This window comes from Mesoplodon bidens (genome assembly GCF_964165515.1).
Source record: "Mesoplodon bidens genome assembly, chromosome: 4".
Taxonomy (NCBI): Eukaryota; Metazoa; Chordata; class Mammalia; order Artiodactyla; family Ziphiidae; genus Mesoplodon; species Mesoplodon bidens.
Genome location: NC_138160.1, coordinates 152,138,439 through 152,209,880, shown reverse-complemented (window position 1 = coordinate 152,209,880; position 71,442 = coordinate 152,138,439). Strand labels below are relative to the sequence as shown.

At 51.7% G+C, this 71,442-nt stretch overlaps 2 protein-coding genes across 7 annotated transcripts; both read right to left on the bottom strand.

Annotated features, from left to right (window-relative positions):
• Positions 1–26,783: 26,783 nt before the first annotated feature.
• On the bottom strand, positions 26,784–34,614 carry PLPP2 (phospholipid phosphatase 2). The gene is given in 7 exon segments (XM_081231198.1): positions 26,784–27,137; positions 27,140–27,218; positions 27,469–27,645; positions 27,879–27,936; positions 30,937–31,211; positions 31,390–31,541; positions 34,481–34,614. Coding segments are annotated over 7 exon segments (897 nt in total). The 5' UTR covers positions 34,533–34,614; the 3' UTR covers positions 26,784–27,033.
• Positions 34,615–41,902: 7,288 nt separating this feature from the next.
• MIER2 (MIER family member 2) lies at positions 41,903–64,120 on the bottom strand. 6 transcript variants are annotated; one of them, XM_081231190.1, is made up of 14 exons: positions 64,053–64,087; positions 56,248–56,338; positions 55,420–55,562; positions 51,985–52,110; positions 51,429–51,552; positions 50,817–50,908; positions 50,478–50,547; positions 46,942–47,093; positions 46,746–46,827; positions 46,558–46,652; positions 44,807–44,931; positions 44,590–44,723; positions 43,348–43,786; positions 41,903–42,861 (listed from the first exon to the last, which is right to left on the bottom strand). In XM_081231190.1, exons 1-14 carry the CDS (start codon positions 64,059–64,061, stop codon positions 42,840–42,842), a joined length of 1,704 nt encoding a protein of 567 aa, XP_081087316.1. In that variant the 5' UTR covers positions 64,062–64,087; the 3' UTR covers positions 41,903–42,839. The 6 variants fall into 6 exon arrangements, with proteins under 6 accessions (XP_081087316.1, XP_081087317.1, XP_081087318.1 ...); XM_081231191.1 differs by having other exon boundaries at positions 50,487–50,547; XM_081231192.1 differs by having other exon boundaries at positions 50,817–50,887.
• Between the last annotated feature and the right edge of the window lie 7,322 nt (positions 64,121–71,442).

Sequence of the window (71,442 nt, the reverse complement as noted above, 5' to 3'; positions counted from 1 at the left end):
GGGCACTTCCACTCATGGGTGTATATCTTGGGAACACCAAAAATCGACAGGACACAGGCACCCCATAATTTCGGGCTGATCTGTTTACAAAAACCTCGACTTCGGTGCACCTTAAATATCCCAGGAAAGAGAAAAATGGATGAAGAAGTTGTGGTACTTATGTACAATGGAATATCACTCAGCCATGAAATCAATGTCATAAGGCCAGTAGCAGCATAATGAGTGGATTTAGGTACGATGATTTTAAGTGAAATAAGTCACACAGAAAAAGAAACTTATCATAAGATATCACTTATAGGGGGTTTTGAAAAATCACTACACATGAACTGAATTACAAAATAGAACGGAGTCACACATTTAGAAGACACACTTATGGCTGCTTAAGGGGAAAGGTGAGGTGGACTGATGCATAAAACAAGAGTTTCAAATTAGCACAGATACCGCTCCATCAAACAAATATGTAATACATGCAAATCCAAATTGCAAATCTCTATCAGCTCACACCAGACAGAATGGCCATCGTCAAAAATTGTGCAAACAATGAATGCTGAAAGGGTTGTGGAGAAATGCGTACCCTTGGTGCTAAGTGGGATGTGGTAAGAGCCACTAATGAAAACACAATGGAGGTGCCTTAAAAAGGTAAACATTGAGCTACCATATGATCCAGCAGGTCCGTTCCTGGACCTATAAGCTACAAAGACAGAAACAAAGACACAGGCAGGCAAATCTGCATTGCAGCAGTATTACAATAGCCAAGATATGGAAGCAACCAAGAAGTCCATCAACAGATGGGTGGACAAACAAGATCACGTACATGTACAGATGGAATATTTGCTAGGGAAAGAAAATGAAACAATGCCATTTGAAGCACCATAGATGAGTCTAGAAGTAATCACGCAACTTGTAGTAAGTCAGAAAGTGAAAGACACATTTCCTATGATATCACTTATAAGTATTACCTAAATATTGATACAAGTGAAGATATTTCCACAGAGAAAGGCAATCACAGGTTCATTAAACAAACTTATGGTTCACCAAATGGAAAGGTGTGAGGATTGGATACATTACGACATTGGGCTTAACAGAGATATACAAACACATGTGAAATACGAAATCACCATAAATCTATGGCATACCAAGAGAAGACTACTCAACATTGTGTCATCACCTACATGGGAAAAGGATCCGAAGAAGAATACATCTATGTATATGTGTAAAAGAAACACATCTTGCACTCCTAGAACAAACAGAACAGTGTAATCAAATTTGCTCTGTTAAAAAATAAAAATTAAATTAAAAAAACGAACAAGAAGTAATGAGACATAAACTTAAGGGGCTTTTTCCTGGAACATTCCGTTCTAATTTACAACCTAGGAACAAGACTTCCAGAAACGCTCTGCTGCCCTAGCAACCAGATTTGGGAATGGAGAAATGCTGCCCACTTGTGGCCGTTTCCCGCAAGAGCGGCTTTAAACCCACAGCTAATGGTCACTTAACATTCACAAGCATTCATGGCTGTAAAGGACACCTGCCCTCAAAAAATATCCTGAGCTAGGGAATGGCAAAAAAAAAAATTCATAACAGGCACATTTTTTCAAGAAGATAGTATGAAGAGTTAAGTTTTACTCACTCTTTTTTTAAAAAAAGGAAAATGGATAAAAGCTCAACATCAGGAATTATGAGACTCATGCAAATCTAATCTACACAATGGTTTCAACTCACACCAGTCGACTGACCATCGGCAAAAAGTCTACAAACAATAAATGCTGAAGGGGTTTTTGAGAACTGTGTACCCTCTAGCTGCTGGTGAGATGTAAAGTGGTAACAGCCAATAACAAGAACAGAAAGGAGCTGCGCTGAAAAGTAAAAATTGAGCCACCATTCCATTCAGCAGGCCCACCGCTGAGCCTCTCACCTGAGAAGACCAGAGTCGAGAAGACACAGGCTGTAACACTTGCACTGCAGCCGTATTCACAATAGAGAAGACATGGAAGCAACCAAACTGTCCATCAACAGGCGAATGGATAAAGAAGTGGTCCATGTACACAATGGAATATTAGCCATGGAAAACAATGAATCACTGCTCTTTCAGGCACCATAGATGAGCCTAGAGATAATCACGGAACATGAGGTAAGTCGGAAAGCAAAAGACATATATCCTAGGATATCACTTATAGGTGTTATCTAACAACTGACACAAATGAACATATTTCCACACAGAAAGACACTCACTTAGAAAACAAACTATGCTTATCCAAAAGGAAAGGTGATGGGAATGGAAAAATTAAGATTAGGGTTACCATACGTATACAAATACATATTAAATACATATAACAAAAAAACTGACCATATAGCAAGGGAGGTGTCCAGAACACTCTGTAATAATTTACATGGGAAGAGGAACTGTACATAAATAGATATATATAAAATGTGCAAATGAACCACAGTGTGTACACCTTGGACAAACAACATTCTAATCATTACCCCGATTTAAAAAATTAAAACAACGAACAAGAAGTAATGAGGGCTTCCCTGGTGGGGCAGTGGTTGAGAGTCCATCTGTCGATGCTGGGGACGTGGGTTCGTGCCCCAGTCCGGGAAGATCCCACATGCCGTGGAGCGGCTGTGCCCGTGAGCCATGGCCGCTGAGCCAGAGCATCCGGAGCCTGTGCTCCGCAACGGGAGAGGCCACAACAGTGAGAGGCCTGCGTACCGCCAAAACAAAAGAAAAAGAAGTAATGATACATAAAATTATGGGGAGGTTTTCCGGCACATTCCATTCAAATTTACAACCTAGGAAAACGACTTCCAGAATGGCTCTGCTGCCCTAGTAACCAGATTTGGGAACGGAGAAATGCTGCCGCCTTGTGGCCATTTCCAACGACAACAGCTTAAACACAGTGCTAATGGTCATTAAATATTCACAATCATGGCAGGCCTGTAAATGACACCTGCCCTCAAAAAAAATCCTGGGGAAGAAAATCCACCAGAAATTTCTAAAAGAGGGCAACCTTTCAACAAGAGACTTTCAAAAGGTATACTGTACTCACACTTTTTTTTAACAAAAAAGAAAAAGGCATGGAAAAATGACAAATTTTAGGGATTTTTTAAGACAGGCAAACCCAAATTACAAAAACCTGTCAGCTCACAGCAGTCAGAATGGCCATCAGCAAAAAAGCTGCAAACAATAAAGGCAGAAGGGATTGTGGAGAAATGCATACCCTCAGTTCTAAGGGGGACATGGTAAGAGCCACAAATGAAAACACAATGGAGGTGTTTTGAAAAGGTAAACATTGAACTACCAGTGAATCAATCATATCCACTGCTGGGCCTATCACCTGTGAAAATGAGAATCAAAAAGTCACAGGCTCGGGCTTCCCTGGTGGCACAGTGGTTGAGAGTCCGCCTGCCGATGCAGGGGACACGGGTTCGTGCCCCGGCTCGGGAGGATCCCACATGCCGCGGAGCAGCTGGGCCCGTGAGCCATGGCCGCTGAGCCTGCACATCCAGAGCCTGTGCTCCGCAGCGGGAGAGGCCACAGCAGTGAGAGGCCCGCGTACCACCAAAAAAAAAAAGGTCACAGGCTGGCAATCCTGCACTCCAGCAATATTTACCATAGCAAACACTTGGAAGCAACGAAAATGTCCATTCAACAGAGGATTGCACAAAGAAGAAGTGGTGCATGTACACAAAGGAATATGACTCCAATAAAAAATATAAATTAAATTTAAAACACAAACATAAGTAAGGAGACATCAGCTTTTGGGGGTTTATCAGGGCACATTCCACTCTATTTTATAACTGAGGAACACCACTGGCAGGAAGGTCTGTTTCCCTAGGTACCAGAGTGGGGAACGTAGAAATGCTCTCTGGCCGTTACCTGCAATAGCAGCTTTAAAATCTGTGCTAATGGTCACTTCATATGAACAAGTACTGAAGGGCTGTAAATGAAACCTGTCCTCAAAATGTCTTGAGGGAGGTAATGGCCAAAATATTTCAAAATGTGGCACATACTTTAAGAAAACAATTTGAAGAAGTAAGCTGTAATCACAGTTTGAAAAAAACAAAGGACATGCCTTAAAGCTCAATTTCAACAGGTTATTAGATGCATGCAAAGCCAACCACAAAGAGGTATCAGCTCACACCAGTCAGAATAACCATCAGCAAGAAAACTACAAACACTAAATGCTGAAGGTGTTGTGGAGAAATGCATACCCTCAACTTTAAGTGGGATGTAACCTGAAAGGAGCCCCTAATGAGAACAGAATGGAGGTGCCTTTAAAAGGTAAACATTGAGCTACCATATGATCCAGCAGGCCCACGCCTGGACCTATAACCTAAGAAGACAGAATTGGAAAGACACAGGCAGGCAAATCTGCATTGCAGCAGTATTACAATAGCCAAGATATGGAAGCAACCAAAAAGTCCATCAACAGATGGGTGGACAAACAAGAACACGTACATGTACAGATGGAATATTTGCTAGGGAATAAAAATGAAACAATGCCATTTGCAGCACCATAGATGAGTCTAGACGTAATCATGCAACTTGTAGTAAGTCAGAAAGTGAAAGACACCTTTCCTATGATATCACTTATAGGTGTTACCTAAAAATTGATACCAATGAAGATATTTCCACAGAGAAAGGCAATCACAGATTCATTAAACAAACTTATGGTTCACCAAATGGAAAGGTGTGAGGACTGGATACATTACGACATTGGGCTTAACAGAGATATACAAACACATGTGAAATACGTAATCACCAAAAACCTATGGCATGACAAGAGAAGACTACTCAACATTGTATCATAACCTACTTGGGAAAAGGATCCGAGGAAGAATACATATATGTATATGTGTAAAAGAACCACATCTTACACTCCTAGAACAAACAGAACAGTGTAATCACATTTGCTCTGTTAAAAAATAAAAATTAAATTAAAAAAACGAACAAGAAGTAATGAGACATAAACTTAAGGGGCTTTTTCCTGGAACATTCCGTTCTAATTTACAACCTAGGAACACGACTTCCAGAAACGCTCTGCTGCCCTAGCAACCAGATTTGGGAATGGAGAAATGCTGCCGCCTTGTGGCTGTTTCCCACAACAGCAGCTTTAAACCCAGTGCAAATGGTCACGTAATATTCAAAATAATTGCAGGCCTGTAAATGACACCTGTCGTCAAAAAAATCCTGGTGTCATAAATCGACCAGAAAATTCAAAAGACGTCAACATTTCAAGAAGACAATTTCAACAGGCATATTTCACGCACACTTTGTCTTTCTTTTTTGTTTTGTTTTGTTTTTTAAAAAAAAGAGGCATGGGAAACTGCTCAACATCAGGAATTAATAAAGCCATGCAAATGCTATCTACAGAAACGTTCACCTCACAGCCGTCAGAATGATCATCAGCAAAAAGTCTTCAAAGAATAAATGCTGAAGGGGATTCAGAGAACTGTGTACCCTGTAGCTGCTGGGGGGATGTAAACTGGTAACAGCCAGTAGTGAGAACAGAATGGATGTGCGTTTAAACATAAAAATTGAGGTACTTTGTGATCTTGTAGGCCCTTTAATGGGCCCATCACCCGAGCAGAGAAGAATCAAAAAGACACAGGCTGGCAATCCTGCACTGCAGGGACATTAACCATAGGCAAGACTTGGAAGAAACCAAAATGTCCATCAACAGAACAACGCACAAAGAAGAAGAGGTCCAACTACACAATGGAATATTGGCCATGGAAGACAATGAAACAGTGCTGTTTGCACCACCATAGAAGGACCTAAAGATCCTCACCCAACTTGATGTAAGAAACCAAAAGACAGATATCCTATGACATCACTTCTAGGTGTTACCTAAAAATTGATACCCAAGAACTTATTTCCAAGAGAAGGACACGAATGGATTAACAAAACAAAATTATGTTTAACCAAATGGAAAGGTGTAAGGAATGGATGAATTAGGATATGGGGGTTAACAGACATGTACTAATACATATGAAATATGTAATCACAAAATACCTATGGAATACCAAGAGAGGTCTACTCAACACTCTGTAATAATCTACATGAGAAAGGATCCAAAGATGAATAGATAGATACATAGACATAATAAACTGGATTCTGTACACCTAGAACAAGCACATTTTTATCTAATTTGCTGATAATAAATAAAAATTAAATTTAAAAAACAAACAAGAAGGGCTTCCCTGGTGGCACAGTGGTGGCGAGTCCACCTGCCGATGCAGGGGATACGGGTTCGTGCCCTGGTCTGGGAAGATCGCACATGCCGCGGAGCGGCTGGGCCCGTGAGCCATGGCCGCTGAGCCTGCACATCCGGAGCCTGTGCTCCGCAACGGGAGAGGCCACAACAGTGAGAGGCCCGTGTACCACACACAAAAAAAAAAGCAAGAAGTAAGGAGATATAAACTCTTGGGGATTTGCCCTGGCACATTCTACTCTAATTTGCAGCCTACTAATACGATTTCCAAGAAGCCTCTGTTGCCCAAAAACCCAGAGTTCGAAATGTAGAAATGCTGCCCACTTGTGGCCATTTCCCGCAAGAACGGCTTTAAGCCCACAGCTAATGGTCACTTAACACTCACAGGACTCAGGGCTGTAAAGGACACCTGCCCTCAAAAAATATCCTGAGCTAGGGAATAGCCAAAAAAATTCAAAACAGGCAACTTTTTCTAGAAGATAGAATGAAGGGTTAAGTTTTACTCACTCTTTTTTTTAAAAAAGGAAAATGGATAAAAGCTCAACAACAGGAATTATTAGACTCATGCAAATCTAATCTACAAAATGGTTTCAACTCACACCAGTCGACTGACCATCGGCAAAAAGTCTACAAACAATAACTGCTGAAGGAGTTTTTGAGAACTGTGTACCCTCTAGCTGCTGGTGAGATGTAAAGTGGTAACAGCCAGTAATGAGAACAGAAAGAAGCTGCATGTAAAAGTAAAAATTGAGTTACCTGTCGATCCAGCAGGCCCACCACTAGGCCTCTCACCTGAGAAGACCAGAATCGAGAAGACAGAGGCTGAAACAGCTGCACTGCAGCCATATTCACAATAGAGAAGACATGGAAGCAACCAAACTGTCCATCAACAGGTGAATGGATAAAGAAGAAGTGGTCCATGTACACAATGGAATATTAGCCATGGAAAACAATGAATCACTGCTCTTTCAGGCACCATAGATGAGCCTAGGGATAATCACGGAACATGAGGTAAGTCGGAAAGCAAAAGACATATATCCTAGGATATCACTTATAGGTGTTATCTAACAACTGACACAAATGAACATATTTCCACACAGAAAGACACTCACAGACTTAGAAAACAAACTATGCTTATCTAAAAGGAAAGGTGATGGGAATGGAAAAATTAAGATTAGGGTTATCATACGTATACAAATACATATTAAATACATATAAAAAAGACTGACCATATAGCAAGGGAGGTGTCCAGAACACTCTGTAATATTTTACATGGGAAGTGGATCTGTACATGAATAGACATAAAATGTACAAAGGCACCAGATTGTGTATACCTAGGACAAACAATAGTCTAATCATTACCCCGATTACAAAAATTAAAACCACGAAGAAGTAATGAGACATAAACTTATGGGGGTTTCTCCTGGCACATTCCATTCTAATTTACCACCTAGGAACATGACTTCCAGAAAGGCTCTGCTGCCCTAGTACCCAGATGGGGGGAATAGAGAAATGCTGCCTCCTTGTGGCCGTTTCGCACAACAGCAGCTTTAAACCCAGTGCTAATGGTCACTAAATATTCACCAAGCTTGCAGTTCTGTAATGACACCTCCCCGCCAAAGAAATCCTGGGGTCGAAAATTGAACAAAAAATTCAAAAGAGGGCAACCTTCCAAGAAGACAATTTCAAGAGGTATATTGTACTCACACTTTTTTCTTTTTTTTAACAGAAAAGAAAAAGGTATGGAAAAATGATGAATTTTAGGAATTTTTAAAGACATGCAAACCCAAATTACAAAAACCTGTCAGCTCACAGCAGCCAGAATGGCCATCAGCAAAAATGCTGCAAACAATAAATGCTGAAGGGATTGTGGAGAAATGCGTACCCTCTGTTCTAAGGGGGACGTGGTAAGAGTCACTAATGAAAACACAATGGAGGTGCTTTCAAAAGGGAAACATTGAGCTACTAGTCAATCAATCATACCCACTGCTGGGCCTATCACCTGAGAAAATGAGAATCAAAAACTCATAGGCTGGCAATCCTGAACTCCAGCAATATTTACCACAGCAAACACTTGGAAGCAACGAAAATGTCCATCAACAGAGGAATGCACCAAGAAGTGGTCCATGTACACAATGGAATATTACTCCAATAAAAAATATAAATTAAAATTTAAAAACAAACAAAAGTAAGGAGACATCAGCATTTGTGGGTTTATCCGGGCACATTCCACTCTAATTTATAACCGAGGAACACCACTGGCTGGAAGGTCTGTTTCCCTAGTACTAGCGTGGGGAACGTAGAAAGGCTGCCGCCCTCTGGCTGTTACCTGCAAAAGCAGCTTTTTTTTTTTATTCCACTTATTCAGCTTTTTTTTTTTTTGAGTTTTTTTTTACATCTTTATTGAAGTATAATTGCTTTACAACGGTGTGTTAGTTTCTGCTTTATAACAAAGTGAATCAGTTATACATATACATATGTTCCCATATCTCTTCCCTCTTGTGTCTCCCTCCTTCCCACCCTCCCTATCCCACCCCTCTAGGTAGTCACAAAGCACAGAGCTGATCTCCCTGTGCTATGTGGTTGCTTCCCACTAGCTATCTATTTTACATTTGGTAGTGTATATATGTCCATGCCACTCTCTCACTTTGTCACAGCTACCCTTCCCCCTCCCCATATCCTCAAGTCCATTCTCTAGTAGGTCTGTGTCTTTATTCCTGTCCTACCCCTAGGTTCTTCATAACCATTTTTTTTTTTAGATTTCATGTATATGCGTTAGTATACGGTATTTGTTTTTCTCTTACTTCACTCTGTATGACAGACTCTAGGTCCATCCATCTCATTACATAACTCAATTTTGTTTCTTTTTATGGTTGAGTAATATTCCGTTGTATATATGTGCCACATCTTCTTTATCCATTCATCTGTTGCTTCCATGTCCTGGCTATTGTAAATAGAGCTGCAATGAACATTGTGGTACATGACTCTTTTTGAATTATGGTTTTCTCAGGGTATATGCCCAGCAGTGGGATTGGTGGGTCGCATGGTAGTGCTATTTTTGAGCCAACTATTTTAAATAAACAGATAATTTTTTATTACTCAGTTTTACTGACTCACGGCTAAAATTTTGGAAAGAAAGATATATCTATTCATATTTGACTGCATAATTGTGTATGTCTTTTATTACTGGGGGGGGTCTCAATCAAGAACCTAGGAGGGTAAAGGGAAAATTATTTTTCTACCATACATACGCAATAAAATAATATTCAGAGATAAAAAGGAAGAAACCATCAACCCATGCAAAAAAACATGGATGAATCTTACATGTATATTGCTAAGTGATAGAATTCAGTCTGAGAAAGCTACACAGTGAATGACTCCATTTATATGACATTCTGGAACAGGTAAATCGGAGATGGTAAACATGTTAGAGGGTGGGGGGTGTCAAAATATTGCATATGACACTTTAGTGATGGATACCTGCCACTATGCATTAGTCTAAACCCATGGATTCTTACAACCCAACAAACAAATCGTAATATATTCAAATATGACATGGGAGTGTCATAGGGTGGAATAGAGAATGTGACAAAGAATCTGATTTATAAATGTATGGAAAAAATTCACTGTTGGTGGTGGGGCAAAAGGTACTTGACCTAGTTAACTATAGAAAAGAACGGAATCTGTATTACAAAGGCAAATTGTGCCATACGTAAATACTAGACTCTATAAGTTCTTTCCCATGGTGGTAGGAGCTAACAATACTGAGGGTACTATGTCTGTAATCTGGAATGGAGCAGGCAATGAATTCAATGAGTGACAAATGGTGGAACCCTTGGAGTGGGAAGTTACAGATGAACAAAGGTGGAAGGTTACATTCCCCATGTAATAACTGATAGATTCTATTTCCTCAGTTTTAAAAACTTCTGTGCAGCAAACGGTACTATCCAGAAAGTGAAAACACAGACCACAGAATAGTCTGTGTTTGCACATGAGACATATCTGAGAAGAGTCTGTTCTTCAGAATGTATCAAGAACTTTTACAAATCATCAACAAAAAAAACAAATAAGCCAATTTTTTAAATGGACAAAGGATTTGCATGGACCGTTCTGCAGAAAAGACATACAAATGTCCAACAAGCAGATGGAAAGATTTCAAACATCAGTAGTCATAATGGAAATGCAAATTAATGCCATAATTCAATACCGCTTCACATATACTAGAATGGTTATAAACAAGAAAACTAAAAATAATATGTTGGCAACGATGTAGAGAAATTGGAACCCTTAAATATAGCTTGTGGAAATGAAAAATGCTGCAGCTTTATGTGTACAATACTTTGGCATTTCCTTGAAAAGATAAAAATACAATTACCATATAGTTCAAAACTCCACTTCTAGATATAGACCCCAAAGAATTGAAAACAAAAACTTGTACACGATTATTCATAGCAGCATTGTTCACAACAACCAAACGTTAGAGAGAATGAAAATGTCCACCAGAGCGTGAATGGATAAATAAAATGGAGTAGATCCATAAACTACCATATAAAGGAATAAAGTAAAAGGGTGCAACCACTGTGGAAAACAGTATGGCAGGGCTTCCCTGATGGCTCAGTGGTTGAGAGTCTGCCTGCCAATGCAGGGGACACGGGTTCGAGCCCTGGTCTGGGAAGATTCCACATGCCGCGGAGCAACTGGGCCCGTGAGCCATAACTACTGAGCCTGCGCGTCTGGAGCCTGTGCTCTGCAACAAGAGGGGCCGCGATAGTGAGAGGCCCGCGCACCGCGATGAAGAGTGGTCCCCGCTTGCTGCAACCAGAGAAAGCCCTCGCACAGAAACAAAGACCCAACACAGCCGAAAATAAAAATAAACAAATAAATAAAGAAAAAGAAAAAGAAATATAGTAAACCCATTACATGTTAACATAGATAGCATATAAAAAAAAATATGGCAGTTCCTCAAAAACTTAAACATAGAGTAACGTATGACCCACCAATTCCACTTCAGAGCATATACTCAAAATATTTGAAAGCAGGAACAGATATCTGTACACCCATATTCATAACAACGTTATTCACAATAGCCAAAAGGTGGAAGCAACCCAAGTGTCCATCAATGGATGAATGGATAAACAAAATGTGGTATATGTGCAAGGAAATATTATTCAGCCTTAAAAAGTAAGGAAATTCTGACACATGCTACAATGTGGATGAAACCTAAAGTCACTATGCTAAGTGAAATAAGCCAGTCATGATGGACAAGTATATGATTCCACTTCTGTAAGATACCTTGATGTAAGATACCTTCTGTAAGATACCTGTAAGAGTCAGAAAGGGAGTGAACGTGGTTGCCAGGGGCTGCAGGAAGTCAGTGTTTCATGGATACACAGTTTCACTTGGGGAAAATGAAACACTCTTGGAGGTGGATGGTGAGGATATTTGTACAACAATGTGTATGGAGTTAATGTCACAGAATTGTACACTTAAAATGGTTTAAATGGTTAGGGTTAGGGTTGGGGTTAGTTATAACTTTGTAATAACAACTAAAAACCAAATGAAGTATTCACACATGTTACAACATGGAAGAACACTGAAAACACCCTAAGTGAAAGAAGCCATACTGGAAAGGCCACCCAGACTGGACTCATCGTGTGCACTTTAAATCCATCAAGGTTTTGAAAATGAGGGAAAGTCTTAGGAACAGTTCAAAAAAAGCAAACTGGATCAGAATGGAAAAAGACATTTTCATACAGTTGGGGCAGCTGGTGAAAGTTGAAGCGGGCCTGTGGAATGGATTATAGTGTGGAAACCATGTGATTTCCTCATCTGGGGGTTATGTGCTGGTACACGGGGCGAGTGTTCCTGATTTGGGTCAAACACACTGCAGTATTTTGTGTAAAGTGGTAAGTGTGAGTGTTTTTACTGTTATTGAAAGTTTTCTATACGTTTGAGATTACTGAAAAGTAAATTACTTTTCAAAGCAATCATGTTAATACGATGCCAGAAAAGCTGAGAAACATCAAATTTTTTTATAGAGGCCAAGACTTACCCAGACCAAGTTCACCCAAGATGATGATGCCAATCGCCCTTGTAGGAGTCCATATGTTATTAAGAGGCACTATGGGAAGATTATATTAGTGGCCACATGTCTTGGGTGTTGTGGGTGACCTGGGATTTTAGAATTACAATTTTCCACATCACTCCACCAAAAAATTGTCAGAATATAGCTGCAGAATACAAAATCAATGTACAAAACTCAGCTGCATTTCTGTACACTAATAACACAGTGTCAGAAAGAGACATTAAGAAAACAATCCCATTTATAATTGCATCAAAAAGAACAAATTACCCAGGAATAAATTTAACCAAGGACATGAAAGACCTGTACTAGGAAAACTATAAGACATTGATTAAGAAATTGAAGAAGACACAAATAAATAGAAAAATATTCTGTGCTCATGGAATGGGAGAATTAATATCGTCAAAATGTCCATCATACTCATAGCAATCTACAGATACAATGCAATCCCTATCAAAATATGAAAGGTATTTTTCACAGAAATAGAACAAACAATCCTAACATTTGTGTGGAACCATAAAGGACCCCGATCAGCCAAAGCAACCCTGAGAAAGGAGAGCAGGCTGGAAGAATCACGCTCCCTGACTTCAAACTATATCAGGGAGCTACAGCAACTAAAACAGCATGGAATTGGCAGAAGAGCAGACACGTGGACTAGAGGCATAGAGCCCAGATATAAACCCACACACATGTGGTCGGTTAATTCATGACGAAGGAGTCAAGACACACAGCAGGGAAAGGACGGGCCCCTCAATAGAAGGCGCTGGGAAAACTGGATGCCATCTGCGCCACACACAAAACCAATGAAAAACCCACAATGCTCCAATCAAGCCCTTCTTCTGCTGGGTCCTCAGCATTGGCCCCCAGCAGTCAGCCATGCACAGGAAGCTTCTCCCCACTTCTCCTGCCATGGCGCCTCCTCCCCAGCGGGTCCTGAGGACACACAGCTCCCGTTCTCTGTGCAGGGAACCAAGGCCACAGATAGAACGCGCATGCACTGCGGGGTCACAGAGGCGGGCTCCGCACCCCCGGGGAGCTGCTGGGGACATGCAGGCCACACCATCCCACAGTTCAGTGGGGACTGTGCTCCCTGCTGGCAGTCCTGGTGAATCCACTAAGATTTGGAGATAAAAATATGAAACATAGCCAAATAGCCCATGACATCTCCACAATTAGTTATGGAACAATTAATTGGAAACTGCATGGAATGAAATGAATATAGACACAAACTTTACAACTCACACCAAAATTTACTCAACATTGTCCATAGACAAATTTATAATGCAAAACTATAAAAATTCTAGAAGAAAATCTACATAACCTTGGTTTTGAAACCACACACCTCTGATTGGGACTTGAACCCATGTGCCGGGGCTCGAACCCAGCCAAAACACAGACTGGGGACTGGAACCCACAGTCTTTTAATTAGAATTACTCACCTGGTGTCTGGACTTACTGAGGCTCAGGTTCTTTGTGTCTCCAATTCAGCGAGAGGCAAAATGATAGACAAGAAGTAGATTTATCGGACACTTGTGAGTGATGCAAGCGGGCAAGAGAGGGGGCTCTGCCCCAAGGATTAAGTGGGCTACATTTTTATAACCAAAGGGAAGCGGGGAGGGGGAAAAGACTGCTTTCTTCGTCATTCTTCGTGTTGAGGTCACTGCAATCACTGCACCTCTTTAGTATCAGGCAGGATACCTATCCTTGGGTCCTAAGGGTCATCACCTCGCTGAACCAGCAGAATGCAGGCCTCATTTGTTCCTTTCACTTAATGACCTAGGGTATATCTCGTGGTTTTATTTACTTACAGTTAAACAAGCCTGCTTCTTCCCAGACATTCAGATAGCTTTCTTGAGTGGTCATTAACTCGGTGTTCTCCCAAAGTTCCCTAGGTTTCCCTCTCTATCTATAATGCCCTACTGGGACTTCTACAACTATCTGTGTAACTCTCGTACTCTATCCCTATCAGCTTTGGTAATGAATTTTAACACAAAAATCCCAAAAGTCTACCCACAAAAGAAAAAAAATTATAATGTGGACTTTAGAAAGTTAAAAATCGTTACTCTGTGAAAGACCTTATTCAGAAAACCAAAAGACAAGCCACAGAGAGAAAAAAATATTCTCAAAACACATATCTGATAAAAGTACTCAAATTATACCAAGAACTCTAAAACAATATCATTTAAAATGGGTAAAGATCTGAACAGACACCTGGTCAAATAACATACAGACAGTAAATAAGTATACAAACATATGCTTAGTATCATACACCATTGGAGAATTACAAATTAAAGCAAGATAGCACTGCACACTTATTAGAACTGGTAAACTCCAAAAAAGTGACAGAACTGATTGCTGGAGGGTGAGGAAAAATAGGAACTCTCCCTCTTTGCTGATGAAACGCATGTACAGCTGCTTCAAAAGACAGTTCGGCAGTTTTTTCCCAAAACTAAACAAGTCTCACCTCAGGATCCAACAATTGCTCTTCCACCATTTAGGCAACTGTTTGGATAAACTATGTCCGCAGCACCTCCACTCATAATGGCTAAAAACATAAAGAAATCAGTATGTCCTTCAGTGGATGAAAGCATAAGCAAATTGGGGTACATCCATGTCACGGGAACTGAACATGCCACCCCAAAATATGTCTCTTTGGCATAAGGATTCTTTGGGGCTGATGGTGTTGTTTTTGGTTTTTTGGTTTTTTTTAAAAGGGACACATAGGGACTTCCCTGGTGGTCCAGCAGTTAAGACTCCCCCTTCCAATGCAGGAGGTGCAGGTTCGATCCCTGGTCAGGGAGCTAAGATCCCACACGCCTTGCGGCCAAAAAACCAAAACATAAAACAGAAGCAATATTGTAACAAATTCAATAAAGACTTTTAAAATGGTCCATATCAAAAAAAATCTTTTAAAAAAAAGAAAAAAAAAGGGGGGGACACATAAGAATCTCTGAAACCCAAGTCAAGATGGCCCTTTTGTGAAGGAAATTTACATTTATAAGGAACTCTTCATTTGAAAGGTTATCTCCCTCCCCATACTAAGAATAGAAGGGTGACAAAAACTCAAGAAATTCTTCTCAGTGGAAAAGGTCTGGATTAAATCTGCACAGCAACCACACCCCTGTTTTCTTTCCATTTAGAAGAAGATGGTATTTAAAGTGATTTGGGCCATTTCAGGGAGTTACTCAGTTTTCCTGGGTATCTCTCATGCATACAAGAGGTACACGTTATTAAACTTCTGTTTTTTTCCTGGTAATCTTTTATTAAGTGGGGGGGGGGGTCTCAACAAAGAACCTACAATGATAGAGGGAAAAATTCTTTTTCCTCTCATACGCATGCAATGGAATACTATTCAGAAATATAAAGGAATGAACCATCAGCCCATGCAAAAAAAAAAAAAGGATGAATCTTACATGAATTATACTAAGTGAAATAATCCAGCCAGAAGAGGCTACACATTGTATGACCCCCATTCATACGAAAATGTGGAAAAGGCAAAACAGAGACGGTAAACAGATTCTGGGGTGGGGTGGGGTGAAGGGTTCCATTTGATACTTAAGTGATGGATAACTGACACTATGCATTTGTCTAAACCCATGGATTTGTACAGTCCAATAAGTAAATCATAATCTATTAAAATTTAGTTGTTTAGGATACAGGAGTGTCACACGATGGAACGCAGAATGTAACAAAGAATCTAACCAATTTATAAATGTATGAAAAAAACTCACTGTTGGTGGTGGGGCAAAAGGTGCTGACCTCAGTAACTTTGGAAATGAACAGACTCTGTAGACTAAAGGCAAAATGAACCACACATAAACAGTGGACTCTATTTTATAAAAGTCTTTCCCGTGGGGTAGTAGCTACCAAAACTGAAACCAGTCTATCTGTAACCTGGAAGAGAGCAAGCCATGAATTAAATAAATGACAGACAGTGGGAGGCAGTTTTCTCAACGTCTGAGTGGAAAGTTACAGATACTTAAGGGGGGAAGGTTACAACATCCATGTGATAAAAGATCATGTTGGAGACATCAGTATAAACTCATCTTTAGTTTAATATGGATAAAGACAGTTCCACACAGAAATCTTTATAATTAGGTGAATATACTGTCAGCGAGGGGGAATTTATCGGCTGAACCGATAATAAAATTGACACAAGACAGATTAACAGGAGGAAAAAACAAATCTTTATCCCTGCACACAGAGGTCTCACAGAAATGGGACCTAAGTAGTAGTCAGAGAAGGCAGCTTTTATACTTTTTAGGCAAAGAAACAATAAATTTGTGAGGAATTGACAGGACAAAGAAACTGAGGTTTGACATGTTCAATTAGTGAAGAATCTAAACAGAGTCTGGGCTTCGGGAGTAAATTAAAGCAGTAGGGGCTTCCCTGGTTGGTGCAGTGGTTAAGAATACACCTGCCAATGCAGGGGACACGGGTTCGAGCCCTGGTCTGGGAAGATCCCACATGCCACAGAGCAACTGAGCCCGTGCACCACAACTACTGAGCCTGCACTCTAGAACCCGCGAGCCACAACTACTGAGCCTACGGGCTGCAACTACTAAAGCCCATGCGCTCTAGGGCCTGTGTGCCGCAACTACTGAGCCCACATGCATAGACCCCATGCAACAAGAGAAGCCACCGCAACGAGAAGCCCACGCACCGCAACAAGGACCCAACGCAGCCAAAAAATAATAATAATAAAATAAAACCCACTTGGTGATGGTGTATGATCGTTTAAAAAAAAAAAAAAAAAAAAGAAGTAACGAGGTTTGTTCATCTAGGCTCCTGGCCCCGAATTCCTTGTCTCTAGCAATAGCGGTGTCCTTTTACCTCCAGATGCGCCTTTCACACAGGAGATTTATTTCCTGCTCTCAGGGAGACAGAAAGAAGGGTCAAAGTGTTCCTCTTGCTTCAGCCTGTTTCTTAAGTAACTTTAATTTAAAATGATCACTATGTCGTTGTGACATATTTTGGAGCTGCCCGCCCTGAGCGCCAATGACTCACACAGGTTGGAAGGCCATGCATAAATTTCCCTGCATTGTCAGCTGAGCACATTCAGCTCACACATGTTTTAATATCATTCTCTGGTAAAAGGAACCAGGGCTCTTTGAAGAAATGGCTGATACTAGGACTGAGACAATAAATATATCAGCCAGGATAACCCTGAAGTATAAATAAGAAAGTACTAAGAAAAAAACCCACCGATGGAATTACGTCAAGGGAAACAGGACCAATGGAAAGAGCTCTCAGTAGCCAAAGCAGGAATGAATGAAGCAACCAAACACTGTAGTACTGGATTACAACCAAAAAGCCTAAAATATCTATCCAGGTGTCCACACTGGTAAAAAATAAATGATCGCATAGATTTTTTTTTTTAATAAATGAGGTTGAATAGAAATCTCCTATGCAGGGGGATTCCAAACAACTGATAAGACACTCAACCATGCATCAAGGAAGTCAAGCTAACTCCCCTTCCCTGAAGGGTGGGGTCCGCACAGTGACCTACCTCCGTCAAGGTCATTGACACAAGGCGTCTAGAAACTGTCAAAGCCAAGAGGAGCCCAAAGAGACATAACAAATAAATGTCATGTGATACCCTGGATGGGATCCTAGCACAGAAAAGGTAGAAGGGAACCCAAATAAAATATGGACACTTTAGTTTAAAATAATGTATGAATATCGGTTCACTAATTGTAACAGTTCTGTAGAAAACTACAGAAAAAAGAGAAATTGAAAGTCAAATATGAGAAACCTATGGCATCAAACTGGAAAACTAGTGGAAATGGGTGACTTCCTAGTAAAAATATACATTAACAAAATTGACCCTAAAATAAAGAAAATACAAACAGACCAGTTAACCACCCAGGGACCTCTTCCCTCTGCTGGTTCTTTGCTCATTGTTCAGGGGTTTTCCTCCCCTGGGAAAAGGAAGGAACAGGGACAGAGATGTTCGGCAGCTCCCCTAAGACCAGACCCCAACCAGTGTCTTCAACTCTTCCAGCCATGCCACACCCAGTGAGGACATCTGAAGGAATCTCAGGGATTATGGATTCTCAAGGGTCAAGACTTTTTTGATTGCAAGTGACTGGACACACTTACTGAAGTAAAATAAATTAATATCTTTAAATGATAGAAGTAAACTAATAATTTGCAAGAGGCAAGTTGAAGAATGGCTTTGGACCTGGCAGACCCAGGGGCTCACCCTTTCGCAGTGTGACCTGGTCCCTCTCCAGCCCTACCCTACTAAGTGCCCTGGGGTGGCCCATTTACAGGCACAGTCTCTCTCACTGCTTCCACGGCCTCCAGGATGAAGCCACTCAATGTCCATTCTACTGCGAAGGGTTTCTCCGTCCCTAGGGCTCTATGAAAAGTCACAGTTTTAGGGCTTCCCTGGTGGCGCAGTGGTTAAGGATCTGCCTGCCAATGCAGGGGACACGGGTTCGAGCCCTGGTCCAGGAAGATCCCACATGCCGCGGAACAACTAAGCCCGTGTGCCACAACTACTGAGCCTGTGCTCTAGAGCCTGCGAGCTATGACTACTGAGCCTGCGTGCCACAACTACTGAAGCCCACGCGCCTAGAGCCCATGCTCCACAACAAGAAAAGCCACCGCAGTGAAAAGCCTGTGCACCGCAATAAAGAGTAGCCCCCGCTCACCGCAACTTGAGAAAGCCCGCGTGCAGCAACGAAGACCCAACACAGCCAAAAATAAATAAATACAATAAATAAATTTTTTTAAAAGTCACAGCTTTAAATGCCTTTGACCTGGCTTGGGTCACATTCTCATCCTTGAGCCCATCAGAGCACGCACAGGATGGAACATGGGGTTGGCTCGACTTGGATCATACACCTGTCTTCACGGTGGGTGAAATGTAGGGTCAGCCCTCTGGAACTGTTTAGACTGGAAGCAGGTGAGAGGTAGTTCCCAAAGGAAAGCTGAGGTGCTGGACTTGGACATGAGGATAGATGCTGGCTCAGTGAAAGCAGCAGATTCCACATCACTGACAGCCCACTGTACAGCTGTGGGATCGGAATCCCAGTGAAAGAAGGGGTTGACTTAGGGTCAGGGGCTGCAGCCCCCCACCCAGTGCTCTTGCTGTTCTCCCAGGATGGCAAGCTCTTCCACTTGTTGAAAAAGCAACGTAGGTACTGGTGGTAAACTCAGGACTCCTGCCTTGGGCACTGGATCCCTGCATCTCAGAGACTGGCCCAGAACAGCCCATGTGCCTTCGACCGAATGCTAGGATGGCAAGGAAACTCTTGCTCAGTGAAGCAGAGGGAGGCTCAAGGAATATTCCATACCATGGAATCCACAGTTGGCTGGCTTTCTTGAGACCACGGGGGCTGGACCATGGACGCACATGGCTCTCCAAGGACACAAGGCCTTAGTGGGAAACTGCCCACTGGGAGGCCCAGTTGCTCCCATATCTTTGATTCTCAATGAACATGAATGTCAAACTTTGTTACAACCAGAAGGCCAAAGGACTGCAGGGCCACCGTCTGGTCGTTGTGGCCAGGGCCACACTCAACGTTTAGAGGGCCATTACCTAACTGGCCGTGAGGAAGGAGGCCCTTTTCCCAACCATAGGGATATTGGAATTAGAAAATCCCAAGGGGCTCTCTAGGCTGCCCAGGTAGCTGGTCAATCGCCCAGCAGCAGGGTCAGCTCAGTAATTGGCCACGGGAGCTTGACGGGGCCCAGACTGACCTGAGCTGGAGAACCACAGATGCCTGCCTGGATGGTCGGAAACCAAGGGCTGTTCTGAGACCTGTTTCTGCTGCCCACTCAGATGGGACAAAGGATTCATCAAGTCCCAGGAGGGCCACATCAGCCATCAAGAAGGCAGCACCTGGGGGCTGGCAGGTCGCTGCACCCAGTCCTGCATAAATCTATACACGTCTACTAAGTACCCTCATGTGTCAGGGCTGTGCTGGACCTGGGGACTGCCCAGATAGAATGGGGCCAGCATCACCTTCCCCACCTGACTTCTGAGGCCCTTCACAATCCTTGACTGAGGTTAGGTTGGATTGAAACAGTCAGTGACCAGTGTGGACATTTCACTCTTCCACTGTCAGAGCCCAGGACTAGGCAGGGCAGACAACCAATTGTCCAGCTCAACTCCTGACTCATGTGTAAGACTTGACGGTCTCTTTGAGGCCCCTGGTACCGTGCAGACCCTTGTCAGGCTAGGGCCTCGTGACCAGGTGAGTCCTATCCATCCTGGAGGCCTCAGAAAGATGGGAAAGAAGAGGGGGAAGTGGGCCAGTGAGGCTTAAACCTAACCCCAACCTTTAACTTCAAGCCCTAAACCCTAACAACCCCAACCTTGGAACCCCAGACCTTAGACTCTAAACTTTGACCTCTAACTCTGACCCTGACCCTTAACCCCTGACTCCAATCCCAACCCTAAACCCTAACATTTATATCCTAACTCTAGCTCTAACATACAAAAAACTTTTACAACTGAACCAAACACAAACAACCCAATTTTTAAATGAACAAAGCACCTGAATAGACAATTGTCCAAAGGTTTACAGATGACAAGTCACCTGAAAAGAGTCAACATTAATCACTATTAATTAGTGTATAGAAACAACAACTGATTTTTGAGTTGTAGTCTGCAACTTTGCTGAATGCATTTATTTCTAGCAGGTTTTTTGTTTTTGGTCTTTAGGGTTTTCTATAGATAAGATCATGTCATCTGCAAACAGGGACAGTTTTCTATTTCTTTGCATCTCACAAGTTTTGGTATGCTGTGTTTCCATTTTTGTTTGTCTCAAGATATTTTTAAATTTCACTTTTTATTTCTTCTTTGACCCACTGATTGTTCAAAGTGTGTTATTTAATTTTCACCTATTTGTGAATTTGCCAGTTTTCCTTCTACTATTGATTTCTAGTTTTATTCCATTGTGGTTAGAAAAGATACTTGGTATATATCAATTTTCTTAAAAGAGTTGTTGACCTAACATGTGATCTATACTTGAGAATGCACCATATGTGCTTGACAAGAATGTACATCCTGCTGTTGTTGGGCTGAAAGTTCCACATATGTCTGTTAGGTCCATTTGGTCTGTGGTGTTATTCAAGTCCACTGATTTTTATTTTTAATTAATTAATTATTTATTTATTTTTGCTTGCTGTTGGTTCTGTTAGATCTACCCACTACCAAACGTGGATAGCAAAGTCTCCACTCTAATTGTATGGCTGTCTATTTTTCCCCTCAGTTTAGTTTATGCAGAAAATTCCAATTAATTGATATAGTCACTCAGCCACCAAGGATATGGAGCTACTTCCCCACTCCTTAATTATGACCTTGACCTTAATCTCATCCTGAGCCTAACCTCTGACCCGGACCTTAACTCTAACTTGGAACCTTAACCCTAACTGAATTTTCTTAGTTTTAATTCTCTAAACAAGAGTATCTCAAAAGAATTCCTCCACTGACAGAAATATCCTTTTTCTTCTCCTCAGCCTACTGTGACTGGTAAACTGGATTTTTATTTTGTTAATTTAAATTACTTTGAATTTAAAAAGCCACGTGTCATTCGTGGCTTCCATATTTGGACAAAGCACCACATGGTGCCCTGTGATTAGCCTAACAGATAATCACCGCATGTGTGGATGACTTTGGATCCCTAATCCTCTTCCTTTAATGCAGGTGGATATTCAGAAACAATATTTACATTCTGGCCTTGGGACTTGACCCTGAGGAGATCAACAGGAACACCAACCACCCACCTAACACACCCTTAGGATATCACGTATACATTTCCTACAAAAGAGACCAAAGAACCTTGGAGAGCTCCCTGGCATGGCTGTCAGGAGCGGGCCAGACCAACCTGTAGTTCACCTGTGAGAAACAGAACAAAGCCACCGCTGTCACTGCAGGAACCACATCAGCTTTTTCCTGCTCAGGGAGACACTGCTGGACCTCTACAAATTCCCACAAGTGGAGATGAAGGCGCAGTGGGGCAGAGCTGAATATACGTCCTGTCCAGCAACAAAATACGGCAGTAAAACAACTTAGGAGAGAATGTCCTTGTGCATCGTTCAAGGTGGAAAACCGGAATGCACAGGACTGGAGTGGCATGTTCTTTACTTGCAACGACAAGGGAGAGAATGAAGACTTTACAGACTAAAGTCAACTGCAGGAGGTCCTAGAGATAGGTTCTGAGCAATTTTTCCAGGTAGCCCTTCCAGTGACGTTGAAAATAAAATACGGGGAATTCCCTGGTGGTCCAGTTAGGTTAGGACTTGGTGCTTTCACTGCCAGGACCGGGTTCAGTCGCTGGTCAGGGAACTAAAATCCTGCAAGCCGCGCGGTGTGGCCAGAAAAATAAAGAAAGAAAGAAAAGGAAAGGAAACATGGTACGAAGAAACCCTTGCAGCTGCACTTACTGAAAGTAACGTTGTTTAATATCCAGATCACTTTCCATGGCAGGTGAAAAGGAATATTATTCAAATGAGTACCACAGAAGTATTCTCTCCTGATTGTTTCCTTGAAGAAGAAAATGGCCATGCTTTTCTCCTTCCCATTCAGGTCACTGAAGATCCCTGTGGCCTTCTGCTGAGTGTCAAGGGTCAGTCACCAGGTCTGGGTCAGGTGGCCTCCAGGAGTGCTCCTCTGGCCCCAGGCGTGGTGCTGCTGCTGCTGCCCTGTGGCTGGACCTGGGCGGGGCTGTTGGTCTGTGATGATGTGACAGGTGAGCATTCGCTCTGGAGGCCGAGGAAAGACATGCACAGGGGAGATCTGGGCACCCTTGCAGGGTGGATGCCTGTTGTCAAGTGATTCCAGCCTTTTTCCAATTGGAAACTGTTACTTAGTGCCCTAGATTCACCCAGAAATGTAGCTATCAATTGTATAAACTGGGCTACTTGGATCCCAAAAAATCACACTGATAAAAATGAGGCCAACAGGGGCTTCCCTGGTGGCGCAGTGGTTGAGAGTCTGCCTGCCAGTGCCGGGGACTTGGGTTCGTGCCCCGGTCTGGGAAGATCCCACATGCCGCGGAGCAGCTGGGTCCATACCGCAAAAAAAAAAAAAAATGAGGCCAACAGAAAAATTCTGGAGCATGTTTACATCAGATACGGGAAGTCAGCAGGCCGACAGGAGACCTAGGAGCTGTCCAGCTGCTGAAAATATGCTAAAAGAGGCTTAAGAAAAAGCACAGGTTTTAAAAATTGCAGTAGAACAGCACCCACCCCCGCCGTACTGGAGGGGCTAGACTGGCAGGCTTGAGGCTGCTAAGCCTCCAGGAAGAATCCCCAAACCACACAGCCTCAGGGGGTGACCCTCCACAAAGTCCCTACCAATGGTCTGTTCGTGGTCGGTCAGACAGACATGAACGTCATGACCTCCACTGCTGCTGGGAACCCATGAGCACACACCGCTACAGTAACCAACATTACAAAGTTTTTCAATTAGGATTTTATGTTGTTACAACTTAAACAGAGATTCATTTGGTGAATGAGGAATGAATACATTATTTTTCAACTTAGGAAGATTTACTTAGGCAGAGCTTCCCTGTTTTGAATTACTGTAAACGTTTTCAAAATACAGTAAAGAGAGTGACATAATGGATTCCTATACACAAACAGGCAGACTTCATAATTACTAAATTTTGCCACATTTTCATCCCATTTTTGTACTGTGAAATATTGTCAGTCACGGCCCTTACAAAATTTCACCTGTGAAAAAGCAAGGATGACTTCCTACAAAGCCACAGCACCGTGCTGCACAGAAATTCCTGCATGTGGTTCAATACTCAGGAGGGGTTCTCAAAAGCCGGTCAACACCAGAAGGTAGACAGAATGTTGGGCTTCGAGAACAGGCCATGAGAAATGATATTTACCTGGCTAAGAACCTAGGAGTTTCCCATGAGAATCAACTAAAGAAACACCACCCCCACCCCCCTCCATGTAAAGAGAAAAAGAGAAAAGACTATTTTTGTTTTTGTTTTTGCGGTACGCGGCCCTCTCACTGTTGTGGCCTCTCCGGTTGCGGAGCACAGGCTCCGGACGTGCAGGCTCAGTGGCCATGGCTCATGGGCCCAGCCACTCCACGGCATGTGGGATCCTCCCGGACCGGGACACGAACTCGTGTCCCCTGCATCGGCAGGTGGACTCTCAACCACTGCGCCACCAGGGAAGCCTGAAAAGACTATTTTTGCCATAGAACCATAAGGACCATAAACCTCAAATTACGCATGAGAGTTTCCTTGCAGCGCTGCCTGGGTGTATCAGTATGCCCTAACTTCCACACACTGATGCTTGGATTTGTAAGAATTACTGAACCTGAAACACTGCATCTCTGCTCTTCTTGTCAGATGCAAACCAGTGTGTGGTTTGCAGCATCCTATACTCAAACAGTAAGAGAGAACGCTGCCCCCTCCCCCAACGGCTGTGACCTGCCCTGCTTCCTGAGGACCCTTTGGGGGAGGCTCTCTCCTCCACTGCTCTCACAGCTGTGGTCCTTGGGGTCTTCGTTAAGCCTGAGACTCACCCACAGTCAAGGCCAAGAGCGAGACTCTCAGCTGCGTCCTCATCTCCCTGTGCCCAGGCTTCCTGTCCTGCTCACCCTTCATCGGCCGTCCCAGCACAGCCACTTGCGCCCTCCAGCAACCACATCTGGCACGGTGTTTACTGGGCTGTTTCCACTGTTTGGGCCAAAACCATCTGTGTGGTCTTGACCTTCAGGATCACTGCTCCTGGGAGGAAAGTTGGTTGGTGTCAGGGGCACCCGACTTCACCTTTCTCATCCACTCCCCAATCCACCCGACTCTCTATGGAATCTGCCTGGGAACCTCTCCTCTCTACACTGACACAGACACGCACTCCAAGCCTAGATGTGTCGTCCTTTCCTGCAACCAGGGCTTGGTCCCTGTCTTCTACTGTGCCCTGGGATACCTGGGCTCCTTGCCCCAGGGAGCTTCACCAGGGCTTTCCTGGCCCGGAACCTGCCCAGTACCTTCAAGGAAGCCAAGTTCCTGACCTTCAGCATCCTGCTGACCTGCAGTGTGTGGGCCACCTCCCTCCCCATCTACCACAGGCTGAGGGCAAGGCCATGGTGGCCGTGAAGATCTTCATCTTCTCCATCTTGGCCTCCAGTGCAGGCTGCTAGGCTGCATCTTTGCCCCCAAGCACTGCTAAGACCAGACGGGAACACCCTGAAACGGATACAGAATAAGACAGGTTCTGGGTGCAGGTAAAACAAAAACAGACTCTTAAAACTCAATCACCCATTTTGCCCAGATATTTGACGAAAGATTAAACTTCCTACTTACACTCTGGTTGAGCAGGTAAGCTCTGTGCGTTCTGCAAGTTTCAGGGACCCCGGCCCATCAGTGATCAGGTCCAGAAGCTTCAGTGACCTTGGACACCTTCCTGGCACAGGGAGTCTTTCCCCCATCGTCTGTTCCACCTCTTGACCCCCTGCCCCAGCCTGAGCCCCAGCTTCCCTCCACTTCCCGTTCTCTATTTTTCCCAGTTACAAAAGTCTTCCCCACACTAAGGTTTTGAACCTATTTTCCCTCTTTAAGGTTTGTTTATGGCCTGATCTATGCCGCTTGCCTGACATTCACTTTTGTGGATGGTGAGTAAGGGGTTCCCATTCCGGGGCAGAAGTCATGGGGGCCCGTTTCTGAAGCCCCATGTGCACAGGGGTCCATGTGACCAGAGGGAAGGGGTCAGGACTTGGGGAGTTTCAGCTTCAGTGAGTCCTCCAGGGACACAGGGAGTGGACAGATACAGGTGGGCACTACTGAGACGGGACGATCCGAGGGCAGAGGTCCCGGTCATTCGAAGGGGAGGGACTCTGAGGCCTGGGCCGGGGCCGGGGTGGTATATCCCCCAGCAGAAAGGGGACAAGGAGCCCGCTCCAGGCCCAAACCCCATGTGTGATCTTTCAAACTCAACAACAGCCACTGCAAGGCTCCAACTGGCAGAGCCCACGGGAGCTGCCCTCTCAGCGGACCTGAGCACAACCCTGCACACAGCCAGTCTCTGGGGGTGCTGCTGAGGACCCAGGAGGCTCCTGTGGCCATGGTCTTACCCGCATCTGAACTTCTGCCCAAGCCCTTACATTTGGGGGCCTTCACAGGGGCCCCCAGCAGAGGCCTCCTTACTGGGAGGAGGGAAGAGCTGTAAATACACCTCTCCACGCAACCTGGACTCAGGTCTCTGCTAGCCTCCCCGGCCCCAGGGGCCAACACAACGGCAGGTGTCTTTTGTTCAGGGCTCTCTCTGCAGGGTGACACCCCGACTGCTTGTGCAGGTCCACCTGACCCCCAACCTTAGCGCCACAGGAGAGTGGAACGGGCAGTCGGCCTTTCTCCTGCACCCCTCCTGCCCACGTGACCAGAGCAGCAACGCAGGCATGGCTGGTTTGCTCAGCTGAGCCCCCAACCAGAGAGGGTCTCCCCCTCTGCTATAGGAACAGAGTCCTCAGAACGGCCATAAGGAAGAGGTGCTGATAACATCTGTCAAGCAAACGCCCTATTTTACTAAAAATCCGCATAGACGTCACATTTTACAAAAACGGCATCCATTGGGATCTCTCAGTCCCTTCCTTAACCCAACAAAAGACAGGGGTTCTGAGGAAGAGTCCCCCTCCACATGCTAAGGCTGCCCCAGGTACTCCCTGGGCCCAGTGCATGGAGGTGGGGTTAGTGGAACCCACGCCAGGATCCAGCCATCCTGGCTTAGGGACCTGCCCCAGGACCATGGACACGCTCACTGCCCACAGCCTGAGCCCCAGCTGGACGCGGCTGCAGCTCCAGGAGGAGGGGACCCGCAGTGGCTGCAGGCAGCCTCGCCCAGGGCCAGTGTCAGTGATGGCTGGGCTTCCGCTCCACCTCCTCATCCTCCAGGCAGTGCCGCGGGGGCCGGGCTTTGAAGAAGTCGGAGACGTAGCGGACCTAGCAGAGGAGAGGAAGGCAGGAGCTGACTGGGCGGGGACAGGGCGGGACGGGGCAGCACAGGGCAGGGAGGGGCATAGAGCCCAGGAGCTGAGGGGCACTGTGGCGGGGGCAGTGAGGACAGCAGAGGGGGGATCTTAGGGGAAAGATGGGAGGAGAGGGCTAGGGTCCTGGAGAGGCAGAGAGAGGGCAGGAGGGACCCAGAGGGGGGTCTCTGGTCAGGGCAGGGGGTCGGGGCCCGGGAGCTCACAGTGAGGCCGGCCACCAGCGCCCCCTGCAGGAGGCCAACGAGAACATCACTCCAGTGGTGTTTGTGGTCAGACACACGGGTGTAGCCCACGTAAAGGGCAAAGGCCACCAGGAAAAACTGCACGGTGGGCCGCAGCAGCCGTGCCCACTTCCAGCACAGCCGGGCCTGCACGTAGAGCTGGGGGCCAAGAGCAGCCGTCAGCATGGGAGCCTGCCAGCCCACCCCCGCCGGACGCACAGACGGTGACACTGAGGCCGGGAGCCTGGAACCTGTAGGCCCAGGGCCTCCAGTTTTTATCAGCAAGCCAGAGCCCATCCATCACCACCTCCACCCAGCCCGCTTTACTGAGGCCCAGGGAAGGGCCTAGGCCACCGCTCCACAACAAGCAAGTCACAGAGAAACAAACTCACCACCAAGAACATCATGCAGTACATTCCAAAGGAGGAGTGTCCAGAGTAGAAGGATAATCTGAGAAAGGAGAGTGCGGCAGGTTTCGGGAGGGCCCACACTCAGCACCTCTGCCTTCAAACACCCCCGGCCCCGGTCCCATCCTGCCATGCCTCCCAGAGTCTGGGAAGATTTCAGGTAGAAACATGGCCACTGTTGGACACCATCAGTTCTTCCCTTTCCATTTCTCTGACAATGCGATAGGGTCTCGCAGTCTTTAAAGCCTCACCACAAAGATGCTGCAGGCCCTGAACACAGAACCGAGGGCAGACAACTGTGTCCAGCCAGCAGCTTCACTTTCACTGTGTTTCTTTTCAAGACTATTTCCCACCTGTGGTCACTGACACAAGGCACACATTTTCTTTTCATGTAATTTCAAGTTTTAACAAAGGACATCAACGGACAAGAGAAAAGATGGCAGATTAAGAGACTCCAAAGGTCCATCCCCCCACCCCATAAAAGCAACTAAAAAACTGACAACAACGGTAAGAATCAGATTGGTGGTGGCCACGGAGGGAGAACAGAGCTCACTTACAAAGAACTGAGATTGTCCGGTCCTGTCTGATGGCTCCCTGGATCACTGGTCATAAATATTCACAGCAAATGTAATGGTCACCACTGCCTGGGGCAACGGATAGCAGTTGCAGCAAACAGACTAACCAAAAAGAGCCTGGGAGGAAAGGCCAGGGAATGAGAAGCTCTGGAGAATAAGGGCTGGGATTCCAGAGGCCAGGGCTGAGCCTCAGGGCTCAGAAAAGACCTGAGAAGGCCCTAAGCTCTCACCTCTGGCTGACCAAGCAAGAAGTAAAGGTTAAGGCAGAGTTGTCAACTGACATGCCCCAACATAGCACACAAAGCCCGTCTGTAAAATGGAAGTTTTTTGCCCCCGGTTCCAGGTATTTAAGGACATATCTGTCCGATCGCTAGCTGATCACTCAGCTAACAGCAGAACTTCACGGCCACTCAGACTCTACAAAGTTAGTTCACAGCACTCACTAAGCAAACAACCAACAACTACAACAAACAGCAAAAACAAGCCCTGGGGAGAGGAGAATCTGATTTCCAGAGTTGCTACATTATAACATTTAAAATGCCCAGTTTTCAACAACAACAACAAAATTATAAGGCATGCATGAAAAAATGCGGGAAATACCCGGGGAAAAAAAATCTATTACTAGAAGCTGTCCCTGAGGAAACCCAGATGTTAGACTCACTAGATAAAGACTTTTAACCTGCCATTTAAAATATGTTCAGAGAGCTAAAGGATCTGTGAGAATGATGTCTCACCTAATAGAGAACACCAAAAAGAAACAGAAGTTATAAAAAGGAAACAAATAGAAATTGTGGAGTTCAAAACTATAGTATCTGAAATAAATCACCAGACGGGCTCAAAAGCAGATCTGAGCAGGCAGAAGCATGTGTGAACATGGAGATAGGTCAATCGAGACTTTCGGTCTAAGGAACAAAAAAAAAGAATGAAGAAAAATGAATGAACCGCAGAGTCTTGTGGGACACCATCAAATGTACCAACATACATACATATAAGAGTCTCAAAAGGAGAAGAGAGAAAACGGCAGAAAGAATATTTGAAGAATATTTTCACCAAATGAAAAACATCAATCTACACATCCAAAAAGCCCAATGAACTTCAAAGAGGATAAACTCAAAGAGAGCCACAAAGAGACACAGTATAATCAGGCTACCAAAAGACAGTCAAGGAGAAAATCTTGAAAGCAGCAAGAGAAGGGATTCGTTGTGTACGAGGAATCCTCTGTAAGATTAGTAGCTAATTTCTTATCAGAAACCATGGAGGCCAGAAGGATGACATATTCAAAGGACTGAAAGGAAAAAAAAAACTCTGTGAATCACGAATTCTACATCTGGCAAAATGATCCTGTCAAAATAAAGGAGAAATTTAGACATTCCCAGACCAACAAGAACCAAGAAAATTCATAGCTCATACACCTACAAGCTCTACAAGAAATACTAAAGGGAGTCTTTCATGGAGGAATGAAGGACACTAGACAGTAACTCAAATCCACAAAAAAACCATAAAAGTCAGCAGTAAAAGTAAATACAAAACATAAACAGCAGTGTTAATGTATTTTGATTTATAGTCCTGCTTTTCCCTACATGATTAAAAAAAGAAAAAACAACTGCACATAACTAAACTTACTGGATCATTCCACAATAAATACAAACATCTCATCATTATGTTGTACACCTGAAACTAACATAATGTTATATGGCAAATATAGCTCAATTTTTAAAAAACCACATAAAACAGTAACTATAAATCTATGTTGATGAGCATACAATGTATAAAGATATAATTTGTGACAATAACCTCGTAAGCGGGGGTGGAACTATATAGCTGCAAATTTTTTGCAGAGTAAATACCTACTGACAGAAAAGGCAGTAATGGAGAAATTGAAATACAAACAAAAAAGATACAATATACACAAAACAAATAACAAGACAAAGAACATTATATAGCGAGAAAAGGATCAATCCATCGAGAAGGTATATCAATAACAATTACAAAGATATAAGCACCTAACAACAGAGCCCAAAATACATGAGGCAAAAACTGACAGAAGCTTAAGATGGTTAAATTGGTGAATTTTATACTTTGTGAATTTTTATCTAATTTTTAAAGAAGGAAAATAAGGACATCAATTAAATGAAAAGTTTACCAGTAGAGATGGTGAGAGGACAGAGCAGCAGCGTGAGGATGGGGTCTGAAATTTGGGGGAGGTGGGTCACTCCTCCTGAAACCTCCTGCCCTGCTCCAGGGCCCGACACGCCTGGCGCCACCTCACCTCCCTGCCTGCAGGACACAGGCCCACCACGGGCACCTGCAGGCCTTGCTCCTGCCTGTTCTCTGCCCAGTGTGGAGCTCCTGTACCTTCTATACCTGACAACTCATCCCTCAACATCCAGCTCCCGAGGGCCCTTCTCCAGCCCCCACTCTCCTTCCCGGGTGGGGTGTCTGCAGCCCGGGCCCCCCGTAGCACCCACCTGCACTCGGTGACGTCAGCAGGGCTTCCCCTGCACACCTCCACCTGCACGTACACGGAGCAGTTGACACGGCTCCAGTCAGGGTCACACACGGCCAGGAAGTTGGGCCGCAGCCGGCCGGTCATGTACTTGGCCAGGTCTGTCAGCGACTGGCTCACTGCAGCCCCGAACAGGAACGTCCCCAACACCTTGTAGAGGGCGGCCAGGTAGTTGTTGAAGTCGGAGCGGGAGTAGAGGCGGTCTGTGTACACCAGGTAGGCCTCCCCGGCCGACACCTGCGGGGAACAGCCAGGGACTTCAGGGCCGCTTAAAGGGGTCAGGGTGCGCGGCCTCCCTACGGTCACTGGGGGGCTGGGAACTCCAAGGGGGCCCTCTTCCCCGCAGACACCACCCCAGGCAGGACTCGACCTGCTAACGCCCCAGCCCCCACCCTCCACGCCCCTCCTGCCTTACAAGGATGACGGTGGTGGTGATGATGACCCCGGCCATGAGCCCATGGGTGATAGTGTCTGGACGGTAGGGGTACCGGATGGAGTCATCTCCACAGTAGAATCCTCGCTTGTACGGGGCGTTCACGAGCGTCAAGATGGCGGAAGGCAGAGAGGCTGGCGTTGGGGAGAGGAGGCCGGTAGCCACGAGGTTCTCTGAGCCCCAGGGCCACACAGACGAGCCTGCGCCGGCACCGAGCGCTTGGACGCCTGCCTCAGCCTCCCTCCGGGTCTCCTCACCTCCAAGCCCACCCGAGAGCTAGGAGGAGCTTTTCTCACAGCAAGTGGGAGGTCACTGCCCCATTAAACCCCCCTTGTGGTTCCCCGTCATCATCAGATAAACATCAACGTCCTGCCCAGGCCCAGTGTCCACCCCCGCAACGTCTCCCACCCTTTCCCCGCCTCGCTTCCCTCCAGTCTCCTCTCTGCCCTTTGCACGAAGCCAGCAGGCAGCCACCAGGGCCTCTGCTCACGTCCTTCTCGCGGCCCAGAACATCTCGAACTCCCTTCCGTGCTCCTGGGAGCCCTCTCACGGCAGAAAACTTCCGTTCTTCATGGTTCTTGCCTGTGTGCAACTGTGCAATCACCGTGTGATACTCGAATGATTCCCCCAGCTACACACAGCGCTCTGTGAGCACCTGGGGTGGGGTGGGGGGGCGCGCCTGTCGTGTTCAAGGCTGAATCCCTGGAGCCTGCTGGGGCCTGGCCGAGGCCAGTGTTTAACAGGCATCTGTTAAAAGGAGGACACTCTGCTCGTTGTTCTAGGGCTGGCCAGAGAGATCAGGAACACACCTCATCCACGCGTTGTCCCTGAACCGGCCACACGGTGACCCGACAGGCCCGGCCCAGGCCCCGGGAGCTCAATCCAAAGGTGCTTTCAGGAGCCACAAGTCATGACCGGGCCCTGCCTGGCACGGCCGCAGCCCCGGAGTCCAGAGGCCCCGCCAGCCAAGGGTGACCAAGGGTGGCTGGGGCACAGGGCTCCCTGCTCCCCAGGGTGGGTGCACAAAGACATACCCAGCCAGGGTGCCCTTTGGCCTTGGCAGGGCAGGTGACACGTGGAAAAGGGTGTGGCTCTGCTGGGGCCTGACGACCAGAGCAGGGGGAAGGCAGGGCCAACTCCTCCTTCCAAAGGCCAAATGCAAGGGCCTCTGGGACCACCGGATGACGCTGATATAGGGAAAGACTCGGTGAAGAACACTGAGATCTGCCTCATGGAGCTGAGAGCAGCTGGGAATAAAAATAATAGGCACACGATGACCGGAATCGGGGAGGGCTGCAGCCTTCAGTAGGGTGTCGGGGAGGCCACACAGGGAAGGTGCCTTAAAGGAAGAAGTACAGGGGAGACCTGGGGAAGAACATCCCCCAGAGGGGTGGCCAGTGCCAAGGCCGGAGATGGGCCTGAGCCTGGAGAGCAGAGTGCTGGGGAGAGGGGCTCTGTGGCGGGGGCGGGGGTCTCAGGAGGGTTGCAGCAGAGGGAGGGAGCATGTTTCCAAAAGACCTCTCTGGCCAGGGTGGAGGCCTAGGACGAGAGGCCAAGAAACCCCACGGCCTGAGCAGGGCAGGGGCTCCCATGGGGGCCCGGGCATCGAGTCAGCCCCCCAACTCCTGTCCCCAAGCCCCAGCCCTCCCCCCTGGAGATACGGGCACCCTCCGATCAGAACTGGAGCTGGGCTCTCCCGGGATTCAGGTGCACAGAGCTCAGAGCACAGGGATGGAGCCTCCCTCTGCCTGGGCTGCGCCAGCTCAAATGTCCCCACAGCAGACACCACCAGAGCCTCCCTGCCCTGGTGTCAACCCCTGGTGTTTTCCCCAGGGCCCTTGTCACCATCTAAGACTGAACTGTTCGTGTCCTGAAGCTTGTAGACTGGGAGCTAGCTCTGCCCGGGCGCCCCAGCACCTGGCATATGGCAGCTGCACCCAACCCCCTTCCCCCGCTGCTGTGTGACCTCCAGCGGGCACCTGAATATCTCTGGGTGGAAACTGGGGAGCATAACAGCACTCCCTCATAGGCTGACTGGAGAAAAAGGTTTAATTATTTGCATGCTCCTTAGTGCCTGGAATACAGTCAGCGCCACACAAATGTTTAAATAAAATAAGTGCTAAGGAAATGATGCCCAGGGTTGGCAGACGCCCCCGGGGGACCTCCAGTTGCCACCTGGCGCATCCCAAAAAGGTCTCTTCTAGGACATGGGAGGAGAGCCTGGCCTCTGCCTGCAGTCAGGGCAGACCCCTCGGTCCCCATCGGAGGAGCAGCAGCCTGACTGGGGGTAGGGCAGTTTAGGCCGGAGGAGCCCCTCCCTGCGCCGGGGGTAGAATTCCGGGGCCATTGTCCGCACAACCCCGGAGCAAACACACAGCCTTTGTTTCCGGGACCCTGGAGGAGGGGCGGGGAGGGGGCCTCTGCCCCCAGCTTGGCCCTCAAACCCGCCCGACAGGTTTGGCCCGCGCCACCCCGAGGCCCCCAGTTCCACAACAGCCTGCGGCCCAGTCCTTCTCCCGGCTCTCCTGGGCCCGAGCGAGGAGGGCGACGGGGCGCGGGTTCGGATCCCACCACTGCCCGTGCGCCCCCGGCCAGGGCTCCGCCCTCCCAGAGCCCACTGGACCAGCCGACCCAAGGTGCGGGGTGGAGGGCCTCCCGGGGCGACCCGCGGCCGCGCCCCCCGTCCGGCTTGCCCGAGCGCGGCCGACGCCCGCGTGAATCACCGCCCGGGCCGGGCCGGGCCGGGCAGGGCGGGAGGGGGAGGCATGAGCGGCCCCCGGCAGCGACTTCCTGCTGCCGCGGGCGGGGGACACCGACCCTCTCCGACCGGAGATGCGCGGGGGAAACTGAGGCCTGGGAGGGCGCGCGCGGGCGCCGGGGCACGCGGGGCGGGGGCGCATTGCTCGATCCGCGGCCCGAGGGTCCTCCCCCGGCTCCCCCCACCTCCAGGGGGCCTCCGAGAGGTAGGGCCGCTGCAGCCCACAGCCCGTCCTACAAAACTTTGCGGGGACCGGGGATGGGCCCGCCTGGGAAAGGGTCCTCACATACACACCCGGGTCCCCGCGGCTCTTACCGACCAGCACGCACAGCACGTCGAGCAGCACGAAGACCCACCTCCGCTCCATGCCGCCGGCGACCCCCGGCGCCCGTCCCAGCGCGTCCTGTCGCGTCCCAGCCGGGCCGCGGGGTCACGTGGCCGGGGAGCTTGGCCCAACCCGGGAGGGGCGGACAGGGCAGGGGAGCGGAGGGCGGGGCGGAGCCTCCGAGGGGAGGGGGCGGACTCTGCCTCCTCCCCGCCCGATGCGCGCGGGGAGGAGGGGCGTGGGGAGCGCGCGGGGATGGCAAGGGAACAGTGTCGGTAAGAGACCCGCGGCAGGAGGGGCCGCTGGTCTCCGAGCTTGGGGAGGGGGAGGGGGGTCGTCGGCGCCCAGCACTTCCCCCGCCCCCCGCCGGGAGGCTGAGGCTCGGGGACGGCCAGTCCGGCGTCACCCCCCAGAGCGTCCGCGTCCGTCCGCACGCCCCGGTCACCCACGGATTGGGTCGGCTGAGTCGGGGGTCGGGAGAAGGAACGAACAAACGAAGGAATGAGTGAGGGGTGAACGGACAGGCCAGCAGGAAAGGATGTGGAGGAGGACGGAGCTCGGGCTCCCGCAGGCTGCGCCTCGGTTTCCTCTTTGGGGCACTGAGCTCCTGTGTGCCTGTCTGAATACGTCTGAATCAGGAAGTGCCTACAAATAGATGGGGGGGTGTCACGGCTTAACTGCAGGGTTTCTTTTCTTTCCTCCGGATGCTTAAAATCCTTGCAGCCCTTCCACCCCTGGCATTGGAAAGAAAGTTCCTCAACGCCCACCCTGTTTGTGCCAGGCCCTGCTCCTGGGTGGCACACTTCCTACCCCCTTTTACAGGGAGCCAATCGTGCCGGCGGTAGGAACTTGCCCACACGCTAGGAAGGGTAGGGTTAGGGTCTGTGCCCTGCACGCCCACCCGGTCCCGAGGCAGCCCTGAGCTGGGAGGCGCAGGAGGTCCACACACGCACACGGGATCCTTGGGGCTGGAACCAAATGAGAGGCCCTGGGGAGTGTCACCACCTCCTGGAGAGCCCTGCCTGGACCTGGCGAGAGACACAAGGGAGGTTCTGCCACTCTCTCAAGGAAACACAGCGGCAAGAGGCTGGGCTGGGGTTTGAACCCAAGCAGCCTGGCCCCAGCCCCACCCCCAAACCACGTTCACCGGCCCACCCCCTCCAACTATCTTAAAACAGAAAGATGTTTCCCGGCTTTGATTTAGAGATGAAGGAAGCCGCTTCCTGAGAGGGGCATCCCCTGGCCCAAGGTCAAGCAGCTGAGACATGAACTCAGAGTCCCCGACCCTGCTTCCTGGGAGGATGAACAGACGCCTGCACCGTGGGGGGAGTGAGGGTTTGGAGAGAGCCAAGGTGTTGGGGGGGGACGACAATGCACAGCTGATCTGTGGCTCCTCCACCATTGGCCAGACGGTGGGGTTGAGGGGGGTGTCTCTGGGCCGAGGCCCCTGAACCCCGGAACAACTTTCCCTAAGCAGGCCATCAGACACCGCCCCCCCACACACACACACTCAAAATAACTCAGCCCACCCCCAGGACATAACAAGGTTCTGCATGGAAGCTGCTGGGCCTGGATTTTCCACCTGCGGTGTGGCGGAGAGTGCGGGAAGCACATCCCAGCAACCCCCCCTTTCCAGCCGTACACCCTGAGGAGTTGGGAAGGCACATCCTAAAAATGCAGCTTCCTCCCTCACCCCCAGACTTCCTCCAAGGAGTCCAGAAGAATCAGATTACTTGCCCGGAGGATTTTTCTCTGTCTGAGCAGGGGTGGGGCTGTCGCCGGGGACCAGTTTCAGACTCAGGGGGGTCCAGCAGCCCTGGACTCCTGCCAGCGTGGCCCCGTCCCCGGGAAGGCTCCAGCTCTGTCCACTGGCTCCTCCTGCTGTAATCACAGGGAGGGGTGGGCCCTGTCATTCATTCATCCCTTCATTCATTCATGCAATGGAATTATACGTGTGAAGGTACCTGGCATACGTGTTACATGAATGTTAGCCGGCGCCATTATCATGGCACTTTCTTCACTTTAGCCTTGTGGCAATCGGGTGACTCCTCTCTGTGTAGTCTTGACACTTCCAGTTTAGGTAGGGAAGGTGCAACATGATACTGGCATTAATGAAATGCGGGGTTCTTTATTAAGCACCTACTGCGCGCCGGGCGGGGCTGACCAAAGAGGAGTGTGGCGGGGCCCGGCCTGAGTGGAAACTGGGGTTGAACCTGGGAGGCTCCAGGGGAGGCTCCCGCGGGCAGAGACTGGGAGATGTGGCCACCCTCCCCTCCCTGCTGACCTGTCTCACCCTGCCCTTAAAATACCTGGGCGGGGCCTCCCTGGTGGCGCAGTGGTTGAGAGTCCGCCTGCCGATGCAGGGGATACGGGTTCGTGCCCCGGTCTGGGAGGATCCCATATGCCGCGGAGCGGCTGGGCCCGTGAGCCATGGCCGCTGGGCCTGCGCATCCGGAGCCTGTGCTCCGCAACGGGAGAGGCCACAACAGTGAGAGGCCCGCATACCGCAAAAAGAAAAAAAAAAAAAAAAAAAAAAAAAAATACCTGGGCGGGATCAAGATCAAAATGGGGGGAGGGCAGCAAGGATTAGGATCAGGGGTTAAAACTAGGGCTAGCTGGGGAATCCCCCTGGGACCAGCAAGGCCCGCCCCAGGGGAAGCCGGGCTCGGCAGCATGATGTAACCGAGCCCCTAGTTGTGGCCAAGCCTCACCTGTGTCTCCTGGAGGCTGGGCCCCCCTTGTGCCTGGCGGTCACCGCTGCCCTGCCGCCTCACCCCACCTGAGGGGCCCAGGCTTGTCTCAAGGAAGAGGTGCTGGGCTTGGGCAGAAAGGCGCTGGCACACAGTAGGCGCCACCTGAGTGCAGCCTGCAGCCCCGCCTCTCTCTGCACTTCTCGTGGGGCTCAGGCCACCCTGGAGTCAGCTCCTTGACATGGGCCTCACTCACTGCCGAGGGTCCTGGAGCCCAGGCTGTACCCCAGGTGGCTGTGCCGGGCGCATCCAGGCAAGGAAGGCTAAGTGGGCAGTCAGCACCTCAGTCTCTCCATCTGCCCGATGGGCACAGGCCAGCACCTGCCCTGGTGTCATAGTGAAATGCTTGACCAGTGGCCTGCCCCGCTAGGAAGCACTACACAAAATGGTGGAGGCGGGCACCTAAGGTGGGCTTCCGTCAGAACCCAGCGTCAATTCACCCAGAATCCCAGAACCACATTGCTCCCAGGACTCCACCACCCCTCAAGGACGCACCACCTTCCACTCGGGGACAGGGTGACCTTCCCGGTTTAGCACTGAGTCCGCATTCGGGAGCCCGTCCCAGTGACGTTGCCCCTCGTGCAGGCCACCCCGACCTCACAGTGCCCTCCCCACCCCTCCTGTGCTCTCAGACTGTATCTGCCAACCCCCAGGCTTGAGCCCCAGGAGGCAGGAGAGCACAGACCCGGCGCTCAGTCACTGCTTCTGAATGAGGGTGAGCCCATGAGCAATGAAGAGCCCACGGGCCAGAGCCCGAACTCTCGCAGGATCACAGCCATGCGAGACGGTCACAGAGCCATCTTCACGAGACCTGGTCTCCACCTGCTTCTCAAGAAACGAGGGAAGACAGGGCAGGTCACACCATCGAGCATGCTATCAAGCTCCCACCGCACCCCTCCGTCCCTGCCCACAAAGCCACGGGCCCGGGTCCTTCAGGCAGGTTATGACTGATGAGGAAAAGTGACATGGGCGGCACAGCAGGGCCAGGGAGTCCTCCAAACCTCAGAGACCAAGAACCCCCTTTCCGTGACCCCACCACTGTCCTGTGTGTCGCCCAGTAGGGACAGCCCACCAGAGCAGGGGCTGAGTTCACTTCCCAAGTGCTCACCATGGAGCTTGATCCCAAGTCTCCTCTGAGCAAGGGCTGCGGCTCCAACTACGGGGGGGCAGGGGCTGTGTGAGCAGGCATCGGACCCCCGCAGACGCCTCCACACTCCAGCTCTGGAGCCACCACTGCCCACCCTCCAATTCTGCTTCGGCGGGGAGGGTTACTCCAGGTGCTGACTTGGCCAAGCCCCACCCACTGGACCCCTGAGATAGGGAGGCACTACAGGCTCCAGTCAGCCCCCAGACTGGTGGGACGGGAGCGGCCTCTGCTGGACAAAGCCACAGCCCAGTCCCGACCTCTGGACATTCACCAGGCGTCCGATGTGCCAGGCGCCCAGGCTCCATATCCTTACAGCAGCCCAGCAATAGGGCTGCCAGATTCAACGAGGACATGCACAGGATTCCATTAAATTTGAATCCCAGATAAGCGACAAATCACTTGTTACCATAAGTTGTCCCAAATGTTATATGGGATATACTTACACTGAAATATCTGTGATTCAAATCTAACTGGGTGCCCAGTATTTCATCTGGCAGCCCCATCCCAGAACCATAAACCAGGAAAACAAGAACTGTGGGGACAGAAGCGTTGGCTAAGTGGGGTCAGGTCTGGACAGCCCAGTCCCACTCCAGAGCCCAGGGTCCTGGGCCAGGGAGGCCGAGGCCCCAGCCCAGGACTGTCGGCTTGGGGCCACCTCCTCCGTCCCCCTCCCAACCCCGGGAGCTGCCTGTGGGTCCAGCCTCCAGTGTGGCCCTGGCTAATGCCAGCCTCCTTCAGCAGAGAGGATGGAATCAGGGTCACCTGATTCCATGCCATGGAATCCTGGCATGTCCCCTGGGAAGGCCCCTCAAACCAAGCACCCGGTAGGGTTAGAATGTAGGTCACAAAAGAGCTCCACTGCCCCCTGTGTAGAGTGGAGAAAACCCTGGACAACCTGGAAAACAGTAAAAGTACGACGACACTTCGCTTTGTAAGAAGCCCATCCCAGAGGCTGTGCAGGTGTCCCCTACCACCGGGGATGGAACGGGGGACCTGGGTGTGGTGCGGTGCAGCTGGCGACTCTGCCCTCGGGTCTGGGATGGAAAAGAGTGGACCTGTAGGCAGGCAGGGCCTGGCTCACCATCAAGACCCCTGAACCAGAGGTGGATGGCACGTCGCCTCCCGCTCCACTTTCAGGGCCTCTTTGTACACGACGTCCAGAGATGACCAATGGTACGGAAGGTTCCTGGTCAGCAGATGATGCCCCTGAGGGGAGCGACGGTCACTCTGCACCAGCTCAGGAGCCTCGGAGGCCCCTGCTACCTTGCAAGCAGATTTCCAGTCCCCGGGCCTAGAGGGACGGCCTCTTTAGCCTGGCCCTACACTGCCCCCTGGCCCCACTGCTGACGCCACTCCTGTGGGCCCAGCTGCCACCCTTCCTGCCCACGTGCTCTGTGCTCCTGTCACTCCCCACACCAGAACGCCGGCCTCTCCCTGTGAGGCCTGTCCAACCACATGAGGGGAGGAGGTGGCCCCCGTCCAGCCAATCTGAAGACCCCTCCTGCCCAGCCAGAGTTACTAGTGCGGTTATGGGTACAAGACCCAGAAACAAGGCTCACCCAACCTTCTGCAGGGACCACAGACTGAGGGTGGCCGCCTCGGTCACCACAAGGGGCCATGTGCCCGGGCACAACAGTAAGAGGAAGCAGAAAGAAGAGAAGCAGTAAACACCGCAGTCCTGAACACACTCCCGTCCACAGGCATCCCTGGACGGCGCCACGAGCAGGACTCCCGTAGCCTCGCACCAGGCACTAACATTCTGAAAACCAAAGCAGACAGACACCAACGCGGTTATGGCCAGGAAGGCCCGCAAAGCAGCAGCCACGGCCACAGGGAGGCCGGGCAGGGCACTGGCAAGATCTGAGCCGACAATAAGCAAGAGACTCCTTTAAAACAACTGCAAGAATGGGAGACGCTGTGACCCATAACCATGGGAAAACGGTTAAGAGATGTGTCCAGGAATAGCCCAGATAGTGAACTATCCAAAAGTTTAAAGTAACTATTATAAAAAGGATAAAGAACGTACAAGAAAAAAAATGGATAATTTCAGCAAAAATATAGGAAAAAAACAACTGCAAATACTAGATTCAAAATATACAGCGTAGGCGTCACAGCCGCAGTGGGACGGGCCAGGTGGCAGCCTGGAGCAGTGGAAGGAGGGATAGGGAGCAAGGACGGGTCCAGACGCACAGGGAGGACAGGACGACACAGGCAGAGTCTGCAGACGACGACAGGGGTCTGCTGAGTAACCAGGGACCCAGGAGCAGAGCCCAGAAGGGACAGCCAGGAAGCCCCCCAGCAATGAAAGGCATCAACCCTCAGGTCCAAGGAGCTCCATGTAGGAAACACCAGGCGCAACACAACCAAACATACAGAGAAAATCACGGTAGGAAAAAAAAAGACATCGTATTTAGGGAACACAAGTGAAAATGCCAAATTTCTCGTCAGAAATAAGAGAACCCAGGAATAAATGGAACATCTTAAAAATGCTGAAAGAAAAAAAGGAAACCTAGAATCTTATACCAAGTTAAAAAGAAAAATAGTGCTTGAAAAACCAAGGAGGGGTACGGACATTTTCAGCCAACGAGCGCGAAGAGCACATTGCACAGACTCACTTCCCGCCTCAGGAGGGTGAGCCTGCCTTTGGGGGCCATGGGAAGCACCTGTTGGGACGGTCCCGACAGCTCCAAGCGCTGCGGGGCCGGGCAGCCTCAGGCAGGGGCGCACGGAGGGGCAGCCACCCTGGAAGTTCTCACAAAAGCACAGGGGAACCACCACGCGGTCCAGCTCCTGGGTGTTCACCAAACACACCCCCGCACACGGGGGCTTACGGGCGCTGCGTCCACCGCCGCCACACTGGGGACACCGAGGTGCCCTCGGGCAGGCAGGCGGAGCAACGTCACAGTCCGTTCCAGAAAACACACACTCAGCACAAAGAAGTGAACAACGAAGCCACGAACAGCCACGGAGGAACCTTAAACGCACAGAGCGAGGCAAGAAGCCAGCCTGGAGAGGCCACTTACTGAGACAGGAGGAAACCAGAGAGCAGCAAACACCTCTGAAGCACTGAAAGCGTGAACAGACCAAAAACTCTGTCACAACCATTCCAATCCTTCCCATCCCACCCAAACGCCCCGGGCTCCCACACTGGCACAGCCAGCTCTGCCGGGACTGACCCCTGACTCCACACACCCAGCACGACTGGCCCCCGAGCCGCCTCCTCCACTCGGCCTCCCTCCCCGTCCAGGCGGCCCTCACCCTACCCGTCCAGTCTCCACAGGGGCCCCAGCCTCGCCCTCACGTGCGCTCACAGGCAGGCCTGTCCCTGTCAGGGTCCAGCTTGAAAGTCACCTCCACTTGCCTGGCCACCTCCCTCGCACCGTCACTGAGACACAGCATGCTCCCCCACGACCCCCGTGCCCCCAGGTCCCTGGATGGGGCCCAGCACGAGGTCCACTGAGGGACCAGCACCTCGTGTCCCACCCACCTGACCCACCACGAGGCACCCACGGGGCTTCAAATCAAGTTTAATAAATAAAACAGCAAGGGGATCAAGGCAGTTGTCACTTCACAGTGTGGTCCTTGGGCCGAGGGAAGGTCGAGTCCGGCCCTGCAGACAGGCTCGAGCCAAAGCCCCCTTGGTGACACCGGGGCCGGGAGCGCTGCCCTGCCCCTGGAGGACCCCACTCCGATTTGTAAACAGAAACATAAATAAAACGAGGAGGCTGGAGAGAAGGCCCAGGACCCCAAGCCATCTTGCTGGGAAGCCTCAACAGAAACACGACCTAGGGGGTCAGGGAAACGGGCTGGAGCCGGGCCCCTCAGTGTGGCAGGCAACAAGCCTCGGTACCAAGGGGCTGTGAGTTCTGCGTCCTCAGACCCATGCCCGAGGCTGCCGGGGGCCCCAGGGTGGGGGTGGGGGCATAAAGTGCGGCTTTTCCTGAAGTGGAGAGAGCGGGTGGACGTCAGGGCGGGGCGGGCCGACATCGAGGTATATGGCTCTGTGCCCCACAGGGTTTGGCACCGAGTAGCAGCTGCCCCCTAAGTCCTGGGTGGGGGCAGCCCGAAGTCCGGCCAGGCGCAGGGAGACGGTCGAGCAGAGTGCCGAGGGTGCCGGCGGAGGCTGCTGGTAGGGGCGGCGTCCGGCCCCACCTCCCCACGTCCCTGGCGGGGCCGGGACGCCTTCCTCGCCTCTGCTGGCTGGATGGGCCAGCCCTCCGCGCCCAGCCGCCCGACGGGTCCCGTGGTGGGCGCAGAGGCTGGAGCCAGGCAGCAGTGCTGGTGCGTGTGTGGCGTGGGGAGGGGCCACCGCTCAGCCCAGTCCTTGACGTGCTCTAAGCAGAGGGGCTACCGGAGGCCCGCGAGGAGGGGAGGGTCAGGAAGACTGACAGGCAGGCCTCACGGGGGCCCCAAGTCCAATCTGGGCCACACACGCCCGCCTGTGGCCAGGGATCAACAGGTCATCACGTTACAGCTGCAGGGGGAGAGAGGGAGAGACAGGAGATCAGTGCAAGCCCAGAGCAAGAGGCCCGGCACGGGGGCGTGGGCGGGATGCGGGCTGGACCGTGGCCCCGCCCCTGCCTCGCCGCCCCCACAGCCCGCACAGCCGCCTGGCCTGGCCTCCCCCTCTCGAGGCAGCACTGTCCTCGGCAGCCGCACTGTCCTCGGCGGCCGCCTGGGGAGGGCTGGGAGGGCTGGCAGCTCGGCAGGGCCGGGAGGAACCTGGCACTGGCCCCGTTTGTACCTTCTTGGATTTTGAGCCACCACATGAATGTATTACCTAGCCAGGAAGATAAATGAGCCAAATAAAAAACAGAATAAAGCTAAAGAAATCACTAGCCTGCTCCGTGGGGCCACGCCATCCTCGGGCCGGGGGGGGGCAACCCCTCCCACTGGCCTCAGCTTGGCCTGAGGCTGGGGTACAGCAGCTGGGGGTGGGGCGGGGAGGGGCCGCACTCACTGTGACAGGGGCTCCGAGTGCAGCCCAGGGGCCGGGCACACGGGGTGGGCGGCCAGGAAGGGATTCACATCCCCGATGCCGATGAGTCCAAACTCGGCAACCGACAGAGCCACCTGTGCAGGGGCGACGGCCTCCTCGGGCTCTCCGTCCATATCCACGTGGCTGGAGATGAGGGGCAGCTCCTCGGGGAGGGCCCCGGGCAGGGCCAAGTCCACAGCCAGCCTTGGGCTGGCACCGGGCTCTGCAGCGGCCATGGTGGGGGAGTAGAAGGCCGGCTCAGCCAGGGCTGGGGGCCGCCGAGGCAGGGGCACGGCCGGGGGCGCGTCTACGTCCGGTGGCTGGAACGAACAGGGCCCTGGCTCCGAGGACGGGGGGCTGTCGGGGGACTCCCCGGGCTCGCCAAGACTCGCAGACGTGCTGCTGCCCACGCTGAGGGGCTCTGTGGGGGGAGAACACGGCTGTGGCCAGGCCCCTACAACGCCCACGCCCAGCTCCACCGGCTCAAGAGCAACCCGGTACGGCCTGCTCGCCCAAAAGCCACTGTCACCTCAGGCTGTGCCCGGTGCGGGGCTCCAACCTGCCGGGTCCAGCAGAGCCAAGGACCCCTCCTCACAAAACGCTCTCACACAAACACGTAAGACATATAGGGATGCAGAAAAGCCCTGTCACACCGGAAGGGCACACTGAGGCTAAGGGCCCCGACTGGGAAGGTCGTGACCCCCATCTTGTAGGGCGGGACAGGACGCAACAGTTCACAGAGGGAGAGGGGCATGGCCTCGGGGTGCTCCCGCACACGGCCGTGGGGGCAGGCACGCGGACAACCCTCCAGGTGGACCACAGACCCAACTGGACCCTGGAACCAGAACAGGGGAAGCCCCAGCGTCCAGCAGACCCACAAAGCAGCATCCTTGTCCCCTGAGGTCCCCTTCAGAAACTGCAGTCGCCACCTGGGCTCTGTCCTGCTCCCGCACGGCCCTGGGCCCGGACACCAAAGGGGGCGTGACACCCCCTGGGCTCCCACCTGGGACTGCAGAGCAGCCCCACTTGGGCCCCAGGCCGCACAGGGTACCCCCATGTGGAGAGCCAAGTCCCGAGGATGACTTGTGTGTGACACCCTGTGAGACCACGTGGGGGTGAAGGGACATTGGCCCCCAGATGCCACTCGCTCCTCCGTGTCCACCAGCCCAGGCTGGGCTGCCAGGGAGAAGCGTCCCCTGAGAAAAGGGGCCACCCCCCACTCACCGGTGCGCATCTGGGTCAGGGGGTCCCGCTCAGGGCCCGGGCCATCGGCAGTGGCAGGCAGAGACAGGGGCGGCGAGGAGCGGGGGCGGCCAGGGCCATCGGGGTCACCGCCATCCAGGTCCTGGTCCGCGTCCCTGCAGGGAGAGGAAAGGTGAGGGCAGGGGCTGCCTCAGGCCAGGGCGCCTCTCCCACCGCCCCGCGGGCACCCGGCACGTACGTGGTTCCCGACGGGCCGTACTTCCGGCGGCCCAGCCGAGTCTGCTGGGAGAAGTAGTCGTAGCGCTCAGACTTCTTCCACAGGTAGTAATACTCCACGCAATCGCCCACGGACCGTGTGCGCACCTGCGGGCGGTGCCGGTCAGCTTGGCCCCCAGCCCCTTCCCAGCCTGCTCCCCACCGCCCCGTGCCCTTAGCTCAGCACCCCATCTCGTGGCCCCCGCTCCGTGCCCAGCCTCGGCTCCAGGCCCACCGTCCACCTCCCTCGCCCCAGACGCCCCGAGGACGGCCGCACCCACGTGTGCTCTGTTCCTCACAGGCCCGGCGGAGGGGGGCGGACAACCCCAGCCCAGAGAACATGCAGAGCAAGCCCACTTCTCGCTGAGCGTGGGCGTCACTGGTGCTCCAGGGAGAGCCGTCTGCACAAGGGCATGCCGGGTGTGTGAGCCAACTTGAGGGCATGTTTACAACGTAGCACGAAAAGCCAGGCCTGCATCCTGGAAGGCCAAGGTGGCCCCACGGGCTCGTGTCCAGGGTGAGCGATCGGGGCGTCTTCCCATCTCGGAGGATCACCCGCAGCAAGGCCAGGGCTGTGCCCGCAGCTGACAACCCCACCACCGCGGGACCCAACGCCCATGCCCAGGGAGGGCTGAGGCAAGCAGGCACAGGGGCACCCAGGGACTGCCTGATCTTCTCACCGAAACCCTCTCATGCAACAAGTCTCCCCGGGGCCAGCTTCACCGCAGACCTGAGACTCCGGTGGGAGAGAGGCCACCAGCCCTAAGCTGGGTGGGGGGCGTGCGGCAGACAGCAGGTCAGGACACAAAGGCAGCAGCCCAGCGGGTTCTGGGGCAGAAGCGGCCTCCGCTATGGGACAGGCGAGGCAGGAGCCACGGGCGCCGGTCCCAGAGGACCAAGTGCTGCCTGGCCACGCCGGGTTCGGTCAGAGGGGCACCATCCCTGTCCTACAGAGCCCCGCGAGGGCCCCTCACCCACTGCACCCTCCCAGGGAAGACGCCCAGACGGCAAGCGTGAGCCCAGTGCCGGCCAGGCCCTGCTCCTCCACCTGTGGGGAGTTGGAGTGGCCAGGGCTGCCGGCCCCAGGGGAGCAAGACAAGACAGGGACGAGGGGCCAGAGTGGGAGCCACTGCGACAGCGCAGAGGGACAGCCAGGTTCCCAGACGAGCCACGGGCGCCTGGCCAGGCAGACGTCCAGGGCTCGGGGGAGAGGGCTGGGGCAGCAACAGAGGTCAGCGTGGGAGTCGTTACAAGGGAGCCACAGGAAGGGAGCACCCAAGCGGGGTGTGGGAAGACCAGTGACCCAGGCCTGGTGTTAGGGACACGGGCCTGGGGAGGACAGGGGGTGGGACATGGATGTGGAGACGGGCATGGGGACCTGGCATTAGCAGCCACTTCGGTCATGCCTATTTGGTGCAATGGTGGGAGAGCGTGTGTCCCTGAATAGAGTGAACATGGAGACCCTCAGTCCCCATGGCAAGGGGGTGATGGGGGAGATCCAGGCGAGGGTCAGCGCTGGAGGACTGGCAGTGGGCACGAGACCCTTCCCCAGATTGGAACCTTTCCAGGGGATGGGGGAACTAGAGAAAGATGAGCCGGGGAGCCCACCACGAGCCTGGGGTTCGTTCTGACCTCCCGCTGCGGGTGGACAGCAACTGTGCCAGCTCCCAAGCCCTCCAGCCCCAGAGCAGCCCCCAGCGGGCCGGGAGGCACGGCGGGCGGGCAGGGCCTCACCTTGTTGGCCTGGATCAGGTGGAAGTTCTTGCCGTGCACACGGAAGCCATGCTCGAAGTTGCGGCGCTCCTCCTCGCTCCAGGCGCACAGCCCGTCTGCAAAGGTTGGAGCGGTGGGGTGGGGGGGTTGGTCAGCGCGGTCCATGGTGGGGGTGGGGGGGTGGGGGCCGGGGCTGGGGCTGCGCTCACCTCGGATCACCTTCACGTTGAACCGCAGCCTCCGCAGGGCCTCCTCGGCATTGAAGTTGCATTTCACCAGCTCATACAGTGCCTGGGGGAGAGGAGCCACCATTGCCCAGGACAAGTGGTTTCCCTTGAATTCCTCACAATCACACAACCACACTGGCCCAGGCCCCACGGCTCCTCCGCCCCCAGGGCCGCCCACCTGCTCGCTGTCTTTCACCGCCTCTCCCTCCGGGAGCTGAGACTCAGCCACCTCGTGCCACCGCCGCTTCGCCGCCCGGTACAGGAACTCCTCCACCTCCCCCTCAGGAAGGATGCTGGGGTCCCAGAGCAGCTGGTCTTCATTCTCATAGACTGTGCAGGAGAGGGCAAGTTCACATGCCGGCACGCAGTCTGCACCTCCTCTGACCGCCTCCCCAAAAGCATCACCAGCAGGCCAACTCGGCCCCTCTGGAGGACAAGGGCCCATCAGGGGCCTGGGCCTCCACCTCCGCATCTCACAGGGCCAGCTCCGGGCACCTGGGTGCTCGAGGTGGCGGGAAGGCAGGAAGGGGTGGGAGGTCAGTGGGCCCTGAGCAGCCAGTTATCAAGGCCAGCGTCCCAGAGCGGGCAGCAACTAGCCCAGGCTGGAAAGGGGACTTCTGAGCGTGTCCCATGAGGAGGGGCTGCAGGACGAGCTCAGGGAGGTGAAAGGCAGAGGCCCGAGGGAGCAGCGAGAAGAGCCCAGACTCGATCAAGCACAGTGGGGAGACATGGGTGCCAGCGGCCGCGCTCAGGCAAGAGCTCCCACGGCTGCCTCAGTCCCTATAACCGCAGCATCGAGAGCAGACCTCCCAGGGAGAGGAGGGAGGGGAGGAGAGGGCAGCAGAGGTCCTGCCCTGGTGGGGGAGGGGGGCAGGTGCATTAAGGAAGGATAAGAAAGGGACTCTGGCTGCAGTCTGCTTTGGGGCGGGGGAGGGGGGGGGGCAGCCTCCAGCAGTGGGGAAGGATGGGCAGCAAGAGGCAGAAGGGAGAGTTCAGGGCCAGGCCTGGGGAGACCCCAGTGTCAGCATCTCTTGATTACTCAGGGAAGAACCACAGGGGCCAAAAACTAAACAACACACAAAAGCCAAACACCCAGTGCAGTGGCTGAAGAGGGGAACCGGCTCCATGCTGGACTCGCTCTTTTGAGGGAACCAGCGACTCTGGGGCTGGCGCCCCTGTAGACCTGCGACCACCTCTCTCCATCTGCAAAGTCAGCCCAGAGTCCCAGCCCCTCTCTAGAGAAAAAGCGACACCTGCCACCATCGCCGTGTGTCTACCTATGGCGTGAAGGTGAGAGGAAAACCGCATGACAACACGTAACTCCACAAACAGCTGGACATCAGGGTTAGCAGACAGGACTTCAGTATAACTATGATTAATGATTTAGGGAAAAGGACAAAATCAATGGAAAGCTGGAGAATTTCAGCAGAGAACTGAAATCAATTCAAAAGAATCACACGGACATTCTAGGGCTGGAAAATGCAGCGAGTGAATTATGAACCCACTGGGCAGCTTCAACAGCAGCAGAAGACATGATTAGTAAAATTGGAAAGAATTTCATTCAAAAATATCAAACTGAAGCTTAAAGAGAACATAGTGTGGGACATGTGTAAGACGGTCAAGCAACCTAAGACATGAGTCATGGAGGAAGAGGACAAAGCACAGGACCAATTTTGAAGAGATAATGGCCAAGCAGTGGTTAAGCATCTGCCAATGCAGGGGACACTGGTTCGAGCCCTGGTCCGGGAAGACCCCACATGCCACAGAGCAACTAAGCCCATGCGCCACAACTACTGAGCCTGCGCTCTAAAGCCCATGGGCCACAACTACTGAGCCCGCATGCCACAACTACTGAAGCCCACGCACCTAGAGCCCATGCTCCACAAGAGAAGCCACCACAATGAGAAGCCCGCGCACCACAATGAAGAGTAGCCCCCGCTCACCGTAACTAGAGAAAGCCCACGTGCAGCAATGAAGACCCAACACAGCCAAAAATAAATAACTAAATAAATTTATTTTTAAAACACACACACACACACAAAGGAGTCAGTGCAGTAATGCAAGAAAAAGAAATAAAACTTAAAAAGATCACAAAGAAAGAGGTAAAGTTATCATACACAAATGATATGATTGTATATGTCTAAAAGTGCAAAAGAATCTACAAGGTAATAAAATTAGTGAGTGAATTTAGCCAAGTCACTGTGTACAAGATTACTTAAAATAATAAACTGCATTTCTGCATTTCACAAGACTGCTATACTGAAAACTCTAAAACTGCTAAAAATAAAGAAGACCTAAGCAGAGATGTAAGCTATGTTCGTGAACTGGAAGTGTCAATATCATTAATGTATCAATCTCCCCCAAATTAATAAAGAGCCAATGCAACCATAATCAAAATCCTAGCAGGCATTTTTGAGACAAATGACAAGCTAATTTGAAAACTTATATACAAATAAAAGTTACAAAGCTGGAGGGTTTGCACCATCTCATACTAACTTCAAAGCTGCAATAATTAAGAGAGTGGTAAGGACCCAGGGTTAGACAAGAGAACAGAAGAGAAGCCCCAAAAGGCAGATATACATTACGGACACGATTCCTGATAAAGGCACCACTGCAATTCAGTGGGGGAAAGAATGGACTTTTCCATATGCAGGGCTGGGGGGTGGTGGTCAACCCTGACCCATACCTCCAACCATACATTAAAATTAAATTAGATCATAGATGCCAACATAAAAGGGGAAATGAAAGAGCATATCTTCAAGACCTGCAGACTCCCTAGACAGCATACAAACACATTGTGGCTAAAATAAAGATAAGCTGGATTTCACTGAAATCAGACACCACAGACTGGGAGAAAACGTCTGCCGTGCACACAGCCAACCAAGGATGTGCATCCATACAGAAAGGACTCCCCCAAGTCACAAGAGAAAAGCAACCCAATTTAAAAGGGGAAAGGCCTGAGCAGGCACCTCCCAAGAGATACCAAGTGGCCAGTAATTGCAAATTAAAGCCATAATGGGGCACAACTCCACACCCGTCAACAAGGCAGACCACACCAAGCGCTGACGAGGACATAGAGCAACTGGAACTCCCACACTGCTGGTGGGGGCCCCACTCGGTGCCTACTGATGAAGCCCCAGGAACAAGTGTGTGTGTCCACGAAGACAACCACATGGCAAACCACCGTGAACACTGACCAGCAGAAGGATGAGCCAACGTGGCATGGCGCGTGCACACGAGAGAACCCAACACCGTAGTGTACGTGACGCACACTCATGCCAGTGGGATCGAGAGACAGACAGACAACAAGTCCAGGATGGTGAGCGCCCTGAAGAACAGGGCCAGGCAGAACGCAGAAAGACACACATCTCGAAGGCATGTGGGACGAGCCCTGGATGAGGTGAGGGACTGACGCGTGGGTGACGTGGGAAGAGCCCACACACCCAGGGGAACAAGCGCAGCAGCCCTGGGGGTGGGGATGGGGGGGGTGGCCCACAGGGCCCAGGACCAGCCAGCGGGGAGGGACGGCCACTTCTCAGAATGTCCTGCAGGCTCAGCTGCCCTGGGGAGGTGGCCGCCGGACCTGGGCCAGGACCCTCAGGCTCGCTCCGAGGACCTGGGAACTGGCTCTGGCTGGACCCGGGAGTCTCTCCTGGAGGAGTGGAGTTGGCATTTCTCCTGCTCCCTGTCCCCCCACCTCCCAGGCCCACTTACTCTTCTCACCCTGACGGTTCGAGTGTAGCTTGCTGAGGTCGGCTTGGAACTGAGGCCCAACCATGATCTCCTGCAAAGGCAAAGGCCCAGGAGAGTCAGGGCAGACGGAGGCCCAGGCGCACGGTGCTGATGGGGGCTGCAGGCTGCCGCCCAGAGCCAGGCCACCTGGCCCGAGGCGTGAGGGGGGAGGCAGAGGCCAGCTGTGCATGTGACTGTGTCCAGTGCAGCCAGTCCTGGGGCAGGGGCGGGGGGGCCTCGGGGCTACGGCACTCACTCGCAGTCAAGCCCCAGCCCAGCAGAGGCCCACGCTGAGGGTGCCGCAGGGTCAGGGCCGCGCACCTTCTTACACTTGTTGGCGGGAAGCGGGTCCTCCTCGGTGTCCGACGAGCTGGAGGAGCCAGGCTCCTTGTCTGCATCAGACAGGAAGCGGGTTTTGGGGAAAGAGGAGCAGCTGAGGCACCTCCTCGGCCCCGTGCGGCCCCCCAGCCAGCAGACCCCGGGGCCTCCACCCCACTCTCCATCCACCTGACCCCCACGTGTGCCCCTCCTGAGAAGCGGCTGGGTCCCGGCCAGGTGACGGGCTGTGACGGGCACGGAAGCGGGGACGCAGCAGGCCGCCCTCTGCTGCAGTCATAAACCAGGGGCCCAGGCCCCCAGCACCTCACGCTGCTGCTGCTCAGGCCACAGGGACGCACAGGGAGTGAGGGGTGCATGGCCCGAGGACGCTGCCCTGGATCTAACGGACTTTCAGTCACAGGAACCAACACGTTCCCTCCTCACATAAACCAAGGTCACCAGCCTCAGCTCACTGGCAGGGCAGGGGAGACAGGTCCCTACAGGGGCTCGAACAAGAGCAGGGCACCCCCAGGGGTGCCGATGTCTGTGCCCCCAGTGGCCCAGGGCCCCTCCTTGCCCCGCCAGCCCAGGAGTAGGAGCGGGTGGGACACCTACGTCCACTCTGATTAGGGAAAAGGTCAGAGGCCTCATGGGAGGTCACAGATGGGGTGAGGTCATCAGCTGAGGACTGTGTTTCTTCCTCTTCTTCCCCTGAAAGCAAATCCTTCGCTATTTGTTCCTTTTAACAAGAAAGTAGAGAATGTTTTTGCAGTTTGCTTTAACAATCTCAAACAACCCTAACCCGAACAGCAGTGATGGTGCCAAGGCGGACGAGCCTCCCTCTAGGCGCGCAGGACTCCCACGGGGCTGCTTCCCTGCTCCGCGGACGAAGCACTCGCACGAGGGTGGGCCAGCCAGGGGCACCGAGTCGGGGAGGGACACGGCCTCCGCCCGAGGCTGAGAACAGTCAGAGCCCCTCCCTCCTGGCCAGGCCACGACCTGCTCTCGGGACCCGGAGCGTCTCTCCCTCCCAGAGCCGTCCCTGCGACCACCCTGACCCTGGGTGTGTGGCCACAGCCAGCAGCACTAGCTATACCCACACTGCCAGGCTATAAGCCGCGCTTCTGCCTGTCTAGGGCCTTCCTGCCCACCCCCAAAACCGCCCCCTCACCTTGTCCAGGGTCATGTCCGGGAGGGTGGTTGCGGCGTCGCTGCCCTCACTCTGGCGCTCCGAGATGGGGTCCGAGGCCTCGTAGCCGTAGAGGGCCAGCAGCTCGTCAAGGGGCATGTCGCTGCTCTGGGGGGCAGGGTTCTGTCAGCAGGGCTGCTCTGGGGCTCTGCTCCCCCACCCCTGAGCCCGTCAGCCCCACGACCAGTCACAGGGACTCACCCCGGCCAAACTGCACGCCCAGCCCCTCGTCTAAGGGCCCCTCACAGCCCCAGGAGGGCACCGATGAGACGCCTGAGCCCAGAGGCGTCCGCTGTCTGCCCAACGCCCCTGGCCGCGAAGGACAGAGCCGGGCAGCCTCCCGTCCACCTCCACCTCCCGGCCCAGGCCTGTGCAAGCTCCACGCAAGCACTGCGAGGGCAGCCAGTGTCTGGAAATCAACTGTCACCACACGGGACACCAATAAACAAGAAGGGGAAAAACGTGGCCCTTTAATGAACGTAAAAAAGGCATCTGGTCAAACCAACATCACTCCTGATTTTTTAAAACCTTCAGTATGCTAAGTAAAGAGATGGACGCCTCTTCAATGTAACAAGAGAGGTGGCTGACCCTCGCCGCACCGACAACGAACAAGAGGACGCTCGAGGGCCCCACGGCTGCCTAACACTGCTGACACTTGGAGCCACCGTGATATGACAAGAGACAGAAATAAGACCCTTAATTACCGGGAAGGAAGAGGCAAAAACTACCGCTACCTTCCACTCCAGTACTGCTTTCCAATCCTGTTTCTACAAACCTCGCCTGCTCGAGGCCAGTGCCGCTGGCCATGCTGCGTCCTGACCCCTGAGGGTCACAGTCGGCTTCCAGCCTCCTGCACACGCCCTCTCGTTCTCTCACTGTCAACTCCTGCCTGGGGGGCTTCGGATCCCTGCGGAAGACCTCCCCGCCGACCCCCAGCCCTTCCTCTCGGGTTTCCCTGTCCAGGCTCTTTTATTCTCACAGCACCCCCAGTGGGGATCACTCACTGTGCCTCTCCCGGTTTCTAACTGTGCACCTGTGGGTGGGGTGGGAGCTGACACGGTGGCTCCCTGGGAAGCAACCTGAGGAGCAGCACGGGGGCGGCTGGGGCAGCCTTTGAGGTCAGGGCAGGGGCACCAAAGTGCGCAAGCGTCAATGCATGCTCACTAAGGGCTTCAAGAGATGCCCGTCTCACTAGAGAACACCCTGCAATTCCTGTGTGACGCGACAGGTTTTATGAGAGCTCACCCTGAGGGGGTGTCGTTTTGATCTTCTGTGGGAGGAAAGGGGAGGTAATGGAGACGGCACCCTGGAGCTCAGGGCTGGCGGACAACTCCCGCCTCCTGCCAGGCATTAGCCAGATGAGGGAGACCACTGACTGCGCTTCTTGACGGAGTAAAGCTCAGCGTAAAAGCTTTTCAAGCACAAAATGCCAACCTTGGAAACCTTGGATCTGGCAGCATGAACTTCAGGAACCACAATGCCTGCTGTAGGGGGACAAAGGGCAGGTGTTTCTGATTTTGCTTTGGATAGTAAGTTCCTTCTTTTACGTCATCAGGTTACAAATATTATGTCTGAAGACTTTTTTTTTTTTTTTTTGGCCGTGCCGCATGCCTTGGGGGAGGGATCTCAGTTCCCTGATCAGGGACTGAACCGGGGTCACACCAGTGAAAGCGCAGAGTCCTAACCACTGGACCTCCAGGGAACTCCCCTGAAGAAAGCTTAGCTGAGGTAATTTAGCTAATGAATAGCTGATTTTTTTTTTTTTGGTTACTTTTGAGAAGTTCTGAATTCAAGCTGAACTGCTTAAAACTGATTTTTCTTTTTTGAACAGAAGACATGTTTTGGTTATAAGACCAAATGGGCACCAAGTGATACACAGCACCAAGCTAAATAAATGCCCTATGATTACTCCTTAAAAAAAACACTCAAGTCCCAGGACTTAAAAGACATCTGGTGAGATCAGTGTTGACATTTAATGGACTGAATGTTTGTGTGTTCCCCCGCCCCAAATTGATATGATGAAGCCCCAATGTGACTGTGTTTGGAGATGGGGCCTTTACGGAAATAAATGAAGTTAAATGAGGCCACAAGGATGGAGTCCTGAATGGAGTCCTGATGCAACAGGATCAGTGTCCTCGTAAGAAGAGACACCACAGAGCTAGCTCTCCCCGAGAGGACACGGCAAGAAGCAGCATCTGCAGCCGTGAAGCAGGTCCCCACCAGACACAGACCTGCCAGGCCCTGGTCTGGGACTTCTGGCCTCCAAAACTGCATGAAAATAAATCTCTATTGTTTAAGCAGCACAGTCTGTGGTATTAACAAATGTGTGCTTTCTAGATTTCATACAGCGAATTCTGTGGACATGTGGAAGATTCATACGTCACAGAACCAATATTCACCAAACATCTCACCCACGCAGAAGGTGGCAATATCACACATGGGTCAAGATCACTCCAAGGTCAAGACCAATGGATCTTAACACCAAGGACAGAAACTACTGGATCTGGTTATAGAATTCACTTCACAAAACTACCACTTGCTGCATTTTGGAGCAGCATCAAAGAATATCCACAATTATCTGAAAAGATTGTTAAATACTCCTCCCTTGGGGCTTCCCTGGTGGCGCAGTGGTTGAGAATCTGCCTGCCGATGCAGGGGACACGGGTTCGAGCCCTGGTCTGGGAAGATCCCACATGCCGCGGAGCGACTGGGCCCATGAGCCACAACTACTGAGCCTGCGTGTCTGGAGCCTGTGCTCCGCAACAAGAGAGGCTGCGACAGTGAGTGGCCTCCGCTGGCCACAACTAGAGAAAGACCTCGCACAGAAACAAAGACCCAACACAGCCAAAAATAAATAAATAAATAAATAAATAAATAAATTTATTAAAAAAAAAACACCCTCCCTTTTCCAAGAACAGATCTATATGAGGCTAGATTTACTCTTTAACCAAAAGAACAAATCACAACCGACTAACGTCTGCCTTAAAAGACAGCGTTCACAGACATTTACAAAAATGTCAAACTAGTCCACTCTTCTCCCTAATTTTTTCGTCTGGAAAATAGTTATTTTTCATTTTCCTAAAAATGTGTTCTTTCTACTAACAATGGATTTGCCATATCACCAACATAAACAAAGCTCCTTGAGACCCTCAATAATTTTTAAGAGCACAAAAAGGGGTTCTGGGGGCAAAAAGTTTGAGAACAGTAAGTTCAATGTCCAGCCACCCGCTTGTCTGGAGCCCAGCGCCCCATGAAGGCGGGACTGGCCTGGTCCATCCCTTGACCTCAGTGCCCAGCATGGTCTGGCCTGTGCAGACAGAGGGTCGGCGGCACAGGTCGCCGTGAAGTCCGAGGAGCTCAGAGACTAAGCAGACGGAGCAGCTGCGAGGCCCCCTGGACACCCCGCCCACCGGGTACCTGGGAGCCGAAGTCCTTCTCTAGCTCCTCCTCCGGCTTCTCTGGGCCCCGCGCGGCCCCCTCATGCTCCTCCTGGACACCGTAGTTGCGAGACAGGATCTCCGCCAGGTGGAACTGATGGTCCGCGGACCCCATGGACACCACTGTGGGGAGACAGCGGCCCGTGTGAGCTCCTCGCCACCATCCCAACCACTGAGCTTCTGCAGACGACCACAAGGCGGAGGAAGCCTCGGGGGCCCAGCTGCCACCACAGGGGTGTATGCACGCGCGTGTGTCCACGCGGCCGGGGTCGGCACGCAGCAGCCCAACCGATGTTCAGCCCTCCTCTGGCCTCGGCCCAGCAGCTGGGGGACGTGACCAGATCTGGGGTTTTCCCAAAAGAACCAGGATGTGTTCACTGCTCTGTCTCCATGACTGGTCTTCAATTAGTTGATTTTTAGAAGAAACAAACGAAAAAGGAAATAGCTAGGTCTCACTCAACCCCAGCCAGGGAGCAGTGAGGGCCCAGGCTGGACCTGCACGTGGGTCCCGAGTGCAGCAGGGGGTGGGCAGAGCCACAGGGAGCGGACGGGAGAGGCAGGCGGCCAGCTCAGGGGAGGCGCAGGGTCCCGGGGAGGGAGAGTGCCTGCCCAGCACCACCCCCTCCTGCAGCCCCTGCCCCCAGCCTGGGCCCGGGCTGGCCAGGAAGGTCTGGAGAACGGAGGCACTCGGTCTGGACAACAGGAGACAGCCCTGGCCACCCCGCCCACACGCCCCATCCCGGGGCTCCAGGGGCCAGTGTGCCGTCTCTCGCACCTGCCAAGGCCCGGGCCCCGGGGAGGAAGGTACCTGCTGTGGTCTGCAAGCCGGGCTCCCCGGGGCACAGGCTGTGAGAGAGGCAAGAGGCCAGGCCAGGGCTCCGCCTCTCTAGCGAGGAGGCCTGCGGAGGAGACGAGCAGGGTTAGGGCCGGAGGCCAGACAGGGCGGGCGAGGGTCAGAGCCAGCCCCAGGGGCATGGGGCACCAGGTAACAGGAGGCCTCCACGGGCTGGGGGCGGGGCAAGGCGGGCCAGGTGTGCAGCTGCGCTGGAGTCCAAGCATCCCTGCGGAGACAGGCAGGGAGGGCCTAGGGCCTAGGGCCGGAGGCGGGAACGACACCCAGGGACACCGTGAAGCCCAGGACGGCCGGCCACCAGCAGTGCTGATCACAGCCCAGGACACAGGGCCCAGGTGACCCAGGCCCACACACAGCCCTGGTGGCACACCCCGCAGCCAGGTGCTGACACCACAGCCACTGCACGAGGGACCAGCCTCCGAAACTTTGTCTTAAAAAGGCAAACAGCCACTATGGAGAAATCTGGCAATTCCTCCAAAAGTAAACAGTTACCAAATGACCCAGCAATTAATTCTACTCCTAGGTACACACCCAAAAGAACCAAAAACATATGTCCATAAAAGGTGTACACACGTGTTCACAGAAGCATGACTTACCACAGCCAAAAGGTGTAAACACCCAAATGCCCATCACCAGGTGAATGAATAAACAAGACGTGGTCCATCCTTATAAAATATTACTTGGCCATGAAAATGAGAGAAGTCCTGACACTCGCTACCACGTGGACAGACCTTGAGAACAGGATGCTCAGTGAGAGAAGCCAGACACAGAAGGACACACAGTGTGTGATTCCACTGATGGGAAACGTCCAGAACAGGCCAGTCTACAGACAGAGAGTGGGTTCCTGGTTGTCAGGGGCTGGGGAGGGGGTGGGGTGACTGCTGACGGGGTCAGGTGTTTTTCTGGGGTGATGGAATGTTCCAGATAAAAGTGAAGGTCTCAAAACTTTGTGAACATACTAAAAATCACTGAATTAAACACTTTAGATGGGTATATTTTGAAGCACATAAGTTATACCTCAAATTTTTTAAAAGTGCAAATGAAAGCATCGTAACAGCTACCACTGGGACTTCCCTGGTGGTCCAGTAGCTGAGAGTCCACGCTCCCAACACGGGGTCCTGGGTTCAATCCCTGGTCAGGGAACTAGATCCCACGTGCCGCAACTAAGAGTTCACATGCCGCAACTAAAGATCCCACATGCTGTAACAAAGACCCAGGGCAGCCAAACAAATAAGTAAATAAACTTTTTTTAATTGTCTTTAAAAAAAAAGCTACCATTATCACGATGTTCAAAATTTAGTAAGAACAAGAAAACTAGACCAATATCTCTTACAAACAGAAACACAAAACTCAACAAAACCCAAGCAAACTGAGTTCAACGACATACAGAGAACACCGCACACCAATGAGGAGAGGCTCAGTGCAGGGATGCAGCACAGGTGTGACACCCAACACAACCAACACAGCAACAGACTAAACACAAAATCCACACCAAAATCATCTCAGCAGATGCAAAGACAGCACATAACAGAGTCCAACACCCTTTCATGATGAAAACACTCGACATATGAAGGCTGAAAGGGAACTTCCTGAAAAGGGCGTCCATCCAAACCCCAGCTACTGCCACCCCTGAGGCGAATGGCTAGCGCCTCCCCCAAAACCAGGGCACCATCTCTTCACAACGTCGTCCTGGAGGAGGCACCAGTCAGGGCAGGAAAGCAAAATAAAAGGAATCCAAATTGGAAAGGCAAGTCATGACCTGGGACACAGAGGATACTAAAGAATCCACTAAAGAAACCAGAACTAATAAATGAGTTCAGCAAGGCTGCAAGACACAAGATAACCTACAAAAATCAACTTTATTCCTATATACTAGCAATGAACAATCCAAAGAGAAAATAAGGAAAACAATTCCATTTCCAATAGCACCAAAAAGAATAAAATACTTAGGAATAAATATAGCAAAATAAATTCAAAACTAATACTCTGAAAAGTGCAAAACACATTGAAAGAAACTAAAGATCTACATAAATGGAAAGACATACTATATTCACAGCTCAAAAGACTATTGCTAAGATGTCAATACTCCCCAATTCATCTACAGATTCAACAAAATGCCTATCAGAATCCCACCAGGCTTCTATGTAGAAACTGACAGACTCCAAAAATCATATGAAAACTCAGGGGACCCCAAACAGCTAGAACAGTCTTGAAAAGGAAGAACACTTCCCAATCTCAAAAGTATCCCAAAGCTACAGTAATCAAAACAGTGCGGTGCTGACATAAAGCTAGATATTTAGATCAAATTAATAGAACTGAGAATTCAAAAACAAACCCATATATTTACAGTCAAGCGAATTTTTAAAGGGGTGACAGAAAAATTCAATGCAGAATGAACAGTCTTTTCAACAAACAGTGCTAGGACAATTGGATATCCAAACACAAAATAATAACATTCAACTCCTATCCTACACCGCACACAAAAACTCACTCAAACTGGATCAAAGACCTCAAATATAAGAGCTAACACTATAAAACTCTTAGAAGAAATCATAGCGATAAATCTTTCTTACCAGGCAATGGTTTCTTAGGTAAGACACAAAAAGCATAATCAACAAAAGAAAAATAGATAAACTGGACTTCATTAAAATTAAAAATTTTTGTGCCTCAAAGGACACCATCATAAAAGTGCAAAGACAACTCACAGACCGGTAAAAGATATCTGCAAATCATACAGTCCCTTTCTAAAGGGACTAACAGGCAAAGTCTCTGAATAGACATTTCTTTAAAGAGATACACAAATGGCCAATCGGCAGGTGGAAGCAAAGCTCATCATTAGGGACAGCAAATCAGCACATATCACACACCACTTCTGTGACCAGGAGGACACATAATATCAAGTGTGGGGGGAATGCAGGCACTTGGGGGGAGGGGACATGCAATGGGACAGCGCAGGGAACACACCTGGGTGTCACCAGATGCCCCCCAACACGCCACCCTGGCACAGGGTGACCATCAGTGAAGGCAGGTGAGAAAGCAGACCCGGCCCCGAGGCAGAGCACACAGTCTACTGACCAGCCCCGCTCCCCTCCGCCCAGAAGGCACAGCCCCCAGAAGTCAAGGCCTTCCCTCTGCACTGGCCGCCCTGCTGTTCACACGCTCCTGAGCCCTGACCACCCCTTTGGGGACTCCTCGCCGGGTTCTTCTGCATGACGCACACCACCTGGTTAACAAGCTGCTTGTTTCTCTCTTACAAAGCTGCCCTTGTCAGCCTGAACCATGGGGCCCCAGCCAGGGACCAAGGGGGGCAGAGGGAAAAGTTAAGCCTCTCCTCCCTGAAACATCCAAGACAGACAAAAACATTCATCCACGCTGAGACCTGTTCACGAGCGTTCTCAGCAGCATGACTCACAACAGTCAAAGGAGGAAAGAACCCAAATGGCCATCAGATGGAATATTACTCAGCCAGGAAAAGAGGAGAAGCACTGACACTCGCTACAATGTGGACAACCTTGAGAACACGATGCTCAGTGAGAGAAGCCAGACACAGAAGGACACACAGGGTGTGATTCCACTGACGGGAAATGTCCAGAACAGCCAAATCCACAGACACCGAGAGTAGGTTCCTCGTTGTCAGGGGCTGGGGAGACGGATGGGGGAGAGATGACTAATGAGCGCACGGTTTCTTTGGGGCTGGTGAAAATGTTCCAGAATTGACTGGTGATGGCTGCACAACTCTATGAATATACTAAGAACCACTGAATCGCACACATTAAAATGAGTGAATTGTATAGTAAATGAATTATACCTCAGTAAGGCTGTTTACAAAAAAAGAAAAAAAAATAGAATACAATAGTTAATAAACTAAATTATCAAATTTTAGAAAAACAAGTTTAGTAGGAATTTCCACACTGATTTCCTCACTGGGTCCTCAAGAGGTTGTGTAATCATTTTCTTCATAAGAGAAACAGGCGACTTGAAGCTCAGAGAGGTCAAGTCAGTCACCGGCCGTTCACAGCACCCTGGATGGTCCCGCCCAAGCCTAAGGCCCCTGTTTTGCCAAAGTGGGAGAAGGAAACGGATGAGGAGCTGACTAAGCAAGTTCTGGGTTAAAAAGAAAAAGAAGGAAAAAAAAGTGGGTTGGGGGAGGAAAGAAGGAAGGAAGACAGCATTCTACGGACTTGGTCCCAAAGGCGAGTGGGGTGGAGGAGGGAGCAAGCCCAGGGCGGGAAGGCTGGGCCCAGTGCTCAGATGGAGGCGCTGCTGGAAGCAGAGCAGCGTCTGGTTCCTGCTCAGCCCTCCGAGCCTAACCCGCAGCGACGTGTGGGAGGCCATCCTCCAAGGTGGCTGCACCCAGGCATGCCACCCACAGGCGTTCCTCCAGGCACGGGACACCGACGGGCCTCCCTACCCTGTGCGAGGGCTGGGCCTGGGACTCTGGTGAGAGGGCTTCCACGTGACCCCCAAGACTAAGCTGTGAAATGCAGTGCAGTTCCCACAGCCGCCCATGATGTGAGGAAGCACAAGCCACAAGGAGAGGCCACGCCAGCAGGTGGCATCACAGCCACACGTGGGCGAAGAAGCTTCCCTCCACTGGGGCTGGCTCAGCCCCGCCACCAACCAACCACAACCACATGAGGGACCAATCAGCCCTCAGAACCGTGACAGGTAATTAAAAACCGATGGCTGGGGCTTCCCTGGTGGTGCAGTGGTTGAGAGTCCACCTGCCAATGCAGGGGACACGGGTTCGTGCCCCGGTCCAGGAAGATCCCACATGCCACAGAGCGGCTGGGCCCGTGAGCCATGGCCGCTGAGCCTGGGCGTCCGAAGCCTGTGCTCCGCAACGGGAGAAGCCACGTCAGTGAGAGGCCCACATATCGCAAAAAAAAAAAAAAAAAAAACGATGGCTGCTTTGAGGAACTGAGTGTTGAGGTGACTCATCAGGCAGCAGCGTTAACTAGACCCCCCCACCCCCCGCCCACACCCAGCAAAGGTGCCTTGTCCCGCTGGGCCACCCAGCACTTCATCCCTGTCTGACCACCTGCAGAGCACCCGCTCTGGGCCGGCAGGCAAGAGGCACTGGGTGCACAGCAGTCAATCGACAAACAGGTTCTGCCTGTCCACTCTTGACGAGTCACCCGTCTCGTTGGGGATACGGATAACAAACAAGCAGATGTGCACAGTACTGAGGGGGAGAAAATGGGGTAGGGGGCCTGCACAACTAGGGAGGGCCTGTGTGGCCGTCTCCAGGCAGAGGCCTCCAGGGCAGCGGGACGGCACCACACAGCGAGTCCCCCCAAGGCTGCAGACAGCACAGGGAAACAGAAGGAGCCCAGGGGGTGGAGAAGGGTGCAGGGGGAGATCCTCAGAGATCATGCCACCGGGCCAAGGGTCACGGGGAGGAGATGCGCTTTCCCCTGAGGACAACAAAAAGCCATGTCTTTTTTTTTTTTTTTTTTTTTTTTTTGTTACGTGGGCCTCTCACTGTTGTGGCCTCTCCCCTTGCGGAGCACAGGCTCCGGACGCACAGGCTCAGCAGCCATGGCTCACGGGCCTAGCCGCTCTGCGGCATGTGGGATCTTCCCGGACCGGGGCACGAACCCGTGTCCCCTGCATCGGCAGGCGGACTCTCAACCACTGCGCCACCAGGGAAGCCCAAAGCCATGTCTTTTAAGCACAAGACAGAGATGGTGGACTCAGGTTTTTCAAAGAGTAAGCTGGGATCCGCGAGGAAAACAGTATGAAGCACCCCACCTTCTCTCACGGTGCTGATGGCTACTTTGGCGACAACAAAAATCAGGCAGCTAATCCTGATCAAGCACTTACTGCTCGGTTACGACTCGCCATTTTTATCAGTTCAAGACAGTGACTGCACAAGGTTCAGCTTCTCTGTGCAAGCATGGAGCCACGATCTCATGAGACCTCCCCATCTCAGAGAGAGTGACCAACCCAAGGTCACACAAAGTAAGAGGCTCCAGAAATACAACGGGTCTCCTGGGCAGAGGCTGGCCATGCCCACCACGACTGGAATTTGCACACCTGTTGTCCTTCACTGCCAGGCCCTAAGGGCCTCCCATGGAGCCAGGCATATGGACTTTCTTTTAGGAAACCAACCCCAATTCACTCAACAGGCACCACCCCAAACTGGACACAGGACAACAGGAGCACCCTGGACACCCGGCTGCCGTGACACTGGGCAGGGCAGAGTCAACAGCCAAACCCCACAGCGCTCAGGGCGGGCTGGCTAGGAGTCTGCCCCATCCACCTGTAACACGCAGCTTACCTGCCAGGCCAAGACAGCTGGCCCCTGGGGCAGACGCACACACAGAGCGCCGTGCCCCTGCTGGGCCACTGGGAGACTGGCTTCTGCCTCCGTCCCACAAGTCCAGCCACCACCCAGGAGGCCTGTTTCCCCAAACACCCTCTAAGGTAGGAAAGGTAGGAGAACTACTCTGGAAGGGCCCTTTGGGTCCAGCCACCCAGCATAAGGCAGGAACTAGCAGGGGAGGTCTGGCCTTGGACTGAGATGCCCACACCCTATTTGGCGCAAATGCAGGGCCTGTCGCTGCCTTTGAGAAGGTCACTGGTGGGAGAGTATGACCAGTCCTGCCCTCCACAACATCCACCCACAGTGTGCCAAGATACAAACACCCAGTGTGGCCCCATAACCAGGCCGAGCATCCCAGGACCCGGCTGCACCTCACCGCGTGGGTGCCTGCTCCTCTCTGGGCCTGGGCGGCCCCACCCATTGGGTGAGGATCACTTGCTGAGTCCAGGGACCTTCTTGGCATCCCCAAACAGAACGTCTGCGTTAAGAGTCACGTTTGCTGAGTCCCTAATAGGTGCATTATTCATTTCATCCTCACTAGGGCCCTATAAAGTGAGAGCAGGTTCGCACTGTTTTATCCGACATTCAAAAAAGCCCTCAAAGTGAAAGTTTTTCATCCCTGGTTTGACCCGCCACCAAGCTATTCAGTGTCTTGATCCCGACGATCCCAGGTGAGTCTGCTCAAACATCACACCCCAAACCCTCATAATCCGAAACACTGAACTCCAACATCCATCTGGCCCAAGAATTTGGGGTAAGGGGTCTTGGGCCCGCTTTCCGGACGGACAGAGAGAAGAGGCTCGGAGAAGTAACTTCAAGCCGCCGGTAAAGGCAGCCCTACGCCCCCCGCGGGCCGGATCCGCGCCGTGAGGGCCCCAGGTCAGAGCTCCAGTCCCGCCCGGAGTTCGGCGGGAGCGCGACTCCTTGGGGTCAGCGCCGCGGGGGTGGGGGGGTCAGCGGGCTGGGGTCCGGAGGGAGCGCGACTCTGCAGGGCGAGCCCCGCTGGCGGGGGAAGAGGGGGTGGCCAGCGGGCGGGGGCCCAGCGGGCGATGGTCTGGTGAGTCGGGGTCCGGAGAGAGCGCGTGCTCCGCTAAGTTGGCAGACGCGGGGCGGGCGCCGGGGGCGGCGGGCGGGGGAGCGGGAAACCTCGGGCGCGCACCCTTCCCCGCCCCCGCAGCCCCCTCCCCACCCCACGCCCCCGCCCCCCGCGCCACACATGCGCTCTGTCGCCCGCGATGTGGCAGCCGGGAGGGGGGGCCGGGGGCGGCCGCCGACGGAGCCCAGCGCCCCATGGGCCCCGACGGAAGCAGCGCCGCGGCCCGGCCCTGAGCCCCGGGCAGCAGTCTCCGGGCTCGGAGCCCCCACGCGGCCGGGCCGGGCGGCGGGGGCGCAAGCCTGGGCGGGGGCCGGCTCCCCTAGCCCGCTCACTCACCTCCGCCATGGCCGTGTGTGCGCGGGAGGCGGTGGCCGCGCCGGGATCCCCGGATGCGGGGCCGCGCGCTCATTGGCTGCAGCCCCTGGGCGGGCGGGGGCGCTGGGGCGGGGCCGGGGGCGGGGCGCGGGCGGGCGGGCGCGTAGTAGGTGCGCGGACGGGGACGCGCGGGCGGGCGCGGGATACGCGGGTTCCGGGGTCTCGCGGACCTTGGCCTCGTCTGGGAGGTGGCGGTGCCGTGGTGGAAGTGCCAATTCCTGATCAGCACACCTTAAGCACTGGTCCCAGTTCCTCCTTCCAATCTGTAGTGCCCCCGTGTTACAGGTAAAGACACGGAGCCCAGGAGTGACAGGCCACCCGGGCACGAGCGAGCGGAAGAGCCCGGACTGAAGCCTGGGCAGCGAGGTTCTAGAACTTTCCGCACGTTTGCACCAGTGATGACGGATCTCATTGGAGGCTTGGAACCCGAGTGCCCAGGGTGGGCAGGGGAGGTGGAGGCCTGCCCGGCCGCTGGCTCTGGAACTGTGGTTGTCATGGGTTGTAACTAATGGATGAAACGTGATGGGCCCGCGCTGGGCACTGAGGGGGAGAGTGAACAAAGTGGTCCTGACAAGGATTCCCCCACGTCTCGCATCTTAGAGACGAGCTGGGGGCATCCAGGCGGAAGGTGTAGACAGAGGGGGCATGGGGGCCAGTGAGGAGGCCTGAGCAGAGACTAGGGTGTGGCTGGAGCAGAAGCAGAGAGCAGGCCCCCCAGGTTTCTGGCTTGCACAAACCGGGAAGAGTGCAATGGGGCGGGGGGGGACTCAGGAGCCCCAGTCCTTTCCAAGCTGTTGTTGATATCGGTGTCATCGGCGTGCTGGGGAGGTGAGACGCACCGTATTCGATGCTTGATGTAAAAGCATTACGCCAGCGCTCCGAGAACCTACCAGCCAGGAGAGAGAACCTCTGTTAGAAGGCCTTCCCTGCTCTTTGCACGAGTCACACGTTACATGAGTCGTGGGCCCCCACTCACCTTGGCATACATCACCCAGACTGAGAGTTCAGGCCCTTGTGACAGAGGGTCCTTGCTCAATCAATCAGTCAGTCAATCAGTGGGCCCTGCCACCCTCGACTGGGCGCTGGACAGCCAGAGTTCCAGTGAGGCAGGGAGATGCACCAACAGATGCGGTGACAGTAGGGCTCTGTGTCATCATCACACGTGGCAGGAACCAAGGGAAAGGGCTTGAGTCAGCCTGGGGCAACCAGAGGAGACTCTTTGACAAGAATCATCAAATAGCCATGAAATGCAGGGGAGCAGGGCGATTCGGATGAAGAGAGGGATGCGTTCATCCCTCTCTGAAAGTCTCTTCCCCATACAACAAAGCTGCAGTCATCAAAACAGCATGGTAGTGGGCACAAAAACAGACATGAATCAATGGAACAGAATACAGAGCCTAGAGATACACCCATACACCTACTGTCAATTAATCTTAGACAAAAGAGGCAAGAATATACAGCGGAAAAAAGTCTCTTCAGCAAGTGGTGTTGGGAAAGTTGGACAGCCTCATGTAAATCAATGAAGTTAGAACACTCCCTCACACCATACACAAAAATAAACTCAACATGGCTCAAAGACTTAATATAAGACATGAAACCATAAAACTCCTAAAAGAGAACAGAGGCAATACATTCTCTGACGTAAATCTTACCGATGTTTTCTTAGGTCAGTCTCCCAAGGCAACAGAAATAAAAGCAAAAATAAACAAATGGGACCTAAGCAAACTTACAAGCTTTTGTACAGCAAAGGAAACCATAAACAAAATGAAAAGGCAACCTACAGACTGGGAGAAAATATTTGCAAATGATGCAGCCGACGAGGGCTTAATATCCAAAATATACAAATAGCTCATACAAGTCAACAACAAAAAAACAGACAACCCAATCAAAAAATGGGCAGAAGACCTAAATAGACATTTCTCCAAAGAAGACATACAGACAGTGAACAGGCACATGAAAAGATGCTCGACATCGCTAATTATTAGAGAAATGCAAATCAAAACTACAATGAGGTATCACCTCACACCAGTAAGAATGGCCATCATCAAAACGTCTACAAATTACAAATGCTGGAGAGAGTGTGGAGAAAAGGGAACCCTCCTACACTGTCAGTGGGAATGAAAATTAGTACAGCCACTATGGAAAACAGTATGGAGGTTCCTTAAAAACTAAAAATAGGGTTGCCGTTTGGTCCAGCAATCCCACTCCTAGGTGTGTATCTGAACAAAACTGTAATTCAAAAAGATACATGCACCCAAATGTTCGTAGCAGCACTATTCACAACAGCTAAGACATGGGAACAACCTAAATGTCCATTGACAGATGAATGGATAAAGAAGATGTGGTATATATATATATAATGGAATATTACTCAGCCATAAAAAGGAATGAAATAATGCCATTTGCAGCAACAAGGATGGACCTAGAGATTTTCACACTAAGCGAAGTAAGCCAGACAGAGGAAGACAAATACTGTATGATATCACTTATATGTGGAATCTAAAATATGATGCAAATGAATACGAAATGTTCTACGAAACAGAAACAGACTCACAGATGTAGAGAACAGACCTGTGGTTGCCAAGGGGGAGGAGGGTGGGGAGGGGTGGTTTGGGAGTTTGGGATTAGCAGATGCAAACTATTATACATAGAACGGAAAACAACAAGGTCCTACTGTATAGCACAGGAAACTATATTCAATATCCTGTGATAAACCATAATGAAACAGAATATGAAAAGAGTGTATATATATGTATAACTAAATCACTTTGCAGTACAGCAGAAATTAAGCACAACATTGTAAATCAACTATACTTCAATAAAATAAATTTAAAAAATAAAAAAGTGAAAGTCTCTTCCCACAGACTATCATTAGAGTGGATAAATGAGGCAACATTTCAGCCAGGTGAGAAAAATGAACACCACAAGTGAGGGGCAGATGGGTGCCCAGAGAAAGGATCACTTATGCCCAGGAATGCATAACCTGTGTCTATACCTGAGGAGCTTCACACAAACCCAAAATAAGGAACATTCTATTAACAGGGGGAGAAAAGGACAGTATTCTTCAGAAATATTAGTGCCATAAAAGGCTGATCTGTGGAAATCTGCCAGACGTGACAACTAAACACAATGCCTGATGCTAGGCTGGCTCCAGTAGGGCGGAGGGAAATTTTTTAAAAATATTTATTTTATTTATTTATTTAGCCTGTGCCGGGTCTTAGTTGTGGCATGCGGACTCTTAGTTGCGGCATGCATGCAGGATCTTAGTTCCCCGACCAGGGATCAAACCTGGGCCCCCTGCATTGGGAGCATGGAGACTTAACCACTGGACCAGCAGGGAAGCCCCTGGGCAGAGGGAAATTATTAGGTCAATTGACAAAACTGAAATTCAGATGCAGATGGAATAAATGCATTGCATCAACATTAAGTTTACTGGAATCAGTAGCTGTTCTCTGGTTATGTAAAAGAATGTTCTTCTTTGAAAATTCACGCTGAAGTATTTAGGGGCTACTATAGACTAAATATCTGTGTACCCTAAAAATTTGTATATGGAAACATAATCCCCAATGTGACGGTATTAGGAGGTGGGGCCCTTGGGAGGTGATTAGATCATGAGGGCGGAGCCCCCATGAATAGGATTAGTGCCCTGGTTGAAGAGACCCCAGAGACCTCCGTCACCCCTTTTGCTCTGTGAAGACACAGCGAGAACAAGGAAGCAATCCTCACCAGACCCCAAATCTGCCGGCACCTCGATCTCAGACTCCACTCTCCAGAACTGTGAGAAATACATTTCTGTTACTTATAAGCCCCCAGTCCGTGGCCTTTTTGTTAGAGCCGCCCCAGTGGACGATGACAGGGGTAAAGTGCCACTATGTATGCAGCTCACTCTCAAGAACTTCAGAAAAGTATATTTTCTGTCTATAAAATATGGACAAGGAGAGACAGCAAACAAGCAAGCAAGGGGGGCAAACTGTTAATAGCTGAATCTGGGGAAAGGTACGCAGTTTGGGGTTTTTTTTTACTATACTTATTCTTGCAATTATTCTGTAAACCTGAATGATTTTCAAATAAAGAGTACAAGAGGGCTTCCCTGGTGGCACAGTGGTTGAGAATCTGCCTGCTGATGCAGGGGACACGGGTTCGAGCCCTGATCTGGGAAGATCCCACATGCCACGGAGCAACTGGGCCCGTGAGCCACAGCTACTGAGCCTGCGTGTCTGGAGCCTGTGCTCCGCAACAAGAGAGGCCACGACAGTGAGAGGCCAGCGCACCGCGATGAAGAGTGGCCCCCGCTCGCCGCAACTAGAGAAAGCCCTCGCACAGAAATGAAGACCCAACACAGCCAAATAAATAAATAAATAAATTTAAAATGCTGTGTCTGAATGAGACATGCTTTAAAAAAAAAAAGAGTACAAGAAATGAAACTAAGAAAATAAAAAGCAGTGTGTTCAGCGGAGAGGTCAGAGAGGAAGAGGGGAGACTGCAGAGGGCATTCCTGGCAGCAGGAACAGCCAAGGTGAAGGCACGGAGGACACGCCATCCAGGAGGTAGGCCGGGCAGAGCGTCCCCACGTCCCTTGCTCCTGGCACTTCTCTGTCATTTCGACGGCGCGTGGGGTGAGGTCTGGGCCACCCCAGCAGCTAAGCGTCTTAGCCTAGCGGAGGGAGAGCTCGGGGAGGTGAGGGGTGGTGGGAGCGTGCAGCTCGGGGCAGCGGTGGGGCTGTGGTTCACCCACTAATCTTTCTATTCCAAGTTTTCCCCCTAGAAAAAGAGATCCTGGAGGGACCATGTCCAGAGCACATCACCCCAAGCTGAGCAGTTCAGGGGTGGCTAGTGGGTGCTGTGGGCACCATGCGCCCCCCAAACACACACACAAGCAGTTTCCCAGCTGCTGGGAACATCGGTGGCTGAAGAGAGATGTCACCTATTCGTCGCAGAGGCTGCCGCGTCCAGGCCCAGCACCTGTGGCCAACAGGGGACAGGGGTGAAGCTCCAGAGCTCCCCATGGGATGTACGGAGACTTTGCATCCTTCACTGCCTGGACGGTGGTGACCACAAGGGCCATCCCCACTCATTTCCCTGTCTCAGCCTCTGTCTCGCAGTCTGTCTCCTGGGGACCTAGCCTCTGACACAAAGCATGAGTCGTATTTTGAAAGATTTAAGAAACAAACAAAAGAAGTAACAGCAGTTGAAAGTGTAACATAAATAGGAAGAACTAAGCCCGGATACTGGTCCTATCAGGAGATGTAAACGGGACAAACTCAGTGTGATCCCGGAGTGGGTCACAGGGCAAATCCTGACCCTGAGCTGTGAACCAGCATCAAACCCCAGAGTGAGAAGGTCACACGGAGTCTCCTCCGCCCGCACACCTGCCCCGTTTACCTGCGCCCTAGAAACTCCAGCCTGTAGGGACAGAGAACAAGTGAGCGGTTGCCAGGGCCCAGGTGGGAGAACAGCCTGAATACAGAGCAGCCCCAGGGTTTTGGGCGGAGATGAAACTTGTGTATGTTGATTGCAGCGGTGGCTAGTTTACCTGCCTCAGTGCTGGTAAAACCCGGAAAAGGATAGATTTTCCTGTCTGTTCCGTCTCAACAAAGCGGACCATGGATCGCATTGGTGACAGGCAGTATACACGCTTCTTTATCAACTCATTAAATCATGAGACAATGATTTAAGTGTAGGTAAAGTTACATTTTATTTCTTCAGGAGAGGCGGTATGAAGTTGGTTTTTTTCTCAGCTCGAAGAGGAACGCTAAAATGCGAAGAGGTCTTTGACAAGAGAACGAGCACGTCGTTTTGGACATTCAGCTGGTTTAAAGTTTTGTTTTGTTTTGTTTTGTCTTGCAAGGTCCCTAATGTTGACCATCCCCCACTGGTGGACGTGCACTGTTGGCCAGCACTGCAGTCACCAAGCGTCTAAAGACAGAACCTCTAAGATTTCTAATCTGCACTGGTTTCCTCCTTCTGCTGAGGCAAATCACCACAAATCCAGTAGCTAAAACAACACACCTTCATTATCTGGGCGACAGAAATCTCGGTGTCAGCAGGGCCTCGCTCTCTCCCAAGGCCCCAAGAGGAGACCGTGGGTCCTTTCAGGGTTGCATTCATCCCTCTTCAAGCTGGAGCACAGCAGGTGGCTTTGGTGTCACACAATTTCCTCGGCCTCCCTCTTAGAAGGATGTGTGGCGATATTGGACCCACCAAGGAATCCAAGATAACCTCCGTATCTCAAAATCCTGGACCTCGTCTGCAGAGCCCCTGTGCCATCCGAAGTGCCACGTCCACAGGTTTCAGGGGTTGGGGCCCGGACATCTTTGGGGCTGGTATTCAGCTGCCCCCTCAGTCCACCCTGCTGGATGCAGGACACCCTGCTTCCAGGACGGACTCCCGAATCATCGGGGCTGTGAGTCTGCGTTGATCTGATCCTGGTGTCCATCACAGCAGCCTCCAGCTGCCGGTTGTACCCCAGAGCAACGGGGACAGAGCTGAGGATTCTGTCATCACTGGACAAGCGTGCACTGTCATCACCCTCCCGCGACAAGCCTTCACTCGGCAGCGCCCACAGGCTCGAGCAAGCGAGGTCATCCATCCACCCGTCCGCGTGTGTCACTGCATCATTAACCTTTTTCTTCTGAACCTCTGTCCAGGTCTGTACCTACAAATACTCAATAAATGTCCTTTAAGTTACTGAGTGAAGTAATGTCCTCACAGAGTCTGGGAATAACTGGGTCTCAGATTGTGGCTCTGGACCTCATGCTTGCTGGGCTCTGAGAGGTGTGAGGGGCTGTCAGCACATCACACGCTCAGGACCCAGCAATCAGACCCCAAGTGGTCCAGCCGGAGCCAGAGATAAACCAGACTTTCTCTAGGGTTGCAGAGACAGAAAAGATCTCTCTCCCACTGTGCTCAGCAGAATAAGAGCCCCCAAAGACACCCTCATCCTTCCTGGGCCCTGCGGATGTGTCACCTCACAGGGCAGAGGGGACTTTGTGGGTGGGATTAAGTTAAGGCCCCTGAGATGGGGAGGACCCTGGATTCCCCGAGGGGTCCAGCGTCATCCCAGGGTCCTTATAAGAGGGAGGCAGGAGGGTCAGAGGCAGAGAGAGACGGGAGATGCTGCACCGCTGGCTGTGAGGATGCAGGAGGGGCCGCGAGCCAGGGCTGCAGCACCCCTAGAAGCTGGAAAAGGCGGGAACTGGTGCTCCCCTGGAGCTTCCGGAAGGACCAGCCCTGCCCACACCTGGATTTAGCCCCGTGAGACCCGAGCCGGACTCCTGACCTCACGACTGTCAGAGAACCAGTCTGTGTGGTTTTCAGCCCCCGGTTCATGGTGAGTTGTCCCAGCCACTGT

Bases quoted from the DNA above. Each gene is read 5' to 3' on its own strand.
- MIER2 (XM_081231188.1), bottom strand. The intron at 50,909-51,428 runs GTAGGTGTCCCA...CTTTCCCCAAAA, and splicing joins TTTCCCTAATCAGAGTGGAC to CCCGCTTCCTGTCTGATGCA. The intron at 44,724-44,806 runs GTACGTGCCGGG...CTCTCCCTGCAG, and splicing joins TACGGCCCGTCGGGAACCAC to GGACGCGGACCAGGACCTGG.